This window comes from Limanda limanda, chromosome 16 (assembly GCF_963576545.1).
Source record: "Limanda limanda chromosome 16, fLimLim1.1, whole genome shotgun sequence".
NCBI classification, from domain to species: domain Eukaryota; kingdom Metazoa; phylum Chordata; class Actinopteri; order Pleuronectiformes; family Pleuronectidae; genus Limanda; species Limanda limanda.
In genome coordinates this window covers 19093477-19154424 of record NC_083651.1, presented here as the reverse complement: position 1 = coordinate 19154424, position 60948 = coordinate 19093477, and the positions used below count along the sequence as shown (strand labels likewise).

The following is a 60948-nucleotide window of genomic DNA, read 5'->3' as shown; positions in this document are numbered from 1 at the left end:
AGTCCACTATCTGGGTATAATACATATCACCAAATGTTCATACAAAATGGCGACTTCACCATATAGTAGAGTATATAAAGTTATATATCCAGTATATTTATAATGTTGTGGTACAACATGTGTTGTCAGGACTAAGCAGAGATGTAAATGCAACTTAAAAGAACCAGTTCTTGTGTCAAATTTCCAACACCATGCAAATCCATGCTAATGCATATGGTTTATCTTCCCATGGCAACTATTCCGGGTGTTGCAGTTTGCTGTGTGTCAGAGTGAACGATAGTGCCTGAATTGTAGTTTTCTTATTTCAATGCAGTCATTTCATCTTCTCTGGTGGTTGTGAGTAGTGAGGGCGGCTGAGCTGTGCTGACTTGTTTCTTTTTTTCAAAATTATGGAGCATGCTAGCTGCTCCGTCAGCACTCACTGTTGAGTACTTAAAATGAGCAATCAATAATCACTCTCTCCCCCTCTCTTTTGTCTTTCTTTCATTCTTTATCTCGCTTTCTCTCCTCCGCTTTCTTTCTATACCTCCTGTTTGCAGGTAGACGTCCCCATGGGTGAGGCTCACTGATCCAAACACCTCAACACGCCCCTCTGTCACCTCTGAACGATGCCTCCCCCATTGACTCAAGCCGTCATGACTTCTACCAGCAAGTTGCTGGGTTTGGTGGAGGTGGGGCTGAAGTGCGACCAGGAGATCGAGAGGAGGTACGAGATTGTGCCCTCGGTGGTCTGCTCCATGTGCTGCCTCTTTGGAATCATCTACTGCTTCTTTGGTAAGTGGTGATGCAACACAGTCAGAGCCGGTACAAATATGTCCTCTAAAGTGTCTTTAGCACATGATTAGATGCCTGTCATAGCCTGTTCAATCAATCAATCAAATTTAGTTATACAAACAAAAGTCTATGAGAGATAAAGTAGCAATGACAAACGTAATGATAGAGGTAGTGCCAGTAACGGTAGTATTATGTGAGTGTGTATATTGTTATCGTAATCCAAGATCAGATGCCACCATGATTCATGATCCACGATCCATGATTTATGATCCAAGATTCACGATTCAAGATGTTGAAAAGAGTTGATCACCATTACAATACTGGCACCAGAGAGTCGTGCTTATTCTATCAGTAGCAACAAACATGTTTTATTCAACATGAATAAGGTAACGTCAACAATAGCTTGACGGAATAATGTCAAATCATCCATCATTGCTGTTTGTGGGAGACAATCAGAGAGATATCTGGAGGCTGAATGTAGCTAATGTTGACATTGTTTTTATTCTTTTTCCATTAAAGTAAACTATGTTGTTGTCATATATTTTATGGCTTTAAATTTGATCTAAAAATATAATGGTTTCCCTCCTGACCCTCGCCACATCAAGTTGAGTTGTAATTCTTCCAGTAATTTTTTGTGTTATGAACAAAATAACACTTTAGTGGAGGTTATAATAAAACCTGTGATAATAATGATGATCCATGTAATGAGCGTGGTGTGAGTCCATTTTATAATTTATTTTAAATGTGGAGCTGAACCATCACAGTGGTGTAGAGTCACATTATGGAGGTGTAGGGTGGGGTGTGTAGGGTTTGAGGTTCGGGGGAGTTGTGGTGAACAGGATTAGTTCAAGCATGGGTCCTGCTGGATCTCATTGAGAGAGGCACGGTCCCACGGCTTTAGACCCAAATACTTCTTCAACAAGAATGAATGGGCATTCTACCTCCTACAATGGATGGTTACAACATGATGGCTGAAAATCAAGCTCCCCTTTCAGAAAATGAATGGGATTTGTATTTAGTCCACGCTGCTGAAAAGTGCTTCTAGTGTATTTGCCAAGAAAACTCCCTTAAACAACTGGATATCCTGGTTGTTGTCGACAGATATGATGGGATGACTGAAAAGTGACATGAAGCTGCCATGAAATGATCGGATGTTGATCATGTTTCTGTCATTAAGAGCGGCTCAGAGGGGTTCTCATGTTACTGGGTGTGTAATGTCACACCCAGTGTCAATAATGTCAATACTGCACACTACAGTAGTACAGTCGCTGAGTAATTGACTCCAGCATGATAATATTTATTTCTGAAATCAAAACCTTGAATCTCCATTTGCCGACACCGAAATTGCTCACATCTTAAAAAGATTGGGTTGGCTGCCGTCTTTTAAGAAGGAAAAAAAACATGTTATATTCTGCTGCTGATTTTGTTCGAGTCTTTCAACTAAATGTAGCAGCAGCACAGCTGAAAGGAAAAGGGGGGGAAGTTTTACAATTAATCAAAAGCACCCGGCCAATCTGGCAGTGGACCCCCTGTTGTCTTTTTTCTCTTTTTTTTATTCCTCTGTGCCCTTTAAGAACTTGGACTGTATGCATGGGTCTATTCAAATGCTGAGACACAAACTCCTCCCTTGAGCTTTTGTTCTGTGCCCAGAGATAGGGAGTGCTTGTATTTCACTGCATCCTAAGTATTATGATCTCATCCTAACGCATTTGGATCTAAAGTCATTACAGCAAAAAGTGATCAAATACAGGCATTAGGGTTCCTTGTGTGGCTGAAACATTGATAGCTTGAAAATTGCATGTGAGCAGGAGTGCTCAAATAATAACCATACACTAAGAATGCCTCATGCATCTTGTCCAAGGGTATGTTTATTACTGTATATTGCCTTGAGTTGGCTTTTGTGAATGTATAATTATTTACTTGCAGCAATTTTCTAGTAGAAGCAGAGATTTTCATCTCGCTTTCTTTATGCAAGTTAATGACGATTTACTAAGCAGCTGCAAAGATGCAGGCGAACAAGATCAGATACATGCTAATGTTTTTATTTAGATTTTTGCCTTCAGCTGGCAGTAAACAACATAAAAAGACTGAGACAGAACAAGTTTAGCTGTCAATGTCTCAGCCACTGGGTAACACATCAGCAACTGACCAACATATAAATTAGGGTCTCAGAGAAGGAGGTAGACATTTGTACAAACAACATTAAGGTAGGGTTGGTGAGTTGTTTCCTGATTTATTTATTTGTGGAAATCCTTCCCATGTCCCGATAGCCATCTATAAATAAAAGTTGGAAAAAGCCAAATGGGTTTCCTCTCACTGCACATGACTGAGTCTTCACAAGCCACAGAGGCAGGGACACACACATCGCTGAAGAAAAGACAAATGCCAGAAGTTAGTTGGCTTGTAGCAGGTCTCAGGTAGTTGGCAAGAGTGCCGATGGAAGGCATGCATGCTTTTTTGCAAGGATAACATACCATAGCTTTAAACCTCGGACAATACACAAGCAGTTCCTCAAACAAACACCTATTAAACCCTCCAAAACCTGAACAGCTTTTCCTTTGAGGCTGGCTGCAGCACCCTGTTCACCAGTCCATGACAGGGCCAATACACAGAGACAAACAACCACTCACACCTACGGGTAATGTAGATTTGCCAATTAACCCAAACTCTAGGTTTCTGGACTGTGGGAGGCAGCTGATGCACCTGGAGAAACTCAGGCAGACACAGGGAGGAAAGGCAAACTCAACACAGAAAGAACGGTCGGCCCGGAGGTTCAAACCCTCTTGCTGTGAAGCGATCGTGCTAATCACTGCATCACTGTGTCGCCCCCCGTCAAGCAAATGCATTTGATCAGAGTATATTTCATTGTAATGAGTCAGTGAATCATTTATTGACTATTTTGTCCAACAAACACGATTATTTCCATGTAAGGCTAAAAAAACAACTTGTTATTCTTGTGTTATACACAAAAAAAACAAGAAAACATATAAGCACAGAGTTATGGGCAACAGGGATGCAGTGTTATTGGCTGAATATTGAGGTATGTTGAAGCCGTGAGCTGGCTTCATGCATACAAATAGACAGAGTAGGATTCACTGGAGCACACAGACAGTATTAACATTCACTCTATATGTCCCAGTAAAATATTTGCGCCAGTGCCTGCATTACAAACAGGTTGCCCACACAACGTTGACAGCATGCAACTAGACTGTGGTGGTTCTGGCCCTGAAATAAAACCACTGGGTGGAAAAGAAAAGAGACAAAGAACACTGCTATTTGTAGACCGATAAGAAAAGTGTGGCAGAAAATGTCAAGTGTGCCCTCAGGGTGCCCTCAGACAAAAGACCATGATCTGGCCCACTTTAAATACACAGCTGTACTTCAAGTATTTGTGCACTAACATCAGACTAGTTTGCATTTAGTAGCAACAGGAAGTTGGAAGAACATTGTTGGGAATTTGTGATGACAGCTGAAAACATATATATTTTCAGGGAGATGAAGGTTCTGTGGAAATGCTCTTGCTACACCATGTCAGATTTGTGGAGGACACAGTAGTGTGGCTATCACCACACTATTTTAAAGGCACAGTGGCTGAAAGCTGTCTCGGAAAACCCGAAAAATTGAGTAGAGGAGGAATATATATAAATAAAAAGCAGGAAGAAGTGTACCAAATGAAAGAGGTATGGTCGCAAGGGAGGCGCATGAACGCTGGGTCGGATGAGAGAGGGAGAGTATTGTTTTGGCTCAGCTGTGCAACGCCTGATTACACAAAGATAACAATCAGATGCCGGTTCCCCCCGAGACACAGTCCAGTCAGTGAAGAAGGTGAAGAATGAACAAAATAAACGGAGATGCTGACGTTGAGGCAAAGGCCAAGTAGATTTAAATTCTTCATCATTTGAGCTTTTCTTTCAGTTTTTTATTGCAAATAAAGCAAATTAAAACTGGAGTAAATTGGTAAGCGAGCGAGGCCAAGCAGGACAGGAGGGAACATGCGAAAAAAAGAGATGAGAAGGAGCGCAGCTGTGAATGTAGATGACCTTTTTGTAATGTGATGATTATCATATTTTAAATCAGGTTCATCCACCTCCAATGAGGAAAAAGCTCTCCACCCACTGCTCCCTTACCCATCATATCCTCCTTGTAGCTAGTATTTTATCCTTTAAATATAATAACATCATTTGGATTTTGAAAAGCAATGGAGCAACCAACACAAGTTAATCATGAAATACAATACAATTTCCTCACAGTTGTCCGTTTCCCATGTCTCCTCTCAGGCTACCGATGCTTCAAGGCGGTGCTGTTCCTCACTGGCCTGATGTTCGGCTCCGTGGTCATCTTCATGCTGTGCTACAAGGAGCGGGTGATGGACACTCAGCTGAGCGTGGAGGCCTCGGTGGGCATCGGCCTGGGCATCGGGACCCTGTGCGGCCTGGTGACCATGCTGGTCCGCAGCGTGGGGCTGTTCATGGTGGGCCTGCTGCTGGGCCTGCTGCTCGGAGTGGCCTCACTGGTGGTAAGAGGCATTTGTTGGGTCACGTTTTAGATATATCATTTTGCATTTATAGATCCCCCAAAAAAGAATGTGTGCAATGATAAAACTTCCCTTGTGGTATTTTTTGTCATGTTCATGCTAACATAGCATAGAACGTATCACACAGGTCCCTAAATGATCAGCAACTGATAAGAGAAAGGAAAATTAAAATTGTTCACAGCAGCTAACGTTAGCATTCAGACACTTCCTTGCTAAAGTCACTGTTAAGCATCATTACGTGATATAGTAGGAGAGACGTTTTCATCTTCAAATATCACCGCGTCTCTGTGACTGGATTATTAAAGCTAGGAATTCAAATGCACTGGAATCAAGCTAATGCTAAATCCACTGCTAAAGTGCTTGAAACTAACTTTTTTGTTGTTCCAGTGAGCAGAATGTGACATAACGTTTGTACTCACAGACTTTAATGTGATATTTCAATATAAAACAGCCCTATATGGCAAGGAAGTGGCTGAATGCAAACGTTAGCTGTTGTCTAATGGTTGCTAATGAGTTATCAAACATGTTGTTTAACCTTGAAACATGTCCCTCGAGATTTTACCTTTGTTGTCTGTTGATGATCATTAGTGACCTGTGAAATGACAGTTGTCCCTGTGTTTAAATTACTTATAAACCTGGTTAAGAGCAGTAAAACATAATGCTATTCAGATCAGCATTTGAGAAAAATGGCTTCAATGTGACCATAATGTGCTGTTATCACAGGAAAGTTGTCTTGTGATGGAAAACAGCATATATGGTCTGTAGATGAGTGTGAATTGCACATAAACACCGCCCCTCTTTCCTTCTCTAAGGTCATGGAGGAGTTCTATCACCCCAAAACGGTGTGGGTTCCTCTGGGCATCCTCCTGGGCTCCGGGACGCTGTTCGCCGTCCTCACACTTCAGTGGCAGTGCTGCTTCGTCACCCTCTCCACCGCCACATTCGGCTCTGCCATCATCACTGTCACCGTGGATTACTTCATCGAGCTGTTCGCCTTGGTCCACTATGTCTACGAGAGGCTAAGGGTACGTTCACCATCGTTTGTCTGTCTGTTAGTGACAGAGAGACGAAGAGAGGTGCTATTCATTTACCTGAATTCACCTTGTAGGCATGTTGTTCTGAGAGCGTTCTCTATTTATGTGAGAGCAGTCATGTGTGAAAGCTTGCATGTGTGAACATCAAACATCATTACTGCTTCCCTGAGTTTTATATTGAGCTGTTTGGCTTGGCGAGAGATGTCAGTGTGAGAGAGAACAACAGAAAAAAACCTCACGATATCGATCACTTTCCAGGGGAGCCAACATCAGTGATTTTTATACACTTCAACTTGAAGCACAGCAAAACTTTGCCAGGAGGCTGGCATGTGTACAGGTTGGAATTAAGAGGAAGGAGTGGGCCAGTATCTGAGAGCCCTGTGCATTTGATTTATGAGAGGATGCGGGAAAGACAGACTGAGTTACAGTAAGAGTGGATCAATTTATGCTGTCCTTTCTCAGCCGTCTGTGTTTTATTTTTACGAGCCCTGAAAATGAGCCGCCTCCCTCAAACATTCCACATACTGTTCACATCAGGCCATTTTGTATCTGCCTATAGGAGAAGAGACAATGAGTTGTACTCAGAAGTGCCTGGTGACTAAACCCACACAGCAACCTGCTGGAGCAGTTTGTGGTTTGACATCTACTTTGGTTCAAATGTTTCCAGATGAAAAACACAGATCCGAGATAGAAATCATACTTTTGATGTGGTTTCATCTTCACATGCAAACAGTTCCATTTATTCTTTTTTGGTAATGTATTGTGTGCTGTGCTTTCATACCACACATTTTTTTCAAGACATACTGAAAAATTCCATCCATCCATTATACTGCTCATCCTCTTAAGGGTAGCTGGGGCAACTGGGGCCAATCCAGCAGATATTGGCTGAGAGGCGGGTTACACCTCAATCTGCGTGTCTTCCGACACATCCAAGATTATCCAACACAGGGTTATGACATTTCTACATGGGACGGACAGAACTGATTTAGTTGAATGAAATTGCAACTGTGATCTTTGCAGGTGGCGCCAAAGAAGCCAGTGTGCTGGTTTACGTGGGTCATCTTGGGGGTGTGGCCTGTCCTGGCCCTCCTCGGAGTGCTGATCCAGTGGAAAGTCACTGCAGAGGGATTTTCTCACACAGAGGGTGAGTGATGCTCTTGTACACACAAGCATACAGACATATTATTTATATATATTGTAGAATATCATTTTTATTATTATAATTCAAAGGTTCAAAAGCTAATATAAGACACAGATATTGTTTTGGTTGGCACACCACAGTGTCCAACAGTATTTCTCAACCTTTTCGACTTGTGACCCTTTAAAACAAACCGATGTCTGTTTCTAATCCTTAACACCATTTTTTTTATTCAACCACACCATAAGAATTAATCTAAAAAAACTAAAACATGAAAATGGGTTTACAACCAGAAAAGAACAACATCTTGTGAGATTCGTTTCCCTTGGTACATTTAACAGTAACAGAGTAGGAAACAGCAATTATCAAAAAAGATGTAGCTGCCACAGTTCATAAAGCAGCAACAAGGCCAAGGACTCAAATCTAGACACTTGCAGGCGCAGCAGGCTTTACTAGAATTTCTTGTCAAAAAGCCGCTTATTCGGCAATTTGATGTCAGTCCAAACAGGCGAACAAATCCCACAGGGTGCAAAGGCAGCACGCTTCGGATCACGAGCAGATTCACAGAATCAGAGGCAGGATACAGGAAGATGAAGGCAGGTTCTTATACACATGCAGATAAGATCAACTGGAAAGCTCTGGCATACGACAAGAATACCAGTGTAAAGGAGGACTAGGAACTGGGTAAGCAGGTGGGAGTGGAGGTCATGTGAAGATAGAAAGGCAGCAACACATCAGGGACAATTGCTGAACATTAAAAACAACCTAAAATTGTGGTTTGGTTCGATGAGGATGATTCATTTTGACATATTCTGTACAATGCAACTTTTATTGCATGTTACAGTTTTTACCACTGATAACACCAATGACAGGGACAAATTACAGTTTAGCCACTTTGACCCAAAATTATAGTTACTACTTTTAAATTTGATTTAAGGTTTAATCTTGAACGCCCATCTCCTACACAGAATGTCCATGAGATATGTTTCATTATCGATCGGACAAAGGCCTCAACGAGCTGCTGTCCTGCATTTGTTAAATGGGCAGTTTCAATGCTTTGGAAATCATAAGCATGACGAGGGCAGGGAACAGTGTGTGTGTGTGTGTGTCTGTGTGTGTGTGTGTGTGTGTGTGTGTGTGTGTGTGTGTGTGTGTGTGTGTGTGTGTGTGTGTGTGTGTGAGAGAGTGAGAGTGAGCATGTGTGAGGGACAGTCTAACATTAGTGTTGTCAGCTGAATGTGTTATTGATGGAAACAGCATCTGCTCGGAAAGCAACCACACAGATGGCATGGTCGCACAAACACACACACAATACGCACAGGGACGGTAATATAGACTCACTCACGTACTGACTCCAGGAAAGATTGAAAACTCACATCACATATATTTGTACACACATGCTCTGGTCGGTGATGTTCAGTTTTATACAACATCTGAGAAGAAGTCACACATGGCCTGAAATAATGGGATTATATAGCAGGCTGTCATGACTTCCAGTCAGAGGGAGTGGGTACAGATATAGAGGAAGCTATTTTGTGCTGTTTTAAAAAAAATTCTATGTGGGGGAAGGAGGCCTAGAAAGAAATATGAAGGACACATGGTGGAAGTGAGATGAAATGTCTACTGCACAGACTCTGGCTCCCTATGTGCAAGATGGCAGCCGTCGTATTCGTTTTGGTTTATTTTCTGGACAGTGTGAGGAAGTGGAGATGTGTTGTCCATCTTTATATAGAGTCTGTTGGACCCACACAGAAAAGTATATTATATATAAGAAAGAAAATTTTCAACAATAATTCAGAAGTAAAAAAAAAGAACAATAACGATAAAGAGAAAAGCTTATTGCTGTTTAGAAAGATGAAAGAAAGAAAAAAATGAGGGTGAAGCTTTTGCAAAAGAACTATGTATGTTTTTTTTGCAATTCCGCCTGGTCAGTGATAAGAAGGAAGTCCTTATTTGTATTTTTTTGTGTGTTTAGATTAACCTATACAGTGTGTCCTCTTTGAATGCTTGAACAGCGTGTTGATAAATACAAGAGGAGGATGGGGAATAATGTGGCGGGGTAAAGAGGGAGCAGGTGTACTGGGGGAGGGGCAGGGTGACGATGATGAACTGGGGCACCGTGGGCAAGCAGAGCACCCGACTGGAGCAGACAGGAAAATGATTTGTCCGTCAGATGATTGAATAACAAGCAGGACGCAGGCTCGAATGAATTAACCTCACACACGTCTTTGTTTGTTTCTTCCTGCCTTCCTGCCTCTGTTACTTATTTGCACATATTGTCATAATGTATTTATAACTCTAACAACAGCCATGACCCCCAGTTGAAGTCTCAGACATTACATTGAGGACACTGCATTGACTTTCTCTAACCTAAACCATAACTGTTACTTGTTTAACCATAACCAACCCTAACTCCATAACCTTAACCTCGACTTATATTCAGTTTAACATGAAATGATTAGTTTCATGGGGACTTGTTTTTTTGTGCCGATAAGCAAGACAAGTCCTCATAGTGCGACTGATTGGCCCCTGCAACATGAGGAATACCAAATACTAAGATCTCTCTCTCTCTCTCACACACACACACACACACAGACACACACACACAGACGGTAGCATGTGGCCAGAGGGGCCTGAAGTGGGGTTAGCTGAGGAAAAGAATAGAGGGGGTATCATTAGGCAGTTTCCTTGGCAGATGGTGCCTCATTAGCTGTCCGCCCGCACGAAGAAACAACAATAGACATCATAACCCTTCCACCCTCCCCCCCCCACACACACACATACGCACACACGCAGGCACACAGGCGGTAACTGCGGCGCATGCAGCACATCTTGTCTTCCTGGAGTTCAGCGGGGTCCTCTCGTTCGAGGCGACATTTTGACCTGAGGTAATGAACAGGAAACAGAACCCTGACGATACACAGTGTACTGTGCTATAAACCAGAGGATTCAATATGCCTGCACACACCCAAAAAGATTTCACGTGGGTAGCTGGCGGACAGCGAGACAGGATGGATTTTGAACATCCTCCGATGGAGAGGGTGTGAAAATAACACGAAACCACACTCGCCCACTCTCAATATGCCAGGAGACTGAGCAGCTCAGTGCGAATACATGAGGAGGAAAATTATTCTGTCTGAAAACTCACTGAATAGAATGAGGCCTAGAATTAAAATAAACCCATGAGGGATAGTTCACCATCATCAGTTAGGAACTGATTGAAAATATCTCATCTTATTGGACGTGTGTCTTGTTTTTCTTGTTAGTCTTGTCTTAATCGGTTGATTTTGTTTCTAAATTAAACCTTTCTGCATCATCCTCTCCCTCCCTCCCTCTTTCTCTTCCTCTACATCCTATTACAACTCTCTTCTCTCCATTCACAGTGGTTCTGAGTCGACAGCAGCGAAGGGTCCAGCTCATGCGTATCCGACAGCGTGAAGAGAAGCTGAAAAAGGAGCGGGAGAACAAGAAGAAGAAGAAACGACAGACCCCGAAAACCGGCCACAAGCAGAAGGCCCAGACCCATCACCACCACCACCACCACCAGCAGTATCACCACCCAGCCGCGTCCCACCCTCATCACCAAACCCAGAGCTCCCAGAACTCCCAGCCGCCGAAACTCCCTCCTCCGCAAACTGAGCCTGGCTACCACCGCAAGGTCAACCCTAAGAGACGCTTCGATGGAGACGTGCTGTCACCGGTAAAATAAAGTGGCCTCCGTCAGCATGGTTTACTCAAAAATCACTAAACCGTTTTCCATGACATTCTGTAGAGACATGGGTCATAAACCAGAGAAGAACCAATTAAACATTAGAGTGGATCCAGATAAACTGATACACTTTCTTTAACATGGCAAGGTAGTTTGTGGTGAGTAGTCTTTGGTAGAGTTATGGGGTCTCCAGAGCCATTGTGCTTCCTGATATTGTGGCTATATTAGTGGGACTCATGGTTTGTTAGATATTCCATGAAATTACCAAAAATACATTTAAGATACAAATGAGAATATAGACACCACTGCAGGTTTGAGATTAGCTTTGCTCTGGGTAAGCTTAAACTCCCACCAGGGTTTTACTGGGGCTTGTGTGGCCTCTGTTGCTTTTACACTTCAGTTTTTAATTCATTACTTTTGTTTGTCTGCTAGCTCAACTTTCAAACTAAATAAGTTTTGAAAATGTTGAACTTGAACTTTCACAATCTCATCATCTTCTGTTTGTCCACAGAGCTACATCAGGAGTTTCAGGGACAGGCAGACGGACAGACGGGTGTACTCCAACAGTCGCATGATGAGTCGCTCCCGGATGGCCGAACTCGACTACGACTGTGGCTCTCAGGTGCCCCTCACGGCCCCCAGCTGCCCCCCGGTTCGCATCTGAGGCGGTGAAATGCATAAATCCACTCAAACGGTCGCACAAACACAACAAGGCTGCTGGAAAACACTGTTTCACAGTTTGGGATAGAAAACCTGACCTCGCCGTGCCAACCTAATGAACTGCCTATCCCAACAGGATGAGTTCCTGAGATGGCTGGATTGAGTCCCACACTGGTTTGCTCCTCTCAGACCTGGTTAAGACAAACAGAGCAAGGGCTGATTGCTGTTGAAGGCGATGTGGTCAAATCTCTGGCATCATGAGTTATTACAAGCTGTATCTGACTCTTTTGTTACTGTGATTATTTGGAGGACAAAAGCTGGACCTGTTTTGTGGGGAACTGTCCCTTGAACCTTTTATTAAATAGTGTTTGGGAAGCTTCAGGCAATAAGAAGTAAAAATCCATTGGGATCAAATAAAAAACCTTAAAATGCTAATGTCTCTGTATGCGCGGTTGTGCCATTTAAGATAAAACTGTCGTGTGGCATTTAAAGAATCAAGGTAAGAAAGAAAATCAGAGCTCTTAGAAGAAAACATCAAAAGAACAGAAACACAGATAATACTAAAACAGAGAGGCAGCTCTTCATTATTTGCTCCAATGAAAGGTCAAACAAGGTTTTCATGAGCCTGTTATCTTCACTGACAGTCTGTGAATCCAACAAAACAAAAGTCTTGCTTCAAAATGCAGAAACAAAAACAGTTTTTTATGCCGTTTCTCCCTCGAACGCTCCGGTTTCCAAGGAGAACGAGCTTCATCTGGTCGCTTTCCTCGTGTCCTCAGTTGCCAACTGGACGTGAGCAGGAGACACCTCCCTTCTTCTTTCTTTCCAATGACTTTGAAGCAATTGTGTTAAACTCTGTTTGTTGACATGTGTCCAAGTGCTCTCATGTCTCCACGTTTCCCCAAAACAATCTACATTTACAGATCTGTTTAAAATGCTGTAAAAAACAATTAAGAGTTGTCTGATACATGGTCGTCTAGGAAACTAACCGTTGATGTGAAAGAGGCCGAAACACGACAGTGGAAATGTTAAATATAGTGTGTTTTGTGTGTGTGGACACATGAGCCCTGTGGCAAGTGATGGCGTGTACCAAATATCAGCCAGGGACGGGGGGGTTCATGGTGATGTTTGTAAAAATCTATTCTCTGTTGCTTTCACTCTTTTTTTACTCGATATACTGGTCCAGTTAAAATGAGAATCTTTTTGTCTAAAAGAGTTAAATGATGAAAACACTGAAGATCAGAGGGGGATTTAGAAAAGGGGATAATCTCCTGTAAAAGAGTGAAAGTGAAAAGCCTCAGCGCCCTCTACTGTTTAATACTGGACCTGCACCTTTTATTTGTGTATATGTTTGTGTTCACATGCATTACATACCTTTCGCGTGTGATTCGCTTTTACATTCAGTTGTGGTAACACTGTTGTTGTGATGAAGATGCAGTTTGCATTTTCAGTACAACAGAACTATTTCTGTTTTGTTTGAACTTGTTCTGTTGCTTCCCACAATAAACAATGTTATCATTCCAACTGAGATTAAATGTTGCTGTAAATATAAAAGCACTAAAATATCCCAAGATGCAAAAACGAAATCTTTCGCAACAGCTTTGTCTTTTATTTATTTTATTTTTATTTTTATTTTTTTGGGGGTTTTGAAAAACAAAACAATCCTCCAATACTGAAATACTGAAGAACTTCTATATACTGAGGTGGGGCTTGGCTTCAGCAGACTTTGCAATTCTTTGTGCGATGAACTCGGGACCGGAGGACTTTCACTTTAACCCATTACTGCATGAGAATCTCTGTGTAACTATGTGTCAGTGTTTCCGTGTGTCACTGTTGTTGTGTAAAAATACTTCTGATTTCCAGTTTTATTTTCCTAGGGTGCATAAAACACTCTCAGCATTGACTGAATGGAGGATGTTGATCTGAAGTGATGTGCAGGATGCCGGAGTGAGCATCACAATCTGAATATTTTAATTCAGCCCTGGTTGAGGAAAAAAATAAAGAAATTTACATCTGTGGTACAAGATTAGAAAAAAAACTTAAAGCATCAAAGTATTCAGTCTCAATGAAAAGATACAACTGCGGAGTTTGTCTTCTTCTCCTGCTCTTCCTCCGCCTCTTGATGCTTCTTCTTCTTTGCCCCTCCTCATCATTGTTCTTCATTGTTCTTCTCCTCCTCCTCCTCCTCCTCCTCCTCCTCTTCTTTTTCTTCGTTTACACTGTCCAGTTAAAGGGCTTTGAAAAGCCATTTGAAACATTTTTCTCCGATATGCTAAGTAACCCTCTGTTCTGCTATCTACGTCTGTATGTAAGTGGCTGTTCAGGTGTTATTCTGGCTTTTGCTTTCCAGTCCTGTTCACTTCTGTGGTTTCATTGTGGTGCAGTTGTAACACCATTACTGTCCTTGGAAACAAATTGTTAAACTTTGACCTCCGTCTTGCTTGTAACTTGGGGACAAAGTGAATAATTATTCTCCTGTTCTTCCTATTGATTTGCTTTTCTTTCTATTGTTCCCTGTGACTGCTTCTCCCTTGTGAGTATATGTTGGGATAACGCCCTCATTGTAGATACTGAACTGTAAATAGTTTTTAAATGTACAAATGTTTGGTTCTGTTTTCACGTTTTACACCACGATCGCTTCTGTCATGTAAATGATCCAGAGGATTATTTTCAAATGGAGTAGACCTGTTTTATATTGCGTTACCACTGTATGTCCAGTTGGTTTCATTTGGCTGGGCAGTGGATGCACTTCTATCATTCTCCTCCTGTCTCATCCATGTGATGCTGAAAATCAACTATAACAAACTGAGCCTTGACTTTTGATTATCAGCAGTTATTAGAAATTCATTAATTGCGAGATGATGAATAATGATGTTCCGACGACCCTGTTTATTATTATTATTATTATTATTGCCATTGTTACTGCGCATGAATTTATATGGACCTAAAATATGATAAACATTGTGATTCTACAACTTAATTGTCTTCCTGTCTCTCACTGTTCCACTGTCCAACCTCCGTTATTTGTGTCCACAAATTCTCCTCAACAATAGTCAGCCTGGATGTTATATCTGCCAGTATTGTAGATCATCATAGATCAATAGGAAATGAGAAATTGCGGCATAGAAATTTAAAGCTAGAGTTAGGGTTATTCCGAAATAGTCACAATTCTAGAAAAAGAAATGGCCGAAGATCTATAAAAAACTTGTTTATCTGTGGTTTATCTTTATGTTTATATTTAAAATATTGTTTTGATAGTCACATTTTGATGATGATTCAATCTGAGCCTTACAGGAATATACCAGATTTAAAATAAATAAAATTCAGGTTGGAATAAATAAATGAAAAATTGAAATCATATTAGCCAATAACATGTTAAGTCTATTTATAGGACACCTAGAGCGATATAGTCAGCAACTATTACAAACTTGACACATGATAAAAACACAGCATCTGGTTGTCTGGTTGGCTTTGTGTAATCAGAGCTGCATTTATGAGGAGTGTTTTCTTCAAATTGCTTTTTATGAAAGATCTAAGCAGCTCAAGAGGCGAACTAGAATTCATTCCGACTGACTGACTTCAGTTCTGCAAACCTCAGATTTATTTAAAATGTTCTAAAACTGGTGTAAAAGGTTGTTGGGCATTCAAATGAATACAAACATCGAGAATATTTAGGTGCTTTTGAGATGACAGTATTATATAAACTTTCCGTCAGCATCCCCAACCTGAACCCTGAATGTGTGTGTGTGTGTGTGTGTGTGTGTGTGAGAGAGAGAGAGAGAGAGAGAGAGAGAGAGAGAGAGAGAGAGAGAGAGAGAGAGAGAGAGAGCGAGAGAGAGAGAGAGAGAGAGAGAGAGAGAGTGGCAGGTATCCATAGGGGCGTGGAGGACCCACCTGTAAAGCAATCTACTCCTCAGTATATATACACAGAGCTGCCATCAGTTCTCTGCCAGTTCATCAGTTTTTGTTCTTGGAGCCCTGTTGATTTGAGCCTTTTTGACTTAACTCCTACAAGTCTTCAGGTTTTCTTCTCCTGCTGTGTCCTGCCTGGCTCACAACTCACCTGCCACTCGGCCCAGCAGCTCTTTTTTTTGTCACCTCTCCACCGTCACTCTGTTCAACTCTCAGGATTCTCTCTGTTAATTGCAATAGATTTGTTAAACATTCTCTGTGGTCTCTGTTCTGTACCTGGGTCCAGATTCAGACACTTTGACACTTGTCATTGACAGAAGTCCAAAGAAACAATGACAGGGTCCACTTCTTCTTCATCTTCTATTTTGTTGCTTCTTATTATCTCAAACTGATCTTGTGTGTCTGTGACTCAGCCCCCTCCATCTTTCTCATTTTCTCTCTCTCTCTCTCACCCTCTCCGTCTCACTCCCCTTCTTTGCTGATTCATTTCTTCTTTCCTCCTCCACTGCTTCACTTTTGTTCTTTCTTTTTTTTTTGTCTCCGCTGACATTTTCAGTCCAGTGACTTCATAAACAAAGTGCACAGACTGTAATGCTGTGCACTAATCTCCTTTCTGCCAGAAACAAATCATGACAGGGACCAGCTCATTAAAAGCCATTGTTCACTTTTCTCCGCCACCAAAGCGACCGGCTCTGCAGCTGATAACCTCAACAGAACGGCGACTTCCCATTTTCTTTATAAAAGTGAATTAAAAGTCAGTAGGGTGCTAGGCTTGGCTGGGTTGGAAACCTAATGCAGATGATGAATGCAGTGGGGTTGAGGAGTTCATGAGGGAAGGAAATAGAATGGTTGCTATTTCTCAAAATAAAAAAAATCCAAACTGATGAATGGTGATAATAAATGCTTTTATTATATGAGATTCTTTTTTTGTCACAGTGAAGCACCAGACCCTGGTGAACCCAGACACACAATCAAAGACCCAGCACGTGCTCTTGAGCTCCAACTTAAAATACATGACTGAGTTCCCTTTTTCGTCGGATGTTTTAGTGTTTCTGACATATTTCAAACGTCAGACCAACATCTCACTTTCTTTAAATCAGTTACATAAATCACAAGCCTTCTTCAATCATGTCATACGCTCGTGCGTTTGCACAGAGAGACTGGAAATATGTGCAGGACCATTGGGAACTTATACTGGGCCAAAGCTGTTACACCAAAGGTTTGTAAGAATTGAAACTGCATTCTCGTATGTGTATGTTTGTAGACAAGATATTCAGGTCTTTATTTGAGAGACAGAAAGTAGCATGAACAAAGTGTAAATTCCTGGAATGCAGTGCATTGCACCTCCACAGCTCCACTATGCTGTTTATTATGTATACAGTACATATACAGGTTGAACTCACTTTTGTAATAATTTTCCATTTAAAATCGATCAGAGTTCCATACCTAAAAATGGGCTCAGTTCATAAATCGTCGTCGTCATAGGAAAATGCAAATGGTTGCACTATACTTTTTATTCATTTATTAAACATTGTGTTTCTTTTGTTGCCTCTTCTTGTTTACATGATGTCTTGCTGGTGCTGTGTGGACTCGCTGACCACCTGAGGAGGCAAAGAAAGAGATAATACAACAATTAAAGAAGTAAGAAACAATAATCATATTAGATCTATAGATATGATAGGTGAGAGTACCTGCCTATCGCAGACGGAGATGCAGGTGGAGAATAGATCAAAGTTAACAGAGGTGTTTTCTTTTTAAATCTGGTGGTTTGCAGAAATCTAGGGGAATGGTGTCAAAGGGGAGATGGGAACCAGACTAACACACTGGGCACTAGCGCCCTGGCTCATAGAATACTTAATCTGGGTGAGAATGTACACAGCAACCAATCAACAACAACTCACTGGATCCATTTGGTGTCATTTCTTCATACATGAACGACAGTTTTATCAAATGATGTGCTGCAAGGTTGTGTGCATGTCTGATGAGACTCTGGGACGCCTGATTTCTTCACATTCTAAAATACATGTATGATGAAACATAAATGTTGTGAATATATTAGTGTGTGAGTGTGCTCATACCTCTCCGTCGCGGGTCTCAATGGTCTTGATGAGAACAGTTTTCTTGGAGTGAACCTCTGATGAGCGTTGTTTCTGGGACTCAGGACTGGTCTCTGCAAGAACATATTCACTCAGCTCTTATAATCATACATTAAACTCTTTTGCTCCAGAGGTTTAATAAGCATTGAAGATGATGACATGCTTTGCACTTAATGGTGACAGCCATCAATAAACTCATATTCATAAATACAAACTGTAGGAAAGTTATCGACAGAGCTGATGAGGTTAGACACATCACATATCACCACACAGTGGTCAGAATGTGATGCTGCAGATTTGCAACATGTAATACTCTCAAAATGGCAACTACCATATACAGTCATGTGCTATAATTAGTCATTTTGTATCTCATCTGGAATGTAAAATGGATTTTTCTGTTTGGAGAAAAGAATGCGTGGTTTTTACCTCTGAATCCAATGGTGGAATAAGAAGTCTGGACGGGTCCAGAGGTGGTGATCCTGTGAAGAGGAGGAACATTCAACGCAACATTAATATATGCATATATACAAGTTACACATCTCAGTGAGAAAAGTAACATTATGATGTCGGCTTGGGACTAATACTGCAAACACACACCTGCTCTCCTCTCCCTCCAGCAGCTTCCTGTAGGTGGCAATTTCAATATCAAGGGCCATCTTCACGTTGAGGAGGTCCTGGTACTCTCTCAGGTGGCGAGCCATATCATCCTTTAAATTCAGAAAATAATTTATTACCTTACAAATACACTTCTCACCAAACAAAACGATGCTACATATTACTGTTCCCAATCAGTGATGCAATGGATAAATCCATGAGCTCTAGTTAATGATTATCACCTGAGTGAGCATTAACCTGAATTGAGTCGTTTCATGGACTACGGAGTAAGTGTAAAACATCTATGCTGATTACCTTCATCTTGTTGATGTCTTCCTCCAGCCTTGTGATGGTATCCTGGAAACCAGTGGCTTCACGGCCCATGCGATCCTCCATATCTCTCATCTGGCGCAGCAGAGACTCATTCTGGAGGAGAAGTGAGTCATGAAGTTAATAGTGGGGAAAGTGTGGCCCGAAAATAGAATGAGACAGATAGACAAAAGGGGGTAATGGAGGTCTGTTCAGGCAGAATATATGAGAAAGAAAAGACAGCCTGTTAATAACCAGAATAAGGAATTAACTAAGTGCATTAGATGAAGCTGCTACTCACGGTGCCCTTCAGTGAGTCGATCTCGCAGGTGTAGGACTGGATCTGGTGTCTGTACTCCATGCTCTCCTGTTTGGACTGACGCAGAGCATCGTTGTTCTTGTTCACAGCCTGGCTCAAATCAGTCACCTGAGTGGAGAGAGGACAAAGTTATAGCAGTTGAAATAAAAGCTAAAATAGACTATCTCTCTGTTTGTGTGTGTGTGTGTGTGTGTGTGTGTGTGTGTGTGTGTGTGTGTGTGTGTGTGTGTGTGTGTGTGTGTGTGTGTGTGTGTGTGTGTGTCTGTGTGTGTGTGTGTGTGTGATATGAACTGTATTTGTGATTCCACCACACCTTAGACTTGTACCATTCCTCAGCCTCTGAGATGTTCTTGGCGGCGATGCCCTCGTACTGCATGCGGATGTCCCTCAGAGCAGCGGTCAGGTCGGGCTTGGACATGTCCATCTGGACCTGGACCTGGGTCTCCTGCATGTGGCCCTGCAGCTCATGGATTTCCTGAGAGGTGACATAAAGCTATTTTCATTAAAGGTATATAGGTATTAATGATAAAAAGGAAAGAACGACTTGTGTTGGGTTTTAAAGAAAAAGAAACAGAGCAAAGATATAATTTAAAGGACAAGTGTGTATAATTTACTGACATCTAGTGGTGACATTGCAGATTGCAACCATATGAATACCATCCCCTCACATATCTCATGTTACAGAAAAACCATAAGACAAAACTCTCTAGAGCCGGTGTTAGAGTTTTTCCATTCTTGGCTACTGTGGATAATATATTATTTAGCCTTTCTCCAAATGAGGGGCTCATTCCAAGGTAACAAAAAAACTTTGGTTAATGTTTCAGGGGATTATACATTAATACAAATAAAAACATTCTCTAATGATATATTATATTTTGTCATTTTTGCCAATAGACCCCCCCCCTTAATCCAACACACTGGACCTTTAAACCTTCTCTGTCCCATAATCAAAAAACACTTGTAGATTATCTTGACATTGGAATACAGAACACTGTATGATCTATACACTAAAAGTAACATTTTTTAAATATAAGTATCAATCCAAAATAACTCAGTATCTGATCTGTGAAGTTTAAAAAACTGATTGGCCTCACTCAGCTGTCCTCCAGTCGGACCAAACTATAAAAATAGCTTTGCATCTGTTCACATGCACACACATATGCACACACACACACACACACAGACACAACAGCTGACATGCTCTCTTCAACCTATCAGCAGCTACGCATTTCTGAGAGGTCAGAGTGGAGGCAGGGACCTGAGGTGGGCCACCATGTGTCTGAGTGGGTGTCTTTTGATGTCTGAAAGCGAATCTACACTAATGCCTGTGTTGCACTCACTGAATTGCTCTGTAGAAGAGCTAAATGAACGAGTGCCAGCGATAGAGCTGAGAGAAAATGAGTGGGAGAATGTGTGAGCATGCATTATAAATACATTTTAATATTAACGGGCGTGTTTAGGTGTGAAACATTTTATCCCCCGACGAACTGCGTGCCGACAGAGGCTCAGGTCTGAAGTTGAGAAGCTGCTATATGATACGGCACACACCCCTTACACGCATAGCACATAGATATATATTACTGTAGGCGTGTCTCGGTGGAGACAGCCGGATAAGATTTATAGTCGGATCAACGAACCTCCTCATGGATCTTCTTGAGGAAGGCGATCTCCTCCTGCAGACTCTCAATGCGTCTCTCCAGGTCCAGCCTGGCCAGAGTAGCATTGTCTACATCCTGGAAGCAAACACAAAACAGACACACAATTATAGTGACGACAAATAAGAAAAGTAAGAGGGTGCATAGGAAACAGGAAATTGAGGGGAGTCAAGTGGTTGACGAGAGGGATTAAAGTGGCTAAGAAGGAGGGTAACCCCTGGAGAATGAGACTGAAGGAAATGTTTTACTTCAAACATTGAGGAGAAAACCACTGAATATATGCAGCAGTGAAATTATGGAAATGGGAGACATACGGCTCTGAAGGCAGACAGGTTGCTCTCAGCCTCTTCCTTCTGATGAACCTCCTCCTGCAGTCTGCGGAGATCAGGAGTCGTAGAGATTGTGGAAAAGAGCAAAATCAGAAAACAGTGGAGTTGAAACATAAGCTATTTAAAAACTGAACAACTGTGTTTGAGAGCATGGCGTCCTCTCCGGAGATCAATTACAGATAAACTAGTTGCAACCTCTCTACCACCTTCTGCTCTCTGCTCTGACACATTGCAATCCTACATTTATTTTTTTTACACGCACCCGTACACACGCTAAATCTTTCAACCTTGTGCAGTTGCTCTTTGAGGCCTAAAGCTGTGGCGCAGCTGCTCTCACAATGTCACAAGGGTGACGGTGACAAAGGAGCAGGAGGCTGCCCTTGGCTGCTGCTGTTTCCAGAATTAACATTTCACTGTTCACCCTGAACAACTGGGAGCTGGAAGTTGTCGAGAAAGTGATATTGGCTCAGGGGGGGAAATGTTAATGTGAATATTTTCCCAGAACAGCACTTTAAACATACTGTGTAGTAAAATGTATGTATTTATTCACATTAGTTGGAATTGATGGACAGCACTTAGCATATTATACATATTAAACCTCCACAGAACATATTTCATTAAACTTCTCACCTATGCTGTTCCCTTTAATATTCATGAAGTCCTCACAGTTGTTTAATTTACTGTGTGTGTGTGTGTGTGTGTGTGTGTGTGTGTGTGTGTGTGTGTGTGTGTGTGTGTGTGTGTGTGTGTGTGTGTGTGTGTGTGTGTCAAATACAGTTTTTTGTGTATTTTGTCGGGACAGCAAAGAGGGGAGAAATGTTATTGGTCGGATAACACTTTTCTATGATATGTAATTTGTGGTTCATCCTATAGGGGAATGTGTGAGTCTGCAGGCATGCATTGAAACTGTTGGCAGGCAGGATTATTTTTTGATCTCCTTCAGAGCAGCAGGTGCTTCACTCGGTGCTGCAGGCAACAATTTAAAAAGGGCTGATAAAGAGAAAGTGTGTGTAAGTGTGTGTGTATGTATGTGTGTGTGTGTGTGTGTGTAGGTGTGTGAGTGTGTGTCTGTGCTTACATGCACACTTAAATTCAAGTGATGTTGCTCGCTGTTGCAGTGACAGAAATTCTAAATTCATAGAGCTGACCTAGTAGCTACAAATAGGTAACTCAAAGTTACACCCACATCACAGCTCTATCTCTAGCACACACCCACTCACACACACTTTCACACACACACACACACACACACACACACACACACACACACACACACACACACACACACACACACACACACACCGAACACACACAAACATGTAACAGGCATGTGGCTCTGGCTACTAGTCTTCCTGTCTGTCACTTGTGTCGCTGTCTGTCTGCCTGAAACTTCCCCCGTCCATCTGTCTCAACTTAATTTCTGAGTCTCTCTCTCTCTCTCTCTCTCTCTCTCTCTCTCTCTCTCTCTCTCTCTCTCTCTCTCTCTCTCTCTCTCTCTCTCTCTCACTCTCTCTCTCTCTTCACTTTTTCCTGTTACATCTCTTGTGAATAAATTATGAAACACTCCGCTCATCCTCAAACCTCTTCATCATTAAGTTGTTTTAACTTTTCCTCCAAAGCACCACAGGAAACTGGTGAGTGACAATGGAAGCCGGATGTTGGTTTTTAAAATCGTCCGTTGCATTGATTACTAAAAACTGACACAATCACTTCATTTACTCAGAACAGGTGCATGAGAAATATTCAGGACAAAAGTTTCTCTTCCCAAACCTCTGGAAACAAACAAATGAATCAACCGGTGAAGGAACCATCAGACTTTTGGTTATACTGTTCAACAAATTTAGATGTGCTGGAGTAGAAATACCATAATTACTGTCAATACTCCATTCATCCACGCAATCGATGCGACAAAGGTTACCTCATCTTCACTTTCTGCAGGTCATCAGCCAGGTTGTCTCTCTCCACCTCCACTCGGGCGCGCTGGTTGGAGATGGCCTCTATCTGCCTCCTCAGCTCCCTCATTTCCTCCTCGTACATCTCGGACACGCGCCCGGGCCCCTCGCGGCCCCTCAGCTGCTCGATCTCCACCGTCAGGGCCCCATTCTGCTGCTCCAGGAAACGCACCTTCTCGATGAAGCTGGCAAAGCGGTCGTTGAGGTGCTGGAGCTCGGCCTTCTCGTTGGTCCTTGTGTTGAGGAAGTCCTGGTTCATGGCGTCGGCCAGGTTGAAGTCGAGTTTCTCGCCGGAGTAGGTGCGCACGGCGGCGGAGGAGCCGTACCCTGCCCCTCCAGCACCGGAGGACACCCTGTAGCTGGAATAAGAGGGCATGGCGGAGCTCTTGGCCTCGTAGATTCTGCTTGACATGTGGCTTGAAGAGCTGCGGCCTCCTCCTCCTCCAGAGGAGAAGTGGGAAGACATCGGGGTTGAACCGACGCCAGAGCCGAAGGTGCGGCGGTACGAGGAGGCCGACTGGGCTGATGAGGCGTAGGACTTGCTCATGGCTGGTTCACGGTTTGGTTTGGCTGGTGGTGTTGATGGAACGGCTTGAGGTGCTGAGACCCAACTGGGCAACTGGGAGGGAGAGTGAGTGAAGAGATGTCGGGCGCAGTGCGGAGCTATTTGTAGAGCTACCACACCCACGCTAGTCCCAAGCCCTCCTCTCTGTCCTCCCACCTTCTCCATTCACCCAATTCTGTACACCCCCTACTCCACACCCCTCCATTCCACCCTATTCTCCTTTCAGAAGGCCAAACATGTAGAAGTTCGGATCGGACCCACTGTTTCCCCATTTTGAAGCTTATAGTCTATTCGGACAAAATCTCGAGGCTTCTTGAGTCGGAGCACAACTCGAGTCTTATTTCTTATCATCTCGTCTTCATTTTGCCTCCTTTTCCTAAAAGTGATCTAATCCTCTTTTGTTGACTTGACAAATTGATTCACATCCATTTGTATCGAATGATGTTGGGTATAAATGATTGCTTCTTGAATGAGCTGGATCCTCTTTAATTTCAGGAAAGTTAATAATACCGAAAGTGCCTTTTTGTAATCAGTTCATTGCAGCTCTCCTGATAAGTCATCCATTATCCTACGAGCCTTTCCTTTACATCTCCTCCCCCTTTTCAGCCTCTCATTCCTCTCCCCCCCTTGTCACTCCCGTTGCCAGGCCCTGGATTCAGCTGTCGAAGGGGTCTGGTTTCAACGGCGGCCTTGTGCGTGCATGTGTGTTTGTGTGTGTTTGCTTGAATGCAGACCCGACTGAGTGAGGGAGCAAGTCAGTCAGTCTCTGTATTTGTGTGGGAAGTTGGATTTTACCTAAACATGAGCCGGTTAATCATTGATGTAGCTTCACATAGCCTCAGGACATTCACTGTCTTTCAGGTTTATTTCATTTTTATTGAGCCACGGAACATAACAGCATATGGTCTATCTTCCAGTTCTCAGATTTCCTCTCCATTTTAAAACCTTCAAATGACCATGAACATATCCAAGCATGTGATACGGATGCTTAGCATTGTCCCAATGCTGCCACATCAGAACTGATTATGCCATGTGTGATTTACTGCTCCGCCTTAGAGTTGCACTACAGTTATGTATCTGCCCTTGGTTACATAAGCAGCAGAGCGGGTTGGCCGATAGAGCCGCTGCCAGGAAGGTCGCACACTCCATCGGGCTATAAGGGTTCTTTCTCAGTGGTTACTCACAACATGAGTGAGCGTAGAAATGTGCAAATCCTCCCTTCACTCTCTGGTTACATGCAACATTTGAGTTTTTTTTTATAATGCTGCATATGAATCAGTGAACTGTGTGTAGATTCAGCAATTTGCGATACGTAATGTTTTCACATGGATAAAGTTATTATAGGTAGACTGTTGCAGATGTTTAATTACACATCCAGCACATACACAGCAAAATTAGTTTTATTTTACTGATTTCTTTTCTGTAATAGTCATCACTTTGTTATTTTGTTGTATGACTTGATTTCTTATACTCCATCTGTCTGTTATTTGGTGCTAGGCAGTTAGCACAATTAATGGAGCTCCCTGGGGGTAAACAAAATGGCCGCCTGATGATAGAAACATGGCTGAGCAGCTCAGGCTGAATCTAACTTTAGGAAATGTGTGGGCCATATCAGCAATTCACAGTTTAAAGATAGTTAAGATTAAAAAGAAAATCCATGTAGTTCAATGGGTAGATAATTCTTTGATTAAGTTTTTCACATTATATCTTACCCATGAATAAACGTCTTGCAAGTGCTCCAATTTTCCAAAAGACAGAAGAAGCGAAGTTGATCTTTGACCTAATTAGACATCACTTTATCATTTCATTGACATTTTGGAAGAAATTGTGTCCTAATCATTGAATGAATTCTTGAGATATTTCCATATACAAGTTTTGTGGGGTCACAGTTACATACAACTTTACTCATGCACCCCCCAAAGTGGATGATTGTGCCTGAAGTAATGAAATTCCAGATGCTTCAGATGTATTGTGTTACCAACACTGGAATGGATGTGAGGTAACACATGAATTTGACCTTTGACAGCCAGAATCTTATCACTAAATTTTTTGGTTTTGACAGATTTAAAGAAATTCCCTCAAGGTGTCCACAAAGAGAACCAAAGGGTTTAGGTTGAGCAGGCAGTGCGGTATAGGAAAGCAGATGAAAGAAGTGTAGGCATATGTGCAAGTCTCTTGTTTCAAAAATCTTCGTGTGTGTGTGTGTGTGTGTATGTGTTTGAGCGTTAATGAATGCTTATGGTCTATAACCGACAGACATAACTCGTGAGGCATCTCTCCCCTTCCCTGTGTCACAAGACCTGCACCTCTACTTTTGTGTGGTGCTAAATGCTTCTCTGAGAGCTGAATAGACCCAGAGCATTTAACTGAATTCCTACACAAGTCAGACATTTAAACGCCCTGCACCATCACACGTGTGTTTTCAGTTCCACCTCCTGTCCGGTTAACGCTGGAACAAGCTATACTATATATGATATCACAAGAATCTGTGGACCAATAAGAATGAAAAACGGGGTAAGGTCATCCCACACGAACACAGTCCTGAGACAAGGTTCAACCAGGCAACGGTGGAATCACCTGCATGGGTGGTCCATGGGTTGGTAAAAGCTTTATTTACAATCCATTCTTAACAACAGGCATACGTCACATGACCGTCAAAGAAATCGTACAAACACATTCTGCTGAGACGCCAAGTTTTTCAACCTTCCACATTTCTGACTGGCATCAAACAGGAAACAATATGTTAGTGTAGTGTGTGTGTGTGTGTGTGTGTCCGTGTGTGTGGGGGGGGGGAGTTGGAGGGGCCGTCGTGTGGGGTCATGCATGTATTTGCGTTTCAAAAAGCATGTGCGTGTGTGAATGTGTGTGTGTGTGTCAGCTGCTACTGGTGTCAGTGCTATTTTTAGCTCTTCCCGTATGAACTCTGTTGTCCAGTCACTTTCCCAAAGGATCATGGGAGTGAACACATAGCCTGATACCAGCAATAAAAATAAAAATAATTATGCGGCTATTACTGACATCCCCTGTATAAATATAACCGCTGACAATCAAACTCTGGTGTCTGATATCAAATGAAAATAAGGTTTGACTATAAAACTAAAGCTGCAGCACAGAACCAATCTATGTATGGCAGATATTTCTTTTGTAGCAGCTAAGAGAGAAGCTATCGTTAAACACAATGCGACACACAATCGAGATTGTTCGCATTTTAAAAATGATCCATTTCAAATATGTTTAACTCTAAAAATGTCTGAGGAGTTCTTCATTTCCCTGAAAGATAAAACAGCAAAAACATGAATCCATTATCTATTACGCTTATCCTGTGAGGGTTAGCTAGACCCAATTCCAGCAGACACGGCTTCCTTGTTTCCCTCTCGATGTTGTCCTGGTTCCTATTTCATCTGGAAATATATTTTTTCCTCATCTTAAAGTATAATTTTTTACTTTTTTTGTATCTCTAAATCATAAATACAAGGACTTTGCTTTGGTGATCTGTTGCTTCCCGATAACACAGTAATTGAGAGGAGAGATAAAGCAAATTATACAGCAACTTTGTAACATAACTACACAATAAAAGAATCAGACGTTGGCACACATTAATTTAAAGGTGTCCACAGAGACCACAGATCTTATGTTAACAGGTCAGTGGTGTAGGTAGGTGCCTAGCAATGGAGTGCTTCGTTAACTTTATTTCTATTTATTCATGAGAACCCCAGAATGAATGTTGAATGTAAGGATGAGTAATGAATCCTTTATCATCATACATCATCAGACCATGACTTTTCTTCTTCCACCACTACAGGCCCATGTGGTCAGGGAAACATCCCTGAATAACCTTGAACAGAAATACTTTTTAAAAGACCCTGGTGTTGACATCGGTAAACACGAGTTCTGCAGTTTGTCATGTTACCACTGCTCAACTTTGGCCTTAAAAAATCTGGCCCGCGGCCTCTCCGCTGATTATGACTTACTCTCAAAGGGTTCCAATAGGAGTTTCCGAGTCACATCCTCAAACCGAAGCTCCATACGATTTCCCATCCCACCGCACTCATGCAGCAGGAATGATGAGTGGCCTAGTCACTGTGTCAGATGATGTGAAATTACACAACATGAGCATGGTGTGACTGGACCGGGTGAACCGTCCATATGTCTGGCACTCTCATCCAGGAGTTTCCCGCAGCTGAAGGCCACCAGATCTTGAGCGCAGGACGGAAAGTGAGCGACTTGCTTGTTGCCTGACAACCGCAGACACACAAGCAACACCACAAGAAAAAATAGTCTTAAATTAGCTGGCGGATTCCGGCACGGCTGAGAAAACAGAGATCAGATAGACATAGACACATATACGCACCAAGTCTGAGAATATCAACAGCGCATAGCGGCCAAACCCAACTCAGCCATGTCATGATTCTATTTTAAATATAGGATGCAATGTTTCAGTCTAAAAATAACACCAGTTATAATTTCAAGTTTGCACTAGTTAAAAGCTAATTAGCCAAACTGAAGGTCCAGGGTGTAGGATTTATATGAAAGGTATCTATTGGCAGAAATTGAATGTAAAATAATCCTAGTGATGTTTTCACTTGTGTGTAATAATCTAAATTGTACAAATTGTTGTTTTCTTTACCCTAGAATGGATCCTTTATATTTAAATACTTTATATTTACTTCTGGAGTGGGTCCTGTCTACGGAGGCCGCCATGTTTCTTTACAGTAGCCCAGACTGGACAAACTAAACACCTTTTGAGTTTTTATGAGAACTGAAGGCTGCACAGGTTTTCTTTCATGTTTGGAAGAGGGGGGTGAGGTGAGGGGTGTACAGCTGCAACACGCAACTTCACCACTAGACATACCTGAATTCTACACACTCAACCTTTAAGGGAAACACTGTCTCTAGTGAGTCAGAGAAAATCCACCAAATAATAAATTCCTTTTAAAGCCTAGTCCTCACAATGAGATATTGTCACTGCCATTTTTGAGGCCCTCGGTTTTTTGTTTTTCACCATTATTATTTATGACACAAACCATATTTTTTATTATATGTCTTGTATAAAATGAAATGTATGACCTCTGCCAAAGAGGCTATGTGTTCACTTCTTGTGGGCAGGATAACACACAAAACCTCTACCAAGTAAAACAAACAAAATTCTATCTATTATGTAATCCTATCTTACTACCACATTTAAAGTGTGAGGTATTTTGGGTATAGTTGGGTTCCAGCATGGGGGGGCTCTGCTCTGTGGAATGCCAGGGCAGTAGGAGCCAAGCAGTGTGGATGACATGTTGGGAAATAGTTTGACAAAACTTTTTTTAACCACTGAACACGACAAACAGAGAAACACAATCTGTGTGTTTTCACTAAACACAGTAAACTATACAGAGACACCTCTAAATGGATTTTTGTATTTAATATTACAATATTACTTTAGTTACAGATGGTACATTATAGCTGGCAGCAGAAGATAATAATAGAACGTGATAATTACCATAGAATAACAGCCACAGTGAGACACGGTGAAAAGGCTTGAATGTCTTAACACAATTTAAATAGTGTCTATAGATCAGGGGTGTTCAGCTGGTTTCATCCCTCATAAACACTGAATGCATGTTGCTCGGCAACCAACCAAACACGCTGGTACACACATGCCAGTGAGCTGAGCTGAGCTGAGCTGAGTGTGACACAGGGACCAAAGGATGAAAGTGGAGGAGTGAGGCAGTGGACAAAATTAAGTTTTCAACCATCGATCCCCTCAACTGATTTACAGGGTTAAAGTTAGAGTTTAGTCTGGGTCAGGGGAATTTAGATGTGCTGGTTAATATTAGTGTAAGTAGGGAACGCACTATGTCAATGAGGGTTTCTCCTGTGTGTTTGGGTTTGTGCATGTTTTTTTGATTGCATGCAACCAGAGATATTTGATGGACGTCGTTCACAAGGATCTACTTTGGGGTCTATCTTGGGCGAGATACGATATCAAAAGCCAACAGCAGCACAATGTGCCTGAAATAGAGCCGAGGACATCAGATTAAACCATGCGCTTCATGAGTCACGCCACACAGTAAGGCCACTTCCTGTTCAATCAGTCACCTCAGAGTTTCATGAGGGGGATGATGAACAACTTAATATTATTCAGCAGATATGAATCTTCGGGGGTGAGCAATGATACTCCCACATCATTATCATTCCCTGGATACTGACCATGCTCTGACAAGGATAGAAGCAAGGTGGGAATAATGAGTATACTAAATATATTTATATATATATATATTTATATATATATATATATATAATTATATTTAATGTTTGTCTGTTGAAAATAAAATGTACTGATTCAAGTCATAAACACCTTATAAATAAATCACATGCAAATAACATTCTATATTGAGTATATTTTATTAATGGAGGCACAGCAGGCTAGTTCAGTTTTATTTCAGTTTGCACTCTGGTTAGATGGATTACAGAGCAGCTACATGTGTATTTTTGGATATAGGCTGTACAAACATAGTTGGAATTTCAAATGTATCAATTCTATCATGAATTGTAATGAGCTCACAGAAAGTAATCTGGTATAGACCGCAGTGGTTACACTTCATTTAAAGACGGCAAGGAGCCTTCCTCATGCTTTGGTTAAAACAGTCAGCAGAGGGCGCAATAGGATAATAAAATGAGACGATGCTCTGACACTATTTTTCTCATGAGACAAAATGAGAAAAAAAAAACGTTTTCTATTTTCACAGGCTTTTCAATCAGAAAGGACCAATTCACTCTCCAGTGTCCTTGATGGATTGCGATACAAAAGGACAAAAGAAATACACTTTGTAAATCGGTGTCTAGTAAACAGGGATAAACACATTCTTGTAAATTAAATGTTCATAATGAATAAACCCTTGAACTCAAGGAATAGTTTGATTGTTGTTCAATTAAAAACTGTTTGGCCTTTTGAACCAATAGGTGTGGTTCCTTCCTTCCATACATTTTAATGCCAGTTACAGTTCAAGAAGATTTTGACGTCACATTTTCATTTAGTTCATGTTTTGTCTTATTTGAATCACTTAAGTTAGTATGCAAATGTAGTGTTTCCTATTGGGCTGTGTAGTTTACAATGTAAAATATATTTTCAGCCTTATTGTGCACTTGCAGAGTTCAGTTTATTGTTAAATACATTGTTGTTTCATTATCAATTAAACAACTTTTATTGGTATTTCATTCAAATATTTTCATGTGTAACATTACACTCAGTGCTGCATGTCTCCTTGCCAAGCAGCTAATCTGTTCCCACCTAGGACAGATATGAGTGTTAAAGGATGGAGCAGCTTGAGAGGCCTGTTATGAATCACGAAAGTCTTATTATGTTGGTGTTTGTTGAATGAAGACTGGAGAAGAATAAAACCATGTGTTTTAAAGAGAAGTTGTGGCTCACTTATAACCCAGAGCCCACAGCAACAGGAGAACATGCAGCCATATGGATGTGGGCCACTTTTTGTCAAAGATGTGTTGCTATAGGAGAGGTGTAAACCCAAAGTGGCCCTTTGGGTAAATGGTGAATAAGGCCCAGGTAGCACAAAATCAATTTGGGCCAACTTTTGGCACCTTTGGTTGACGTGAGGTATCACTGTGACTTACTTGTGGCCCAGATCTAGACAACAGGAGCCATCACTCCACACTGTGTGCTGGAGGGATGGATGACGGTGTTCACTGTGGCCTCAATCTGGGCCAAAACTCATTTAGCTATGTGGGCACAAACCAAGAAAAATAAGGCTACACACGTCAGAGTTCTACTTCCAGACTGATCTGAACAGTCAAACATGGAACTAACTCTGCAGGTTCACTTACATATACTTTATACTCAGGAGTAAGACTTGTCCTGATACACCTCTGCACACCTGCACCGCTGCTTGCACGTTTTGCGCGCCTGCAATTATGTATGCATGACGTATATGAATGGGTGGAATCCTTAAAATGACCCCCACCCCCACCCCCCTCCCCTCTCGCTCTCTGATTCCGTGATGACGTAGGCTGATCCCGGACGTCATGTACGCTGCTGTGCTGTCGTGAATCGATACTTCCCTCATGTCCACTGCCTGTCCCTCCTCCTCCTCATCTTCATCCTCTTCATCCTCCCCACGCCCCGCCTTTCCCTTCCACTGTGACGATCCGCTCCTTTCTACCATTAATTTCTTCAGCCCATGTTCCCCTGTCTTCGTGGGCTTGTGTTGGGGGTTTACTGTGTGAGCTGTCGACTCTGGCTGCAGCTTGTTTTGAACAACATGGGGGTTTAAGGGACCAGGGAGGGAGGGAGACAAGGAGCAAAGCAAAGGGACCTCCGCATCTTTCTCTCCGCATCTCCTCATCCTCCTGCTGCCGAGAGGCTAGAGAAGACCATGCATCCCCTCAGACCATGGCGAGCTCTGCTGCTTGTCACCGTGCTGTGCCACACAGGGCTCTCAGACAAATACGGTAAGATGCTGCTGCTGCTGCTGCTGCTAATGATGATGATGATGATGATGGTACGAGCCTTAACCAGAACTCACTGTGACACTCCTGTGCTCCTCTGCCAGGTACATCGTGTATCTGAGTAGTTATTGACTTCCTAATCTCGTGCTCCAGCTCAGATTCAGTGTAGGGATAAGTTTATAATGTGCCATAGTTATTTGGCAAAAAAAATTACGATAATTTAAAATGATTTTTATGAGTAAAACATGTATGTATATTGGTAAAAGTAGAGGATGATAGTATCAGTACATTAGTACAGTGAAGATTTATTTATTTTTCTTGTAGAGCAAATTATCATTTGGGGGAATTACGCCCCTTATCAGACACTCCCAAAACTTCTATGCAAATAACAACATAATGTTGTTATTCTAAATAAAAACAAGCATGTGAATGTCATACATGATGAAATGTAAAGAGCAGAATCATGATAAGAATTTGATCACAAAATAATAAGCAATACATTAGGTTGGACTAAATAAAATAAAACTTTTAAAACTGAAATACTGTCTAATATAGGTTTATGATCTGATTAATGCATTACAAATAGAGAGACAGAATTAAACATGTGTGAGCTGATGCCCTTAAAGTGTCACATTTCACTCACAGCAGTAAAAATGGCAGAGACATTAGCAGCAGTAGCTGTGCCGTTAGACTAACTGACAGTGGCAGCAGAAGCAATGATCATCTCATGTCGATAATAGTTATAGTGTCTTTTAGTAGATTTATGCATTAAACCGATGTAATGTGTAATTCACACCCTGGTGCAACAGGTGAATTGTTACATCCCTATATACAAATAATCTTCCAGCATTTGAAAAAATAATTTTTCAGTGTGTAAGTGGAGATTTGAAGCTTTGAGGATTCAGTGAGTAATTTACACAGAGATTGAGAAGGACTAAATGTTCTCTGCTTCAGGTTTCTATCTGATGTAAGTAAATCAACGTAAGTCCTCCACATCTGGATATAATTAGTCCTTTAATCTTTTGAAAGTTTAAAAGCTTTATTACCTAAGTTTCACCTATTGGGTGCAACCACCTAGATGTGATTCCTGAAACACCTCGAAAGCAACTGCTTAAGGTGGAGAGGGTTGACTGCATTTGCAAGAGAGAATAAGTCTCTCCAATGATATATCTGTATGTATTCAAAACTAGTCCTTCGCTATAAGAGAAACTAAACTACTTGGTTTCTTTAAAATGTCTTTAAAAATTAGAAAACCAGACTTTGATGGAAAGTCAATGGCATAAGAAAACAACAATGATTGGTGCACAGCATAAAGACAAGCCAATCAGCAAGCATCTACAATTTCAGCACCATGGAGAGAAACTAGTAACCGCTGTTGCTTCCTTCTCTCCGTTCATCCATCCCGGCCTTTGTCACATGCATCCATCCATCTGCTCATCCGATTAGCCATCCATCCATACGTGTGACGGTCGGCCCTCTCACACACAGCGTGAGGCTCATGTCTGTTGACGTCTCTGCAGCCACTGATCTCCCTGAGGGACAGGTGTCCTGTTGCTATGGCAAATTTAGATTTGCTTGTAAACGTATGTTCTCTTTTGAACATTGGTGTTTTAAAGGGTCACCTATATTTTTTCTATTTTAAATAAGAATATTAAGTAAACTGTCGGCCAAGGAGGGATGTAAATTTTGTCTGATACACTTGGACGTGTGGTCGACTTATTTAATTTGCCACTTGGGAGTTTGAACGTGCAAGCTCTTGTTTTCTCATCCAAAGTGTAGGAGTCAGACAATTACGCAGGTCAATACACATGCTTGTAAAGCTGACATCCTCCTCAGTGTTAAATTTAACAAACCACAATGGACAATAAGATCCTGAAAAAAAAGCTTAATTTCAAATGCTAAGAAAATAAATGTGTTGAAGTGGCTTTGTGATGTGGTTCTTTGTTTTAGCTCGGTGTTGACTGTTGGCCCAGCATTAGCAGATGCCCTTTCCTGGAAAATCAGTCAATGTTTGATGGCTTGAGCTGGCATTTCCACACCGTGTCTTGTGTTGTGTGTGACAGTCTCTCTGTGAGCCCTTGTGTGCCACAGTCCCTCAGATACCTATTGGCTTTAACACAGTACACTAATATCCTCCTGGGTGTTTCTGGCTCTTTTTTTTTGCCGAAGCTCGTGTGAAGGTTCACACAGCCGTCTATAATGCATTTGTAAAAATCCTCAATTTCAGCCAGAACAACAAATCCTGAGATGGCGGTTTGTTCCAAATAACTTCCCATGAATTAAACTTTTTCCCTGTTGCACATCAAATGTCAGTGCATCTGAGAAATAAGTGGCATCGCGCAGCTTGTGCACACTGTGATTTTCTCTAAAGAAAGGAGAGGTGAGTCACAGTAAACGCTGCTAGGCACTGCGCCACTTCATTTGAAGGTAAAGAGAGGAAGTAGAGCTCAGTCTTTGTTCTGTACACAAGTTTGTATTTAGGTAAACACTGAATTCAAAGATCAATCAGCTCAGCAAACCACTAATTCGCTGACTTTCTTAGGGAAAGCTACACACAGATTTTATGCCACTTATTTTATATTTATTTGATTTTCGTCTGTTACATGGAACTCAGGTCCCAAAAAATAGATGAGATGTCTCATGGGAAAGAAAAACACACGGTGAGAGCTACTCATGAAAATCGTGCTGTGTTAGGTTCCTATCTATAGCCAAACACCTGCTCCCTTCCACAGGCTCTCAGTCACCAACCTAAAATAAGAAACAGTGGAACAGAAATACAAGGAAAGGACTAAAAAACACTGCATTTATGGTTACTGTTCAGATTCAAATCTGCAGTCAATAAATAACCTATTGTCAATTCAATACATTGTCATAACATAGACTTAAATGATAATATAAGTAAATATACCTTTAAGGTTTTGGGATTACAAATTACTTTTTAGATGACGGTGCCTTTTATCAAATGCTGATGTTAATTATGATGCAGAAGGTTGAGCTCATTTTTTTTACATCCTCATTTCAGCCCCTCTAAATATGAGTTAAAGCAGTTGTTGCCATGGAAATTGCCGTGAAGGATTTTACCCCCGAGTACCTGTTAGCAATCTCTTCTTGTCTTTCTGCCTCAGGTTGCCTGTTTGAAAGAAAACTATGCACGAGGGATCAGTTCTGCTCGGATGGTGAGTACTAGACGCACGCACACACACACACACTCTCACACACACACACCCGCACACACACACACACACACACACACACACACACACACACACACACACACACACACACACACACACACACACACACACACACACACACACACACACACACACACACACAGTCAAACAAATATTTTCAACTTCAGCATAAAACTTTTAAGGCGTACTACTTCCTTAACACTTTCTGTACCTCAACAGTTTATTAGATTATTAATTATGCGACTAACACAGACACACACACACACACACACACACAGGAGAGTTTTTCCTCTGTCAGCCTCATACAGTCTATCTCTCCCCATCACCTGCCCCTTTTCCTTTTTCTCCTCCTTATCAAAGCCCCTCCCCCCGCTCCGCCGTCTTCATGGCAACACTGACATCACGGTGAGGTCGACACCCCCACAGTTGTTGTGCTAATACAGTGATGAGTCACTGACACACACTTACGCACTTCTCTGTGGAAACTGCACTTACGCGCGCGCAGCCATTGGACGGAATACAAAACAGAGTGGCTTTGCTTTATGCTCCGTGTGTCTGAGGGCAGAAGACGAGAGGGAAACGTTTGATTAGACAGTCTGATTGGCTGTATTGTCTCTCGGCCTGTCTCTCTTCCGGAGCGTAAGATGCAAAACAAGCTGTGAACAATGTATTCGTCAGACATCCACACTGATTTTTTTGGGGAGGGGGGACTTCACATAGATCCTGTTCAACACAGATAAAAAGGCAGAATTTGTGCCTGTTTGTATCCTTCTCATTGGTAAAGTGGACACGCTATACAGCAAATAAGTGTCGTTTAGTGGATCTTTTCAAATGCAAATTCAGTAGTACATCAACATCTCATAATAGCATCTAATTAAGTTCAGGATTCCTTTGAATTCTCATTCCTGTGGTGATGGTTTATTTGTCATGGTTCGGACCCTGTGGAACGCCCTTTCTATAGATGCTAGATCTGCCTGATACCTTTTAAAATCAACTTAGAACTCATTCATTTAAACAGGTCACATCTTCAAACGTCAAACAACAACAAAAGAAAAACATAAAATTCCTCCGTACTGATGCATTGGTGTCACCCAAGTGTCCGTAAGATCCAAAATCGACTCGAAATGAGGTCGTTTGCTCCGTGTTTTCACTGCGGAGGAGGAGGATCACACCTCCTAACGACAGTCAGACATGCAGGTTTGTTTTTGTGTTTTGATCGTGGTACCGTGTGAGGTTGACTCTCGCAGAGTAACACAGTCCTGGAACAGATTTGTCCACATTTAGGCCAGAACAAGGTCGTGCAGATTATCTCCTCTGTGAGCCTGCAGCCTGCTTCAGTCTGTGAAACCTGTGAACCAGAACAAGGTCAGGCGCTGTCACCTGAGATGTGTGCATTTGTGTTGCACCCTAACCCTTGTGACTCCAGACTCTGTGTTCAGTGTAATCTCATGACCTCTGCTCCTTTTCCCTGCTTCTGCATCCTGAGGCTTCATTAACCCCGACTATACTGTAATTCACATCAATTCCATGACGCCAGGTTTTGTCAGGGAGAAAGGAACAAAAGATGTCTCTCGCTTTGCAGCATCAATTTCAAACGGCCAATTTGGAATCGAACAATCATCCCATTGATTGCAATGCTAAGTATTTTTAAGGTCATGGAAATGACTTGCAGGAATACAGTTTTCCAAAAAGGGATTTAATGTTTGTCATGTTTAGGGCATTAATGGAAACAGAAGTGAAAATAAAAGATAGCCAATAAATCACCATAGCATTTATGTCCCCAGGGTGGTTTCTGCCTGGATACTGAACATACCTTATAGTTCCCAAATTGTGTGGGACTTAAATAACCCACACATTGTTGCACCAATGAGTGCCATGACAATAATTACTTAGAGCATTTTTCAACCATGTATTTTGAGCTGAATGTTTATCACGTTCTCTTGGTACAATGCGTATCCTGCACAAAAATGACATCTGCAGAATTAACCCAAGCTCCAGAAATAGTCCCAATCCAATCAAACCGTGCAGTTTTCAGTTTTTCTCTCCAGTCGTATTCATTCCACCTCCTCCTCCTCCTCTCTCAGGGGACACATTGTACATCACCAATGTGATACACTGCCAGGACAAAACACCCTGTGTGTAAATCACATAATCAACATCAACTATTTGCAATGTGATTTTAGCTTTTAAAATAACCAGGAGGGAAACTGGGAATGCGTCTCATTTCTGTGAGTTCATTATGTCTCTGTCTGCTTCTCTACTCTGTGTCACTTGTCAGACTTTGATAATATGATAACATTTGCCTTATTGCAAACCCAGCCTCCAGTTGGAATGACTCATGCAAAACAGGGCTGGAGGGAAAAACAGGTCTCTTTACTGGAAGCAGAAGACAATGCTTTAGTGTTTCAAATCAAACTAGTGGTTATAAAAACCTATTAATCCTCTTTAATCTCTTCACTAACGCAACTCACCAGCTCTCGGTGGCCGGCCACCTCGTATGAGACTTATCTGGCGGAATGAAAGGCTGTGGTGACTCATCACTGCACCAGATAATGGTCTGCTCTGCTTTAGTTGTATTTTGTTTCACACTGCAGCGTTTCGGAGGATGTGAATACAGAGAGTACAGAGTTTAAATCTCATCACATTTTGTGATATTTTGCTTTTTAAAATGTATTTAAGCTAGAAATACTCAGATTCCCTGTATTTAATGCGTGCAGAAGAACCTACATTACAGGTAGAGCGACTCCTCTTATGTGATGCCGAAGCAGAGCACTGAGGAGTGTGAACGGCGTAATCTCCTGGCTCCTGCTTTTTTTTCATAGTGGCTTCTGTAGTTATTAAATTATAATCATTAATTCAGGATTTAGAGAAGTGGAACACTTGTGTCCATTTAATCTAATGCAACATACTCACAGTGCAGCTAATACTGACTCTGTCAAGATACAAATGATGCATTAGCTCGTATGTGGCTGCAGAGTGGAGGCATTGCATTGTCTGGGCTGCAGCTACAGGATTCATTATTCTACAGGTACTTTCAATGTTCGACAATTAGATTTATTTATGATCATGAAAGAAAACAGGGAACAGGAAAATTATTGTGAGGAAAGGCTTTTTATCATTTGTTGCCATTAGGGTGCCTGCAATTTAACAACCATTTCAAAAGGTAACACACACACACACACACACACACACACACACACACACACACACACACACACACACTGACGTTAGCTCGTCCTTGTTGAAAGGCCTTTGACAGAAAGCGTCTGTCTGTCTGGACTGCACTTAAAAGCTGTGACTCACTCACTCCTGTAGTGTGGGCGACCATAAGTGTTACATGCTCATAAAGAAACACTTGACAGCGTCACTGAGCCATTTACAGTGTGTCGGTCCACACTGCTGAATACTGTTGTGTGTTTACTGTTCTGTATTATATCTTCCATCTTTTTGTCTCAGGAAAAACACGTGTGTATTTGTCTGTATTCATTGTACCACTGATTATTTTCCTGCATGTTGTAAGCTAGAATGAACAATATCAAGATTCTGGAACTGAAGCAGCTAAATGGAATCCAGCCATCATTTAGGGATCACTTTAAATGAGGCCAAAATAAGAGTGGAAAGTGTTTACAGTGTGTGTTTGTGTGTTTGTTTATTTCAGACGGGCTGTTTGGTCAGTGCCACAGCTCTAAACAGGACCAGGTCCAGTACCAGGTGTCAGTTCCTGTTCTGAAGAGGATGCAGGAAGTCCTCAAACAGCTCATGCTCCAAGGTAAGATATAACATAATAAGCATATATTATAATTAACTCAAATCAAAGATTTAGACTGAAGAATGAGTTGTGTATAATTACTCGTGAGTCTCTTTTATGTGTGATTATCTCCGCCAAGGTTGTAGTTTGGGAAGAAGCCAAAGAGTTTTAGTGCCAATCCAGATCAGGGGGTGGATCGAGGAATGTTTTATTACTTTCATAAAAATAAAAAAGTAACCTTGTTAAAAAATCCGGTATGTTGGATTGTTATTTATAACTGTGTGCAATTTATTGGTGCAGCTTGATTTAATTTATGGGAACTATTGGGTATTGGTGGCAGAACAAAATCTACTCATCACCAATCTAGTCTATTTGTTGGTTTCTAGGTTTTTTTATGTGCGTTTTAACATTTTTGTTGATTTCTCTGAGAATAATTCATGTACCTTGATTAAAATAAATCAGGCATCTTTATTGGGGTGATGCTTATAAGTGTGTGCAATTTAGCGCAGATACATTCAGACAGAGTGGATTTTAATGTGGTCTCATAAGGAACACCTTGGCAGAGGTATGCATTTTCAGGCATAGTGATGTTTACTTGGTCATGTTAACAAGGGGCCATCGTTCTGACATGAAATCTGAGCGTCTGTTGCTGAAGGTTAGAGCGGTCATCCCCAAACCAAAAGATCAGTGGTTCTATCCTCGGTCTTCCCCATCTGAATGCAGAAGTGTCCTTGGGCAAGATACTGAACCCCTAAATGACCCCTCAGAGATGTTGAATACACTAACTGTGAGTGGCTTTGGATAAAAGCCTCCTTCAAATGTAATGAAATCAGTGCATTCTTGATGATCTGAGGTAGTAATCCATCAATAATGCAATTACTGGAACACAACCCCTTTTAGGAACCCAATAGATTTTCTCTCTCTTCCTCACACACACACACAAACCAAACTCTCTGCCTCTGTGTCTTTGTGTAATTGCTGTGTGTGTGTGTGTGTTTTTGTGTGTGGGCATGTGCATATGCAGGTCTTTCATGGCAGGATGACATCACCCAGTACATTTTATCAAAGGAGATGAAGAGAGTTCCTCGCACCACCCTCCCCTCGAAGCCAAACTCCTTTTCCTCCACCTCTCATTCACCTCAGTAAGTCGACCGCAGCATATGTCACTCCGTCATTATCACTCTGTCCCTCCGCATCCATCCCAGTCATGCGTCTGATTCTCTCCTGTGTTGCCAGGTCTAAACAGCACATCCCCAGTCACCACAGGTCGGGGTCCACATCCCCTGGTGGCAACTACATGGACTACATGATTGTTGAGCCTCCTCAATCTCAAATGCGCATGGAGACTGCATCCATGGACCCGTACACCTACCACCAGGTTCACCACACTTTGAATCTCACAACAATCAACGCTCACAGCAGTGCGTCACAGTGGAGATCTTAGATGACAAGTAACCGTGTACAACCTCTTCCAATCACAGCACAGGTACCAAGACGAGGTGGAGAGATCTCTCATAGGGGCGGGAGTCAACTACGCCCGCCCCTCTTCAAGGTCCCAGGCCAATCAGAGGGAGCGAGAGCGAGAGCGAGAACGAGAGCGAGAGCGAGAGCGAGAGCAGCGTGACAGGCAGCTGCTACAGGAGGCCTTGTCTGTCTACCTGGCGTCTGCACAGCCCTCGTATCGCCACCGGGGGGCTGCTGCCATGGCCCCTGCAGGTAGAGGAAGCTTCACAGGAATGACAACACATTATACAACATGTTATAGCGATAAATTATCTTTACAATCATAACTTATCATGCTCTGAGCAGGTCTGCCTTACTATGAGGACTTGGAACTGGAGATACCAGTGGACTATGTGGAGGACTACACCCTAGAGGAGAGACTTGGCACTGCAGGCAGACCGCGAATGCAGAAGGAGAAGGTTGCTCAGGATTTCAGCTCCGTGCCCGGAAACAACAGTGAGAAAAAAATGAATTTAAACTTACTAGTACTTCATATAATGTTGCCAAGAAAGGAGTAGTATGCAAAAACTATAGCCATAACACAAGAGTTGCAACAGTTATTTTTATTTTTTAGATGGCTTGCTCCAGAGGATTTCAGGGGTCTTGCAGAGGTACGGAGTCGACCCCAGAGAACTGAGTCAGGAGCAACTCTACAAGCTGGCACTGATGCTGCAGCTGCTGCAGGCCCAAGAGAAAGAGGGAACATCTCCTAACACGTTCACAAAGGAACAAGAAGGGAAGAGTGGGAAAGGTAATCATAGTTCAACTGAATCGTGTGACGAGGGAATATTATGGTAATATTGAAGGGGGGAAATCAGGGATTTTAAGAATAATGTCACAATGTTGTGAATAAAGTCAGAATAATACAAGAATAAAGTCGTAATTGAGAAGAAAATATATTGAAACAAAGTTATAATATCGCAAAAAAAGTGATATTATGTGAGTGAAGAAAAAAAATGTGGGGTCAGCAAGAACAATTTATTCCCTTAAAATCTCAGATTTTCTTCCCCCTTTAAGAAGCACCTATATTCTGTCTTCATGATTTGCTGTAATACATTTGTTCATTTATCTCCCTCAGATCCAATCGAGAACGACCTCTTCACCCTCAAGGAGGTACGTCAGCATCTGTTCTACACGACAATTTCAAATTGTAATCAGACACCTTTTCTGTCACCAATAAGTATTTTATCATTTCCCCCCACAGATGCAGATGGTAAAAACAGACAGTCAAATATCAAACAAGCCGCAGAAGCCTGGTGCTGTTGCCGAGCCGGCTGCTGCCTCTCTTGCTGCCCCCCCCTCTGCCTCAGTCCCGGCTACACCTCCAGCCAAGATCACCAGCCGCCCCTCCTCTGCACCTCAGCCTCCGCAGGTCTCTCCTGCAGCGCCTGGACAAGGCCTGAAGGATCAGGCGCCGCCACTGGTTGAGGGTACGGGAGCCAAGGAGGAGTATGGGTACATCTTCACCAACCAGAGGTCAGCACTCCAGCGAACAAAACTATAGATTCTACTGGTCACCAGGCTCAGAGACAGTTTCATCCCCCAGGCCATAAGACTTTTAAACTCCTCTGAACTGCAATAACTCCTCCAAACCAGCACCTTTGCATATTTGCACTATTCACACAATTTAACTATTGTCACACAATTGAACTGTTGTTGCTCTATTTTTCTTGAGCTTGAGCTGTATATATATATATATATTTTTAGATATATACATTTTATTTTCTATTTAAAATTTTTGATATTCTATTTTATACTATTTCTATTTGATTTTTTACTTGAGCATTGCTAGAAGAGAGCCTGTGACTCAAGCATTTAATTGCCAGCGACTGGTGAATGTTATTGTTGTGCATTTCATAATAAAAATCTTGAATCTTGAATCTTAAACGGCAATAGGTGAAATCACTACGTGCGTCAGACCTGATATTAACGTTGAGGATGATGATATTTTCTTTCCTTCCCAGTCGTCTGAGTCTGTATGATGGCGTGAAGCTGTTGGAACTACTGGCTGATAAGATTCACCTGACAACCAGCAGCTTCATCAACATCAGGTAACACCACGGCCCAGCATCTGCTCTACAATAATCAAAAAAAAAAAAATGTGTTCGCGTAGATTTGAAATATCAAACGTGTGTGTGTGTGTGTGTGTGTGTGTGTTGTTCCCAGTGTGGTGGGTCCTGTGCTGACGTTCCGTATCCGCCAGAATGAACACAACATGACGGCCGCAGAGGTGGCTGCGAAAGCTGGTGAGGCTCAACAAAAAGACACACACACACACACAAACATAAAGTGAACGGAAGAGTTTGTTTGCTCATTATTTTGTCATTATCACATTTTTTTTCCCAGTCAGATTCCATTTCAACAAAGCCTTTTAAAAAAAAAAAATTCTCACATCCAATAATAAAATGTGTGTTGTTTCCTTCGACCCCGGCAGTGTCTGAAAAGAAGTTCCTGGAGTCAGAGACGGGCTTGAAGATCATGCAGACCGGCGTCGGAGAGGTACCGGCCGCACACGTACACAGCCTCTATGGAAAATCTCCTTTGTGACCCATCAGTCACATATGGAGCAGTTGTCACGGCAACAGAGATATAATCACTCCTCTGTATTCTTTACCATTTTCCCTTTAATCATTCACAGGCTCCCGCTCGACAGATTCGAGTCAAAGCAGATTCCCAACTGTTGTTTTCACATTGTAGTCACCACAAATTAGTCTGTGATGTTCCAGGAAATGGACTTAATGTTTTTTGTTAGAGGAATAATAACAAACACAAGAGCTGTGATGCTAGAAGCACTCTATTGCAGCACATCAACTATACAGCAGCTTGTCTATGATGCGTGTGGGTGTTTGTCTGTGCGTGTGAAACCTGCTGTGAGCGTCTGCCGTCTGAGGGGAAACGACCAGTACAATAAATCTGCAAGGCGATACGTTGTGAGATCCAGCGTTTGACTTGTTGCTATGGCGTTTCATCTCCTGCACCCCCCCCCCCCCCCCCCCCACACACACACACACACACACACACACACACTACTGTGGCTTCCTGAGCCCATGCAGGTGCTATGGCAACGGCCACAGGTGTCACCACCTCATTATTCCCTCGTATTCACACAGGGGCTGAATTCAGGCCCCTGGATGTCACATGTGGGATTAATAACAAAATTAGGACAACACGCACACGCACACACACACACACACACACACACACACACACACACACACACACACACACACACACACACACACACACACAGATCTGCAAAAACAATGTGTCTGTGTGTGTGTGTGTGTGTGTGTGTGTGTGTGCTGATGTAATGAAATAGCGCTGTATTTTCATCAGTGCATTTCAGTTATTATCGATTTATATGTCTTTTATGGAAATTAATTAAATTAATTTAAATGACCTTAGGATAAAATCACATGTTTTTATCAATACAGTATTTGATTAAAACTGTTCGAAGAAATGTGTGAAAAAGCAAAATCCAGAGATGATTTTTTTCTCCCATTTAACATAACGGCAGTCACAGTGTTATAGGTCAGATCAAACTCTGTAAGTTGCAGCTCCTGATTTGAAATTTTTAAATTCAGTATGTGCATGTGGAAAAAACAGGACAGCTTTAATTTAAAATGACATGCCTGTAAAGTTGAGCGTTATTGGTAGTGGTCTTTTTAAAGGCTCCCTGAAGCAGAACCGCCCCCGACCTTCCAGACCTCTGTCTTTAAAACTCGTCTCCAGCTGCTCATTGAGCACCTTGCTGTCATCTGCACCTGCAGAGGAAGTCAATTGTTGTTCAAATTGAAATGAGTGACCTTTGAATTTCAGGGACAGTTTCCCTGAGGAGGCCTATAGCTTGTAATCTGCTGTCTTTGTTTGTTTCCCCCAGAGGACAGATGCACGGGGTCTCCCTAAGGTAACCAGGGTTTCCCAGGGCTCCAGTGGCACGGTTATCACACTTGTTTCCATGGCAGTCGTAGGCGGCGTGCTGGTATTGGCCATGGCCGTAGCTTGTCTCAGGCACTACGCTCAGCAAGTGACCAATGGCAAGATCGGCCTGGGGCCAGAGACCGGAGCAGAAACCCACTTCGACTACCAGGTAAGACAACGTCAGGATATTAAGGAGGAAATTCAATTGGATATATTTATTAAACATTATTAAAACTCAACAATGTAGATGATGATGTTTAATGCAGCGTTTTCTCCATCCCCGCTGTCCAATCAGGAGCTGTGTCGGCAGCACATGGCCTCCAAGTCCTCCTTGTCCCGCCAGGACTGCATGGGCGGGGCCAGCAGCAGCGTAGCGGGAGCCGCCATCGGCACGGGCGCCGGCGGCCGACGCGGCACCGACGTGTCTCGCGTCAGCAGCGTCTCCTCCCAGTTCAGCGATGGTCCGCAGCACAGCCCGTCCTCCACCCACAGCTCCACCCCGTCCTGGAGCGAAGAGCCGGCCCAGTCCAACATGGACATCTCCACCGGTCACATGATACTAGTGAGTGAGCAGAGGATTCTCCCGCTGCAGACCATGGTGTCGGTGAGCAGTTTTTGAATGTCTCGTGTGCCGTGTCCCCCCCCCCCAGGCTTATATGGAGGACCACCTTCGTAACAAGGACCGTCTCCAGAAGGAGTGGGAGGCTTTGTGCTCCTACCAGGCCGAACCCAGCTCCGTGGCTGTGGCCCAAGTCCCGAGCAACATGGACAAGAACAGACACGCTGCGTCCCTCCCCTGTTAGTGCTTCTGATCATTTCTAGCATTTGTCCACATGTCATACGTCCTACAGTTCTAAATCACATTATCATATTGTGTTTATACATCATTGTTGTATTTTAACATCAAGGGAAAAAGTTTAAATTTCATGATTTTTAACAAAAAAACATCCTTATGTTTTCATAATCGAAGCAGCATCATTCATTCAGACTGATCCTCACTCACCCTCTGTTTTCCCTCCAGATGACCACTCCCGGGTGAAGCTGAAGTCTGAAGTAAACACCAACAAGCAAGATTACATCAACGCTAGCACCATTGTAAGAAATTAGTCAAACACCCACATAAAGAATTTACAGTATTTGATGGTATTTACATGGTGAATTACCCACGGTGAATAACAATTTACAGAATTTCCCCGGTGTTTGGTTTGATGAAGTTCAATCTTATCTTATCTCATAAACCTCTGGGGGCAACCGCCAATAATTTAGAGTCATTAATTCAGTAATTAAGACACATACACTATTTACAGTCTGACTAGTTTTCTTTTATCAATCAGGTCAAACGTTTCTTCTCACAAAACATTAGGTCCAGACAACATTTTGGCTAACCTCTTTTACCAGCTATCTGCATATGAATGCAGATAAATTAAAAAGCCAATTACCAATTACATGTGTCATTGTGTTCCCCCTCTTTCGCCCTCCATACAGACTGTTTACCTGCGGGCAACTAAAGCCTGCTCAAATATGATTTGATCGGTCAAATTAGAAACGGAGACGCCCCAAAGCCTCCAGATTCTCACGTAGAATATGTTTAATGAGATTACCTCTGATCCAATATGGAAATTTAAAGAAACAGCCATTGTTTCAGACAGTTTTTTTTATCTCATACACTATAAAATCCTTAAAATCTTGTTTTTCTACCCACCAGTCTGACCACGACCCGCGCCAACCAGCTTACATTGCCACTCAGGGACCTCTGGCCCACACTGTTGCTGATTTCTGGCAGGTCAGTTCATTCCTTCTTGTTGTTTCACATCCTTCCAGCTGATTTTACTTTCTGCTCGGTGATATAATACAAAGAATAAAACAATGTGGGCCATTGGGCTTTCTGCCCAGCGACTGCCACACGTCACAGATTCCCTTTCCTGTGACAACTGAAGGTATGTGTGGGTGTACGTATGTGCGTCTATACATCCCTGCGGGTGCTCGCTCTCTCTCCAGATGGTGTGGGAGAACGGCTGCACAGTGATCGTGATGATGTCAGCGCTGGTGGAGGATGGGGAGAAGCAGTGCGAGCACTACTGGCCTGACGAGGGCTCATCGCTCTACCACATCTATGAGGTGAATGACATGTAGTGACTCATCAGCTTTAACTTTAACAATAAATGTGGAATGCATTAGTCACAGCTCTGACGTCAATCGGAGTCAGATTTTAAGGAAAAGACAAACTTTTGAAATAGAAAGACAGAGGTATCAAGCAGGTACATTCCTGCTTGTATAGAACTTTCTATGTGGCTTCTATTTTCTTCTGGAACACGAGAGCCATGAAATAATTGGGCCCAGTGCTCATCTGCACTCCACTGTCTCCTACTACCAGTTGCTCCTTGTGTGAACTGGTTTGCGGCTGTTAAATCAGAATTAGATCTGGTGGTGAGAGAAACCACAATGAAAAAAGGTAGCATGACGCATTTTGTATATACATATACTCAATAACATGCCACTGTATGGTTTGAATGAGAAATGAGAAGATATGAATCGCGTTTTATAGAATTATAAATGCAAATGTCAATCCCCTATCTTTGATGGTTTGTCTCCCTCTGGTGGCAAAGTGAGGTTACTTAAAAGTCAATGCCCTCGTATAATCACAGTATATTTTCTAGTTTTCTGAGAGATAAAAAATAGAAAATATTCAGACACAATGTGTGATATATTATTAATAACTGGGATAATTCTTATGTTATTACCCCTGTCCGTTGGTTTGTTTGTAAGATTACGCAAAAACTACTGGACGACCACAAAACCTTGTGAAAGGTGTGATGTGGTAAAGGTCAGGGTAGAACCCAAAAAACATTTGCCGCTGATCAAAAAGACTGCGAAATCCACAAATTTTCTTTAACATTGCGAGATTGCCAACATTTTAGGTTTTACTACATTAAATTTGCCAGAGAATAAATCATGGATATTTGGTGCAGATCCAAATACGAAACTGGATCTTGTAAATTTGTGTGTGCTTTCCTAACTTTCCTTGACAAGCAAGACATCCCCCCCCCCTCATTTTTTTAACGCCCTCATTTAATTTCGGCCTGCACCCCCCTCCCTCTCTTTATCAGGTGAACCTGGTGTCGGAGCACATCTGGTGTAAGGACTTCCTGGTGCGTAGCTTCTACCTGAAGAATGTCCAGACTCAGGAGACCAGGACCTTGACCCAGTTCCACCTGCTGAGCTGGCCAGCCAACGGCATCCCCACCTCCACACGGCCACTGCTGGACTTCCGCAGGTAGGAGACAGTAGCAGACACACACACACACACACACATACACACATACATGCACGCAGACTATTCCCGCTTATGATCTTGATTTCAGCTGTTGCCAAAGTCAGGTGGACAGGATTTAGCGGGTGAAACGTCACAGGGACTCAGTCGTGAAATCTGTGGCTTTGAATCCTCCTGATCATCTTCATCACCTCCATCTTTAATTCCACACCTTATCCTTTCATCTTCCATCCCCCTCTCTCTCTGTCTCTCTCTCTCTCTCCCTCTCTCCTGGTGTGCAGGTTGATAGGTTTGTACTTATACATCTCCCAGTGTCATTTTTGTGGTTTGCAGCTAGTACTCTGGCTCCAGTTGCATAGTCACAAAAATGAGCATTGGCAGGTGTGACTGGCTACTGCAAGAGAGACAGTGAATCTTTGGCTTTCTTTTCTCTCACTTGTTCCTGTTTTCCCACCTCGCCTCTTGCAGTTTCCATTTTTTTCTGTCCCCTCCCTCATCGGACATTCACGTACGTCTTTCCATTCCTCGTCCTTTCCACATGGTCCAATACCATCTTTGTCTTATTGCATTTCATTTCACCCACCGTCACTAGGAGCGGCACGAGAGACCTTTTATCCTTTGCTGTAGTGAACGCATTGAGTTCTGCTCTGTTCTCTACTTTCCCTTGTTCCCTTGCTTTTCAGGAAGGTGAACAAATGCTACAGAGGTCGCTCCTGCCCAATCATCGTTCACTGCAGGTAAAAGAAAAGAATCTGGGGGAAGAACTTGCAGGAATTTGACATGTTAATACAAGGTTAATCACTTTGGACGATCTTGTGTGCCTTGACATGTTTCCTCATGCGTCTCTGTCACACAGCGATGGCATCAGCAGGACTGGCACGTACATCCTCATTGACATGGTGCTGAACCGCATGGCCAAAGGTGAGACGCTCATTCAAACACACACACACACTATATCCACAACATGTAACTTAGTGGCTATACCTTTAGAGACTGAGCCCATAGATTATCCGACATGAACAAATCTGTGTATTTAGGAAGGTCAGCATTTTTTGGTGAGGGGAGAATTATGTCATGTTATCTTCTGTGGCCAGTGAGAGCTATAGTCACAATGTAGATTAACAATTCTAATCGTGGGACATTTAAATTATAAATGTTCATAAATGCATGTGTGATAAATTACATGCATTAAAGGGTTAGCTGGAAAGCTTTTGACCTCTTCTTGTTTTTTTAAATATAATTTCCTCCACCAAAGAGGTAATGTTACTGTGTGCGTTGACTTATTGGTTAATGATATTCATGGAATTTTGTGGAGGCGTCCGGAACAAAGAAGAAGCCATTTATTTTGGTGCAGATCTGGATCAGAGAGCTGTATTGTTAGATATATTTGTTTAACTTTCTTTAACATTGTGAGATAGGGCATTTATTTATCAAAGAATAATAGATGTATTTGGGGACTTATATTTATGAGATTTTGCAATTTGGTGCAGATCCAAATAAAAATTTGCATCAAGTGAGTTTAAATGCGGTTTCATTTTTGGGACAATAACAGAGTTGAATCATGTAGTAGATTTGTTGTGTTTCCGTGTTTACTTATAAATCCAATCTTTTCAAATAAAATACAGAGGAAAGACAATCCTAAACCTCTTTGAGGAAATGTTCCTGGTGACGAATGGAGCGAAGGGTCTTTTTTTCTGTATCACCCAAATGGCGGTAGGACATTTCGAACACTGTAGTGACACTGTTGCTGTTGTTGTCACCAGGAGTGAAGGAGATTGACATCGCAGCCACACTGGAGCACATCAGAGACCAGAGACCTGGCTTGGTCAACACCAAGGTACCGACTGTGTGTATGTGTGTGTGTGTTTGTGTGTGTCTGTGTGTGTGTGTGTGCGTGTTCAGCATTTTCCTGTTCCCTTGTGCACAGCTTCTTTTCTCAAACCGTCTCTCTTCCCTCTTCCCTCTTCCCCATCCCTTTTCTCTCTTCCCTCTTCCCTCTTCCCTCTTCCCTCTTCCCTCTTCCCTCTTCCCTCTTCCCTCTTCCCGCTCCTCAGGACCAGTTTGAGTTTGCGCTGACAGCAGTAGCTGAGGAGGTGAACGCCATCTTGAAAGCGCTGCCACAGTGAGTGGCGAAGACGCACTGAGGACAGAGAGAGAAGAAGACACGCTCCGAAGGACCCACTGGTGCAACCCAGTCAAGTGGCCATCACTGTAAATAAGACTTTGCTCCACCTCACTTGTTTTCAGCATGCAGTATTTTGACATCCACTCACCGTTTGGGGTTTTTAAAACTTTTGGAACTTGATTTTCATGAGACATATGGAGAGAGGAGAGATTTTTCACCATTAAGGCACAAATTTGAGTCTTTTCTCTCTAAAGTTTCGACAATGAGGACGTTACATGTGAAGTCCAAAGAGTAAGGACGTGAAGATACTGTGCTGGTGTGAAACCTTGATTCCACAGTACAGAACAGGGGCCTATTTGTTGTGTAGTAACACAATCAGAGGTGATGTCATTCATCTCTGAATGATTGTAACACAATATTAAACATCACTGGCCTGTTTGATACCTCACAATTACCTCAAATAAACAGATTCATTGCCTCCAACACTGAGGATTTGCTTTAGCCGTTCTGTTTAATGTTTCAAATTCATCAGACTCACGTTAAAATAATGTTAAATCCCTTAAAAACACAGCTCTTACCAATGCACACAAAGTTTTCTTTTCTCCGCTGAACTCTCTGAGCGTATATTGTTACATGTCCACCAGAACACTGTATGCTACCGTCTAAGTGTGTGTTGATTCCCAGCAGGTTTTCATTTTGAGAGGCTCCTCTTAGCCTTTGACGACATGATTGTTTGACACTGTACTCTAAGTCCACCACAAAGTACACACATCACACACACACACACATACACTAAGTAATATGTTCCGGCATTTTCTTGTCTTGCTCAGTGTGAGTTCTTGTGATTAATGTAAATAATTCATCCTGATGATTGTGTATCTTTCATGTAGCAGACAGATGGAAAATATCTATAAAAATGTATTTTTGACTGGAAATTAATAAATTTGTGATGTGACGCAGCAGAACTAAAAGGCTTGAGTGCGATTCTTTATAAGCGTACGTAACACATTAAGGTTTAATTGAAGCTGTGGTGAACATTAAAAAAAACATTTAACTCAACTTGTATCAGATCACATTTCATCTAAATCCTTATATGTTGTTTATAGGACAGTTGATTCTTGTTAAACTCTTACAAAAAATTCTACTACAGTATTCTCAAGAGGATTTTTTTCAATGTTAAAATGTATTTCTTCTGTGGAATTTTATTCTCAATTTAATATTAACCGTGAAGTTTAATTAAGATAAACTGCCGGGGAATGATTTGGTTCAATAAGCAGGAAATGGTTTATTTGTCAGAGATAATTGTTTTTACAGTAGTCATTTCATACCTAAAGAAGGGTACTGCATTCACCTGAGGAAAAAAAAGTTTATCTTATTTTTCTGAAATAAGTTAATTATTTATTATTATAGTAGTTAATTTTTTCTTGAAAACATAAATCGTAGTTCCAAGATAATGAACTGTAAATATTAGAAAGACAGGGCAAAACATATTTTTCCTTAAATGAACAATTATTATTATGTATATATATATAGTTTCTGTTTTCCCAGAACAAAATAAATGACATAGAGTGGGATATCAGCGTTTAATGCAGAGATGATTAAAACTATTTCCTCAAACTTCAAAATGCTAAGTTTCCAGTCGTTTGCTACACACACACTCACACACTCACACACATATTAACATATAAATAAAAATGTTCATCTTTTTTTTAAGTGTCATTCAGCAGGTAGAAGCCATGGTGGGCTGAGAGGGAGAGAAGTGCATCATGGGGGAACTGACCGTTGACCTGTAAGAACAGATGCACATGTTACCCTTCATTAGTGATGTAAATAAGCATCTTATGTGAATCAGGTGAAACACAGAGACGTGGGGGGGAATGTGAATAACTTTCAGGATGCTAGTTTCACACAGGTTCTTTACCTGTGTTAGGGCACAGAGCTGCAGGAGACAATCAGGTTAGCCTGTGAAAGCCTCGAAGTCTGAATCTGAAACAGGAAGTAGGAAGTATTAGACAAAAACACTAATTTTTGCTGAAGTCCTGATTAGATTTAGCAAGATATTGAATATTTGGAAATTGGAGAAGAGAACAAATTGCTTCAGATGAGAAATGGGCAGGTTTGTGATTATAACACAATCATGGACAGGGCTTAAGTGGGCACATGACTGACACCTTGTTTTAGATTAGTGATATTTAATGTAAGCAGAATTAATATGTTCTATCATATGTATTCATTTTAAATGGCTCATTTATGTTTACTGTGTTATGGAGGTCAAGAGAACCAGGGGAATCAGCTCGTTATTAAACAGTAAATGTTTTGTCATTTTGTGTTATATATTAGTTGCTGGTGTAAAGGTTGAATTTTGTGTAAGGTAGTGAAAAAAGTGTGACTGTTACTGTCATATTTAGAAAAAATCAAATATCCCAACTTTTGGCTCAATCTTTATTTGTAATTTCTCTTTTTAACAATTTGAAAATAGAAATAACAACAGTAAAACTTCAATGTAGCACAAAGATTACAATTTAATATATTTCTATATAAGAAATCCCATTTGCTGTGTACCTCTTCCTATTTCCCTCTCCACATGTCATCATAAAGCAAGGATACACATGATTAGTCAGAACAATCTGAATTCTGATGATATAATCTCACAGCTGTGAGCTTCATCTTTAAAAGTGAAAGCAAAAACCCATGCAGGCACTCGTGAAAAATATAAGACTGCCACACAACACAACAAAACACACCCACACACACACACACACAGCCCTGGAAATAATTTACAGTAATACTTGGATGTTGAGTTCCAGCACAAAGAAGAAGTCAGGCGATAACCCAACTGAGCAGTAGCTACAGCTAAAGCAGTTCTAAACAAGACACTGTTGACAATGTTCATTTGTTTAAAAAAACAGTACCAGATTTATCAATTGAAATTGAACAGTATATTCATGATTAGGTTTTTTAGAATGAGCCCTTTATTTCTACACAGGCAGCAAATCCTCCTGCACAGAGTCCGTCCTGTTGCACTGCTTTATTTCTACAGCAGCCCAGAGCGGACAAACCAAACACCGGCTCTACAGAGGGCATTTGATGGTTTTATTTTACCTAAAGGCCATTAGGTTGTCTTTGATAATATACAGGGGAGCAGGTTTAAGTAGGTTGTAACCTCATATGCAACCTCACCACTAGGTGCCACTAAATCCAAGTCTGTCATTTTGGTGGATCATGGAGGATGGCAGTCTAAAATGAATACAGCTCAACCAGAGCAGATAGAGTCTAACTTTTTTTCTAAGGAGCACTTAATCCTAGACATAAGACTAGAAGTATTTTGTTGATTAAGCTATTTTTTTTTACTTTTGCACATCTTTAATAGTTACTTTTCATTACTCTTCATCCACATTTCTTCCTCAGAACACCTGAAAACACTGATGCAGAGTTTTGCCATGTTCCTCAGTGGGAGGAAATATTGGCTTGAATCTACAAATACAAAAAAACATGCACTTTGTTGATTGAAGTGCATTTACTTTGCTTAAAATACATTATTATTTTCTGGCAACGTTTGCAGTGATAATCTAAGCATTGTTAACAGGTGGTTACGTTGGTAACCCAGGTTCACCCTACATATCCCATATGTATGGGGACTAACGCCCACAGGGGCAGCTGACGATTATTACTCTTTGAGACACATCATCCTGCTGATCAGCCACAGTGGGCTTTATAAGCACCACTAGTGGAAAGATAGTCTTGACACGATAGAGAACAAGTAGTTCAAATCATTAAAGGCACCAAAGAGATACAAATATTACGGTTTTTTTCATGAATTTTCATGAATTCAGTAATAATGCCGTACACATTCCACACTGTGCTATGCCTTCATAAAGTGCTGCAAACTACAATCTGACCAAATGTAGTGATGATATCATACTCAAATATAATGATTCAAGAGCTATACAAAAAATATAAAAGCTTGGCTACCTTTTAAGGTTGTACGTATTGCACTGACCAAGTATTTGAATTTGGCAAAGGGTGTGATTTTGTGCGTCACCTAAAATGTACCATATAGTAAAAAGTGACATTTCTTCATGTCTATTTTGATCATAAAGCAGATGTAGGTCCTGTACAAATACTGTGAAAGTATGAAAACACAGATTCCATGGAGAAAATTCGGGAAACTATGCCTCAAAATTAGCCTTCAGGAGTTAAAATCTTCTATATATAATATTACATCTCTATAAATTCTTAGTGTTTCTCTAAAGATTATTTTACTTTTTAATCTCTTTAAATACAACTTTTCACCAGCAATACTTTCAGCTTGCTGGTGACATTTTCCCCTTTTGTCCAACATTTTATGTCACTGGTAAAAAAGGTTACATGGCCCACGTTGGCACTAGCAGATGATCCAAGGGTTTGGATAACTCCTCATCAAGCCAGAGCACTCAAGTCTGAATTTATCTCTGACTTTAAGCTCTGACTGACCATGGCAATTTGAATCTACCTGTGAAATTTACCTTGCTATATGGGTATGCTGCTACAGCTTGGCAAAGAAGATTTTTTGTGTATAAAAAACACAAATATATGTCCTTAGATGTCATAACATTGGATCTAACAGTGGGAGAAGTGTTTTATGGTCAGATAAAGATCAGTTGAAGGCCGACAATCACCAGAGAAAGTTACCTGGCCTACTTTCAATTTCGATCAGTTGGGAGTGCCTCAGCTCTGATACATTCCTTTGACAAAGTGTCTGAATGAGTAAATCATAACCCAAACCCTCTTATTCCCACTCATTTCTCTTGGCAATATGTAAATCATTTGCTAATTGACGTATTTCAGTAACAATCCTCTGTGTTGCTTAACAAACTATTAAACCTTTGCTTTGTTTTGGCACACTATATGGAATTGTTTGGGTTGAATATTAACATTAGAAAAAGAAACAGCGGTAAACCACAGGTCCTGTCAGAGCTGACTCACACCGTCTCCTTCAGAGGTGACCAGAGGTCATCAGCCACTGGCTTGAATTTAGATTCTGGCAAAAACATTATATTAGAGTTGGCTGCAGGCAGAACACTGAGATAAGTGTAAAGAATCCCAAACACATAAACAGTTTTTTAGCACAAAATACAGCCACACTTTTTTTTCTTTTTCACATTGCCGTCACTATTTTTTGTGGCAGGTTCATGTGCTTCTTCACTGCACTGGCTGAGCGGCGTAGTTTCGGCAGTTGAGGAGGATTCAGGAGAGGATACTGGTTCCCCGGCTTCCTTTCTCTCCCTTACCCATCTATCTTCAAACACTGTGCCTACTTTAACCGGCCCATCTTTAACTTTCTCATTTGTCAAAACCGTTGTATAACTGGACACATACACCTTTTGGGTCTTAGAAACTCCATCCCTGCCCCCAGCACCTGATATGAAGTCAGAAGGAGCTGCTCTCTGCTTTGCTTCCAATTCTGACAGGCTGTATGCCAAAGCAATCCGCAGGTTTTCATCGTCTTCTTCACGCTCGGTAGCTCCCGCAGTCCCTGCTAAATTGTAGAAAGGGGCGGAGCTGAATGACCGATGTGTGGCCTCCGGCTGACGGCTCGGACAGGGTCTGTCGGTCTTGGCAGGCGATCTGTTCGGGAGCTTTGCCTTCTGAGGGGAAGGGTGCGACTTTCCCTGTCGTCGGCTTAGCTCTAAAGCAAGAGCCATTTCATCTTGCATGCCTGGGAACAACACACACAACAATACAGGTGTGTATGAGGTGTGCTGAAGTAGCATTATATGCACACACATACAGTAATACACAACTAAGAGGGGTAACATAATGTAGTGCTTACTAGTAATACTACTTTCTACTTGCTTACTATTAATACTACTTTGCTTACTAATAATAGTACTTTCACTAATAATATAGTTCCAATATTTGAAAGCTTTCACTATGGGTATGGGTGTTTTACAAATGAAACCAGACGCACAAATTAATTTTCATCTAACAGCGCTTTTTGCTACACACAAGTGTAATTTCTATTTGTCCTGAAATTTCCCAATCACTAATGTCAGAATATGTGGTCTTACCATTAATTAGGACACTCTTTAACACCCCATCCTCCTCAATTTCTACTCTCTCTTGCCCATTTTCCTTTATCCTGTAAGGAAGACAAATACACAGATGAACGGTGGTAGTGAAATACATCTATCTTTGTTTTGTGTGTGTGTCATGGTGTCTAGCACTTGCTCTTATCAACCATAAACACATATTCCATCCACGTAAAATGTTTATTACCAGTATAGGTTTGTAGACAACCCTAACTCTGATGTCTGTAGTTTATAAATATAGAACAGTCAGTCAAATAAAATTATTTTATCAAAATTTTGTTAAATCAATATAATTTATTAAAAATGTTACAAAAGTGCTGGAAAATATGTATAAAAATGGCAAGTTTAACAGTTTGTCTTAAAAGTACAATATTGGTGTTTATAGGAAAGATATTACATACTTCTTGGTAGTGGTGCTCTTGCCATTTATGATGCGAGTGGAGGTAGAGACTGATCTGAAGTTGCTCATCCCTCCTCCCATGCTGTCCATCCCATCCATGCCCCCCAATGAAGAGGAGAACGAGGTGAAGTCAACTGGAGAAGGACAGAAGATCAGCGAAGAGAAACAAGGGAGGACACTGATTCATTTGACTGTCAATACGGAAATTATTTTTACCTTTGGTTGCAGGGAAAGAGAAGAATCGACCGGGGCCGGGACGAGAGGATGAGCCTCCAAACGATGGGAAGTCGTCTGAATGGGAGAAATTTGTCTGTTACTGAACATGTTATATTTCAGTTTTTTTATTCAAACCCTAGTCAAGCAGTGGGATATATTCTCTTTGAAACTTATTGTAATTATTGAACGACAGGTGATGATTTGAGAATGCTGATTTTCAAAGTAGTATTTAACAGTTGTCCTGTTGTTGCACAAATTCAGTTTAAATATTTAGTTTACAGCTTTTATTTCAGATCTTTCAGAAAAAAATAGCTTGCAACTGCAAACGGTAATTTGCTAATAATCTCTTCTAACTACACTTATTTTATTAATTAATGTAACCCTTCCACTCTGACCTTTCAGACCAAAGCATCAGTTAACAGCAAAGTTGACTGTTCCATTACGTTGTATTATTTTGTAATAAATATACAAATGTCAAATATATTGTAATCTGCATGAGAAAGCAATTATTTTAATTTTCAGATTATCTATCACCCCACCTACTGTAAACAGTAGGAAATGAAATTGAGTAGAAATAGAATCTTAGACATCAAGCCTGGAAAGATGAAGTGCTAATAGAGGCCTGTATATTGTGTATGACTTACCAAAAAAAGCAAATGGATCCTGGCCGGCAAAGAATTCTCGGAATACCTCATCTGGGCTACGGAATGTGTGGGTGAATGGGAAATCTGAAGAAAAGTCCGAGCTGGAGGGACCTGAGAGATGAAGTGGTTGTGGTCAGGTGGATGAAGAAGGAACAGAAACAGTGGAGGGAGAAGATTGGATTGAGGAGCAAGATGAGAGAATAGTGAGGAGAGGAAAGATAAGGATAAGAGGAAAAACAAAGTAGAATGAGAAAAACAAAGAGCAAACAACCTATACATGTTTTGCCTTTGAGTTGTAAGAATCTATTACGATAATGGATACAACAATATCGCAGAACCACAACATGTTTTTATTTACCTGTGTGTCCCATTCTGTCGTTTCCAAATCCGTCATAATCAGCACGTTTACTCTCTGCGACAAAGGAAAAAAGTCCGGTTTAATGATAGAACCAAAACCCAATCAATTAATACAAATACAAACACCTGAAACATGCATTCAATTAACTAACATGTTCTATATTTACTTTAAGACCTAGATTTATTACTCACTGCATCAATACAGATCAACCAACATCCCAGAATTGTGACTCTCTCTCACACACACACACACACACACACTCACAAAAACACAAACATACACACGCATACACAACTTACTGTCTGACAGGACTTCATAGGCCTCAGCAACTTCTTTGAACTTCTTCTCTGCTTCCTCCTTGTTGTCTAGATTTTTGTCAGGATGCCATTTCAGAGCCTGTTTTCTGTACCTACAGTCAACACAAACAGAGACATAACTACACAACCATATGCAAGTAAACAAATACAATGATATGCACTAAACATTCTCAAACCTATTATTATGGTCATAAGCTGGTTTAGATACAATAAATAATGAGCTGATGTATTTTTTACAGCTTTTGAAGAAGCCACAATTCTAAAGGCTTAAAGGTTACACTGCATTTATTCTCAGAAAATGTTTTGTGTTGTATTGTTAATGTTGTGTCATGTTTTCTTTATATTGTCTATCTAAATGAAACACTGTTTTCTTGTACGTGACAATGATTCCTTGTGCATCCTTCAGCAACTCTCAGTTTACTCACGCCTTCTTGATGTCTTCCTGAGAGGCTGTTTTGGAAACTCCCAGGACATCATAGTAATCCACCATGTTGCCTCCTGTCACTCCTCAGCCCTCTCTGAAATCAAAATATAACAGTTTCCTTTTGAGTAACACATTGAGACAGCTTTGACTTGACATACATATTCTGTTAACCCTTGTGTTGTTTTTGGGTCTTACATCTCGTTAAATGACATCCTGCACTTCTCAGCGTACTCACCCAACTCCGAGCAAAAAGCTGGGAGATAACCTGAAAATACGAGAACTGCTCTGTTTTTTTCATTACTTCTTTTATGTAAAACTTGCTGAGTAAACTTGACTCAATTTTATTCTCAAGCCTTTTTTTTGTGAGAGTCTTCATGTGGCATCCTGCATCCTGAAAGCAAGAGGTAAAGAACTGTTGACTGACATACTAATTTAGGCTGAAATCAAAACTGAAATCCAAGTCTCAAATGTAATGATTAATCATAACTTTCAACTGTTAATTTTTAACAAATGAATTGACACAAATTTTTACTGGTGACTTATCTGAGACCCGTAAAACAAAAAAATCACAACTATACCTCTTACTGTTCTGTCTGTAAGCTTTATTTTGAACCATTGTTGTATTTACATTTGATGTATGGTCAGATATCTGTGCCTCTGAACTTCCTTTAATGTTTGCTAATACTTTACCTATTCCTTATGAATCTAGGTATGTACCTTTGAATGGATTTTAACTTTTGGTTTCACTTTGATTATCTCGGGTTTCTATATGCTGCGCTGTCCTTGGATGGTAAGAAGGATGAAGGCATGATGTATGTAGAGTATGGTAACGAGACAAATAGATTTCATATTGGATAATTAGAGGTTTCCTGTTCATTTGATAAAAGATAAATTAAATATTGATTTAAAGGGACTCTTACCTTTGTTGCATTTGAGAATTACAGCACATTCAAATCATCCCGCCTTCCTCCAATGCCCCACCCCCTCGTTCCCATCCGCGGTGTTTTTTTGAAGAAACTTTATTTACACTTACAACCTACTGCCTCCGCGCACGCACGTGAGTTTTTGTTTACCAAAGCAATGGATTCGGATTCAGAAGCACCGGTAAGTTATATACATTGCCTTGATGACGCGGGCCCGAATGCGCCACAAGAAGCAGACGGAAAACCTGCATGTCCATGCAGCAAACAGACAGGTCTGTCGGCCAATAAGGTCCTTCAGTCCGAAGAATTTTATTGGTTGAAGTTTTCACTAAATAATAGAGAGTGAAATAATTGTTTGTTTTTACTCCTGGTGGGTCTGTCTTGCATTTTAGAGTGTCATTACCTTATTAATACCAATTTAACCTTATCCAAAAAAAGTGTAAAAATGCAACAAAGGTAAGAGTCCCTTTAATTATCTTTATCCTCCACATTAAATCAGCCACAGATGAGCACTCATAGATGAATATATCTTATCAAGGACAGACAAACAAATAGATACTCAGATAGATACTCAGATAGATACTTAAATAGAAACTTAAATAGACAGACAGACGACACTTTGTGAAAGTGAAAGTACCAAGCACCCTGGATGATGGCATCTCCCATCACCATGCTGGTAACCTCCAACCAGTCTCCCCAGTGGGCAGCCACAGGTTCTGGGGAGTTGAACCCTAATAGTCCCTCCCCGTGCAGCCCCTTGGACCAGACGTGCGCTCACACACCCGTTATTACCATGTTATTATTACCGTGTTATTTCTGGCTTCACGGAATCTGACAACTGCCACGCTGTTCTCTTGCTGTTCTCTTGCTGTGACTGTTCCTAATGAAGGTGAAGTTCAGCGTGGCAGCGGCTGTACGTGTCGTGTCGTGTTGCTGGCGAAGCAGCTGTGGACGTACCGTGTGTCAGCAGTGAGGAGTCCGGCAGTGAGGAGTCCGGCCGCGGGTCCAGCTGGGGCAGAGGGACGGTGAGTTAGCGGCTCCTCTGGGACTCACTCCCCTCGTCTGTCCTCCGTGACGAGCAGTAAACACACACACACGCACACGCATGCACACACACACACACACAGACACACACGCCTCCTTTCTCGCCTCCGCCCCCCCCAACGGTGGCCCCGCCGGGTGTAGTCGACCGGACTACTCCGCCCTGTGAACTCCCCCCCCTCCGCGTCCTGCTCTTTAGCAGCTGCACGTCCCGCTCACCATCCGCCGGGAGGGGGGCGAAAATAGAGCCACATTCTGGAATTTGTCTGGTGACGTCACACGTCCCCGCCCCGCCCAACTGTCCGACTGCTGCTGTGAGATAAATCAATAAATAACGATAATCAGGCTTCAGTGGCTTCTTGGTTTCACTTTCAAAATGACAGTTGTTAACGGATAAATACATTTGAACTGAACTGAATTGAATGGCTACATGATTTCAAAATATCTTTAAAGCCTTCGCAAAAAGATATTTTGAAAAAATTGTCTTTTCAATTTAGATTTAACACATATTTTGAGTCCAGAACAATGGAATTAAACACGTTTTCGCCTAAATTCCTTTGGAATTTTCTTTCCAATGGGATTTTGAGAATATCTCACTGTAAATGAGGATTGTATTTCAATTCATTTTCATTGAAGTTACCTCTTAAATAGTTTTACGCAGTTTCACCACCTGACATTTGGGGGGTTAGAGAAGCCAGTATATATATTATATTATTATTTAAATGTACTACAATTGTATCTAAATAAATAGATTTTATAAA

The 60948-nt window shown here is 41.6% G+C and overlaps 4 protein-coding genes across 12 annotated transcripts; 2 read left to right on the top strand and 2 right to left on the bottom strand.

Moving 5' to 3' along the window:
• The first annotated feature begins 635 nt into the window (after positions 1–635).
• On the top strand, positions 636–11853 carry tmem198a (transmembrane protein 198a). The gene is made up of 6 exons (XM_061089137.1): positions 636–774; positions 5052–5290; positions 6121–6333; positions 7363–7486; positions 10864–11180; positions 11701–11853. The coding sequence occupies exons 1-6, from the start codon at positions 636–638 to the stop codon at positions 11851–11853; spliced, it is 1185 nt and encodes a 394-aa protein (XP_060945120.1).
• Positions 11854–17320: 5467 nt separating this feature from the next.
• On the bottom strand, positions 17321–23562 carry desma (desmin a). Of its 8 annotated transcripts, XM_061088582.1 has the most exons (11): positions 22982–23562; positions 21049–21109; positions 20717–20812; positions 19393–19554; positions 19062–19187; positions 18767–18877; positions 18455–18564; positions 18284–18336; positions 17840–17931; positions 17582–17620; positions 17321–17362 (listed from the first exon to the last, which is right to left on the bottom strand). In XM_061088582.1, the coding sequence occupies exons 1-11, from the start codon at positions 23560–23562 to the stop codon at positions 17321–17323; spliced, it is 1473 nt and encodes a 490-aa protein (XP_060944565.1). The 8 variants fall into 8 exon arrangements, with proteins under 8 accessions (XP_060944565.1, XP_060944568.1, XP_060944570.1 ...); XM_061088585.1 differs by lacking the exon at positions 17582–17620; XM_061088587.1 differs by lacking the exon at positions 17582–17620 and having other exon boundaries at positions 18767–18856.
• An 8396-nt stretch (positions 23563–31958) lies between these two features.
• Positions 31959–49794, top strand: ptprna (protein tyrosine phosphatase receptor type Na). Its single transcript, XM_061088899.1, has 24 exons — positions 31959–32034; positions 35157–35207; positions 38884–38994; positions 39998–40115; positions 40210–40351; positions 40455–40689; positions 40783–40932; positions 41051–41172; positions 41551–41589; positions 41681–41952; positions 42441–42527; positions 42643–42722; positions 42911–42975; positions 44357–44566; positions 44693–44959; positions 45048–45195; positions 45419–45492; positions 46103–46180; positions 46396–46515; positions 47505–47671; positions 48352–48405; positions 48525–48589; positions 49432–49505; positions 49723–49794. Exons 1-24 carry the CDS (start codon positions 31959–31961, stop codon positions 49792–49794), a joined length of 2877 nt encoding a protein of 958 aa, XP_060944882.1.
• Positions 49795–51362: 1568 nt separating this feature from the next.
• On the bottom strand, positions 51363–60285 carry dnajb2 (DnaJ heat shock protein family (Hsp40) member B2). Of its 2 annotated transcripts, XM_061088435.1 has the most exons (11): positions 60104–60285; positions 58225–58317; positions 57782–57891; positions 57483–57536; positions 57125–57235; positions 56481–56555; positions 56266–56398; positions 55844–55914; positions 55192–55491; positions 51715–51779; positions 51363–51580 (listed from the first exon to the last, which is right to left on the bottom strand). In XM_061088435.1, exons 2-10 carry the CDS (start codon positions 58287–58289, stop codon positions 51751–51753), a joined length of 948 nt encoding a protein of 315 aa, XP_060944418.1. In that variant the 5' UTR covers positions 58290–58317; positions 60104–60285; the 3' UTR covers positions 51363–51580; positions 51715–51750. The 2 variants fall into 2 exon arrangements, with proteins under 2 accessions (XP_060944418.1, XP_060944417.1); XM_061088434.1 differs by lacking the exons at positions 51363–51580; positions 51715–51779 and having other exon boundaries at positions 52222–55491.
• Positions 60286–60948: the final 663 nt, after the last annotated feature.

Excerpts from the sequence above, each read along its gene's own strand:
- ptprna (XM_061088899.1), top strand. The coding sequence starts at position 31,959 with ATGCATCCCCTCAGACCATGGCGAGCTCTGCTGCTTGTCACCGTGCTG. Across the intron at positions 45,196-45,418 it reads ACACGCTGCGTCCCTCCCCT|ATGACCACTCCCGGGTGAAG; the intron begins GTTAGTGCTTCT and ends TTTTCCCTCCAG. Across the intron at positions 48,590-49,431 it reads GCTGAACCGCATGGCCAAAG|GAGTGAAGGAGATTGACATC; the intron begins GTGAGACGCTCA and ends TGTTGTCACCAG.
- tmem198a (XM_061089137.1), top strand. The coding sequence starts at position 636 with ATGACTTCTACCAGCAAGTTGCTGGGTTTGGTGGAGGTGGGGCTGAAG. Across the intron at positions 6,334-7,362 it reads ATGTCTACGAGAGGCTAAGG|GTGGCGCCAAAGAAGCCAGT; the intron begins GTACGTTCACCA and ends TGATCTTTGCAG. Across the intron at positions 7,487-10,863 it reads GGGATTTTCTCACACAGAGG|TGGTTCTGAGTCGACAGCAG; the intron begins GTGAGTGATGCT and ends CTCCATTCACAG.
- desma (XM_061088582.1), bottom strand. The coding sequence starts at position 23,562 with ATGAGCAAGTCCTACGCCTCATCAGCCCAGTCGGCCTCCTCGTACCGC. Across the intron at positions 18,878-19,061 it reads TCGACTCACTGAAGGGCACC|AATGAGTCTCTGCTGCGCCA; the intron begins GTGAGTAGCAGC and ends CTTCTCCTCCAG. Across the intron at positions 18,337-18,454 it reads CTGGAGGGAGAGGAGAGCAG|GATCACCACCTCTGGACCCG; the intron begins GTGTGTGTTTGC and ends TCCTCTTCACAG.
- dnajb2 (XM_061088434.1), bottom strand. The coding sequence starts at position 58,289 with ATGGTGGATTACTATGATGTCCTGGGAGTTTCCAAAACAGCCTCTCAG. Across the intron at positions 56,556-57,124 it reads GGATCCATTTGCTTTTTTTG|ACGACTTCCCATCGTTTGGA; the intron begins GTAAGTCATACA and ends TCTCCCATTCAG. Across the intron at positions 55,915-56,265 it reads AAGAGCACCACTACCAAGAA|GATAAAGGAAAATGGGCAAG; the intron begins GTATGTAATATC and ends TCTTCCTTACAG.